General features: G+C 41.3%; 2 protein-coding genes across 3 annotated transcripts in view; one reads left to right on the top strand and one right to left on the bottom strand.

Annotated features, from left to right (window-relative positions):
- SPRTN (SprT-like N-terminal domain) overlaps positions 1-2,325 on the top strand; it is an 11,394-nt gene extending 9,069 nt beyond the window's left edge. The window contains exon 5 of the mRNA XM_063124387.1: positions 1-2,325. This exon is cut by the window's left edge and continues 356 nt beyond it. Within this exon, the coding sequence (XP_062980457.1) occupies positions 1-360 (360 nt within the window). The 3' untranslated portion in view covers positions 361-2,325.
- A 16,260-nt stretch (positions 2,326-18,585) lies between these two features.
- Positions 18,586-68,145, bottom strand: EGLN1 (egl-9 family hypoxia inducible factor 1). 2 transcript variants are annotated; one of them, XM_063124384.1, is made up of 5 exons: positions 66,818-68,145; positions 33,306-33,425; positions 28,538-28,674; positions 23,918-23,985; positions 18,586-21,148 (listed from the first exon to the last, which is right to left on the bottom strand). In XM_063124384.1, the coding sequence occupies exons 1-5, from the start codon at positions 67,790-67,792 to the stop codon at positions 21,081-21,083; spliced, it is 1,368 nt and encodes a 455-aa protein (XP_062980454.1). In that variant the 5' UTR covers positions 67,793-68,145; the 3' UTR covers positions 18,586-21,080. The 2 variants fall into 2 exon arrangements, with proteins under 2 accessions (XP_062980454.1, XP_062980455.1); XM_063124385.1 differs by having other exon boundaries at positions 18,586-21,145.
- Between the last annotated feature and the right edge of the window lie 3,944 nt (positions 68,146-72,089).

The following is a 72,089-nucleotide window of genomic DNA, read 5'->3' as shown; positions in this document are numbered from 1 at the left end:
ATTTCAAGCCCTACAAATGCTATGTGGGGTTTACCGGCAAAGGAGCCACCAGAAAAAAGCATTTTTGAACCAACTACATCGACTCCAAGATCCCTGACTGCATCTCAAGGAAGTAGCACACCCAACGGTGGTCCACCAAAACGGGCGAGAATGGAAGATGCAGCTGCCTTTGAAAATTACTTTATCAGGAAAGAGGATCCAGGATGGACTAGCCCTTCTATGAAGAGAAAGGCCAAACCAACAGTCTTAGATAGTTCAACTGCTTCTGTCAGTGATCAAGGCAGAAAAGTTTGCTGCCCTGTCTGCCACTCTGAAGTTTTGGAAGATAAAATTAACGAGCACCTAGACTCTTGTCTCTGAGATCTTTTCACTCAATTCTTATCTTAAGAATGCTGTTTTGCTCAGGGTTTGTCTACTTGAGTTTTTCATGTATATTTATTTTATATTTTGGGGAGATGATTGTGTGAAGTGGGGTCTAATGTTCCTTCAGTTTGGATAAGTAGTTCTTCTCTGCACATTTAAGCTAGTAATGCAACTGACTTTGGAGATGCTTTTATATGAGAAAAATGAGAATATAAGAATTTGAAAGAAACAATTGTGCATGTTTTTAGATTTTTAAGATTTAAAACAAACCAAAACACTAAGCGTATTTGCATAATCAAAATACCTGTATGTTTTGTTTCAAGGATTTTGTTTTAAGGAGTTGTTTTGCTATCGCACACCAATAATACTTAAATTCATAAAGTCTTGTGACAGTTGATATCAGTGGCATAAAATCAGGTTAGCTTACATGTGGATCAGACTGTTAATCACTTGGAAGCAATGCACTACCTGACAATAACAATGGTTAAAATTGCACCCTTGAAAAGTTTCCACAGAGTGTTAAAATGATTGAGTTTGGATGGCGGTGGGTGGGCGTAAATTATGGCACTGACACTAAAACAGTTTAATGGCTTGTTTCATTGTCAGTGTCTGAGGATTAGAGGATTTTTTTAATTTAAGGAGTACCCAAGATGGATAAAATGGGACAAATATCTGCTGAGAATATATGCATTTGGGGAACGTAATGGTTTGTATCCTCAGGTTGACACTGGGAAAGACTTGCAAATAGCATGTATGGGCAGTACCTAATGCTGTCACAGCGCTAGCACAAATGACATTGAGCTAGCACAACATCATTGCCACTTTCTAGGCACGAAAGACAAAAACAGTGACTTGGCACGAAATTTCAGGAGTGTGCAAATCACCGCTTGTTCTCCTTTGCCCAGCAAGCATTAACGACATAGCGCTAGCTCTGTAACAGCATTGGATGCTGCCTTTTGTGTTGTGTTGGTAAGGACCATTCGTAAGCCTTGCTTCAGTTTAGCAAATGGGATTTTCTTTATGGTTCATGGGATTGGCACTGAGCAACGTGTTTGGATGAACCCTTCTAGTTAAATTTCTTGCAGTGTGTGCTCTCCATGCAAAATCGTTGATGTAATTCTGTAGCCAATTCTGTAGTAGTCTGAACTGGCTGTTTAATGTTAGGATTTCCGTAAAATAGAAATCTGAAGGGCTTGTGATAAGTTAATTCTTTATCAGACTTTCATTCTTTAAGGGATTTACAGGAATGGTTTGCTTTTGTTCTGAAATCACCATTGTTTTTGTTAGCCCAATACTGCTCTAAGTACTTAAACATTAACAAGGAAAAATCCATCCTTGAACTTGAGCGAGAGTTGAGATGTGTTTTTCCCTTCAATTTCAAGGCTGCCTTCAACTTTGTAATGCAGGGGTGGGCTGCTCGTGGCATTCCAGCAATGTTTTGGCATACAACTCCCATCATCAGCCCACATAGCTGGGTGTATGAGTATGTTGGGAGTTGTAGGCCAAAGTGTCTGGAGGGCCACTTTTACTCCACCTCCTGTTTAAAGTTTATGTATACTAGTGGGTTATATTTATGTCTGAGCCCCAAGAGTTAAACATCAGTGTTTGCTGTAGACTAGGGTGTTCCATTCCTACCACTAAATAGTTAGGTTTTAGGGGTCTGACCAAATTCCCATTAAGTTCACAAGAATTAGGTTGATGACCTTCAGCTATTTTACCATACACTAGCCAGACTTCCTTTTGCCTATTTGATACATGACTGCAAGAGGTGAGCTATATTTCTGCTTTACCTGTAAAGTGCCTATAAATGATGCTTACCTATTTTAATGTATATCTATTATTGTTCATATAAAGTATACGGTTTGTTTCCTCTAAGATGAAAATTAATATTTGAAGACTGACAAGTATTTGATGATTGATATTCATTGGTAAATTTAAAATAAAATAACTTTACAGAAACAGCATCTGGATTCAGAGTCTCTTTTAGAAAAGTCAATTAGAATTTCTGAAATAAATCTGTCTGTTCTAAATGTACTAGAAAAGTGAAATCAATTTAAGTAAATTTGAGATTTTCTGCTTAGTTTTCTTTGTGTTTAAAGAAGATTAAACAACTTCTTTTTTGTGGGGATTCAGGTAAAATATTCTTCTGTTAAACTAGTCTACTGTACCCTGCTGGTGTAGAGCCTTCGTATTTTAATGATTTGATACGATGTTGCTGTATCTTGCTCAGTAAAGATACCAAGCAAACCTGGTGTCAGTGGCCAGCATGGGCAAGCGTCTGATAGGGCCTATGAACTTGCCAAAGGCCCAACTGCTAACTGAAATGATCAAAACTGACCATTAATGGGGAAGAGAAGTAGTAGCGGCTGCTGGCCTCCTGTTTGCCCAGCAGTGATTTCACCAGCCTGCTTGCTGCTGCTCCTTTGCATTGCCTAGGAAAGGGAGAAAGAGAGCGGATTTGAGCAATGAGGAGAAGCAGCATGAGCTGCTGGACAGGTTACAGCTCAGGTAGGATGAGAACAACTTATAGTTCGCTTTGCTGACAACACTTCCCTGCTACCAGAGAAGAGGCAGCTGCTGCCATTTTAAAGGGAAGGGGCTTGCCAAAGTGTCCCCAGAACCAGTAAATCTCCCAAATGTGTTAGGAATTTCCCTCACTGAACAGATCGGTTCTCAGTTCTTATCACTTGTGAAGAGGATTTCTTACACAGACATGGAAATAAAAAGCCGTCCTAGATCAGACCAAAGGCCTAGCTGGTAGGGCTGTGCATGGACCCCCCAATCCACTCTGGATCCCAATCCACAACTTCCGGATCGGGTCCGCTCCGCCCACGTCGATCTGCCTATCGTCCGCTCTGCTGCGGGGCTCCGAATCGGAGCTCCGTGTTCCCCCCCCTCATAGACTTGAATTGAAAATGTCAAACGCCTATAACTTTTTTAGTTTTCAAGTTAGAAACATCAAAATCGGTACCATGAGACCTTAGAAATGTATCGACATTCATGCCCAGTTTGAAGCAAATCCGAGCATCCTCTGATTTTTGGAGAATATTTCTAATATTTCCCCCCCATTCTCAGAAATGCAGTTATTATCTCTGTCATTTTTCCAGTTAAAAAATTGAAAATGGGAACCATCACAGCTTCCACCTTGATCCTTATTCATGCCGAGTTTGAAGGAAATCCGAGTATGCCCTGATTTTTCGGGAATTAATAACGTTTTAAGCCTCAACCCTAACCCCAATTAACAAACCTTTAAACATCTCTGTCACTTTTCAAGTTAGAAACAGACAAAATCGGCACCATGAGATCTTCGAAATGTATCCACATTCATGCCCAGTTAGAAGCAAATCCGAGCATCCCCTGATTTGGGGGGGGAAATTTAAAGATATATCTAAATAAGAATCTTCATCTCAGGTTAAACACTTCAAAAATGCACACACGGAACTTCAAGAAATCTTAAACAGGTTGAGCGCAATGCAGCTGTCTTTTCATCACGAGGAAGGAAGGATTAACGCCCTGAGTCAAAGCAAGACACACACAAACCAGCCCTGTGAGGCGGGCACAGAAGAGGAGAGGCAGCAGGCGGTGGCTATGCCCCTGAAGCACTGGGAGCAAGCATGCAAGAGGCTTGTGGGGTTGACCCACACAGCCCATCTACATCTCCCAGGCACCAGGAGGGCAGAAAGGCAGGCAGAGAGGTGCCACACACACACAATGTACAACTATGCCATAGACCTACGGGAAAGTAAGTCCCAGCAGATCCCAATACACTCTCACTCTCTCTCTCTCTCGCGCGCGATAACACTCCATGCATCTAATGAAGCAGGCTATACTCCATAATAGCTTATGCCAGAATAGATTTGTTAAGATTCTTTGTTGTGTTTTGCTGCCATAGACTATTATTATTATTATTATTATTATTATTATTATTATTATTATTATTATTATTATTATATTTATTTGTATCCCTTGCCTTGGTGTCGCCCCCTTCGGAGGTGACCCCGCTGGTGGAGGACCCGCCCCCAAAGGAGCCTGCCTCTTAAGCTCCCAGTCCCAAAAAGATGTTGCAGCTGGGGGTGAGATGGTTCTGTGCTGGGAGCCTGAGTCTGCTAGGAGGCAGTTGGAAGGTTAGACTAACTCAGCTACTACTCCTCTGGCCATTGAGGAGAGGTGAACTCTCATGGAACAACAACTAAAAAAAAATTGGTCTCTAAAGTAGGAGGATTGTTATATTTATTAAAATATTTATATCCTACGTTCTGCATTACAGGTCTCCATGGCAACTAACAGTAAGTAAAACATTAATACATACTAATCATAACTTCTGTTTAAAGGCAATGGTGATTTATGAAAATGGGAGAAGGTGCAGATGAAAATTTCCACTCCCTTGGCCTTAGATGTTCCTGTTTTATTACTGTTAGACGCAAAGCACTAAATATCCTTCTAGCTCCGATACCTGAGCAGCATTATTCAGTACTTGTTTTCCTTAAGCTGACACTAGATGGTACTCTTATCCAGTGCAGAACTTAAATTGTAAAAGAGTGTTCTCTACAAATAGGGAATTTCCCATTGGAACGGTATAAGTCCAATGGACATGAACACATGAAGAAATATGGAGGTAGAAAATTCAAGGAAGCCAGTCTTATAAAACAAGTTATTCACTAAGCCCATGACTGAGCTGAAGATGTTGTATAATGCTGAATCAGGATAGGGCAAACTGCATGCCTTTCCCAAGCCCTGCCCCCTGAGCACAAGGAGAAGCCCTCTGATCAGAGATAAACTGGGGGATTCCCTTGCACCACTCCCCCCACCCCATCACATCCAGATTAACTGGGGCTCAGCTGGGGCTTCCTGGAGCTGGCTGCTGCAAGCTCAATCAAGTCCCTTTCTCCATGCAGAGAGAGACCTGCAGCTCCACACTTCTCTGCATAGAGAGAAAAAAATGTGTGTGTGTGTTTTTTAAAAAGTGAAAGGACGGGCAGAAGATGATGATGTAGGAAAGGGCAGGGTTTCAGGTGGGAGGCCCAGCTGCTTGGCATCATCTGGCCCATTGGCTTGGAACAGGCCTTTGACCAAAAGTGGTTGCCCTCCTCTGTTCTAAATACACCACCACCCATTAGATCAATGTAAGTTCTTGCATTGAAAAAGAACTGTATCTTCTAAATAATATCCTAGTTCTGTCTAAGGATTTCTAGGCTTGCAGGAACTCCCACCATTGGCACAGCGATGTTGTCTTCTGTGCCGATTGATTATCTTGCTAGAGTCCACTAGTCAAGGGCTGCCCTTAAACACTTAATGTCTGTCTAGCCCATACTTAGTGTAAGACAAATATTTTTGTTCTAAAGTATGCAAAATCACTATTTATTTATTTGGTTTATAAGAGGTTTGGATGTGCTTGTGTATCCATTCAAGAAATAGTTTGGTAATTTTGCTAATGTAATTTGTAAAGATAAAATCTGTTCCCCTTCTCCACACACCATAAACTGAGGGCTTCTCCACACAGAAGCTTTTCATCCCATGAATTTTACTGGGATTTCTGCTTCCAGATTCTTTGCGGGATTAAAATCAGCTCTTTACATGTGCTTCCGCACCCTCCTTTCCCCCTTATCTGCGAATTCTATATGTTTAATTAAGCAGCATGATCTAGTGGCTATAGTTATAGCAGCACTTCCTCTTTACCCAGGACAAATGCAAATAGATTGAAATCAGATCTTTTTGTTATCACATTATTTTCATTTCAAATTAAGCCACGGAAATGCTCAGAAAGCATGAGAGAGGTGCTGGAGATTGATGATGTCATGTAGAGGATCCACAAACTTCCATGATTAACCAATCTCAATCTCAGGGTAAGAGCCCTATGTAGTGAAGCTTTTAGTCTCTGCTACCCCAGAGGGCAGAACTATATCTACTAGACTTAGGAGAAAGTAGAATTTATTTATTTATTTATGTATTATTGCATTTATGTCCCACATTTTTTTCTGCAAGGAACCCAAGGTGGCATACATAATCCTCCTCTCCATTTTTTTTCTTTTCTTTTTTTCTTTTTTTTTTAATTAAATTTTTATTTTCTACAATACTTAAACATACACCATTACAAAAAGAAACAACATACTACATAAATGTTGATTAACATTAATATCATATCTATATAACATAATCAAACTTAACATATAAGTGCACCCACCACCTTGGGATCTCATTCCTGATTCCAAAATCTCATACTTTCTTCTGCTGGTGGTTTCCCACTTCCCTTAGAAAACACGAATATTAGGAACTGTTTCCAGATTCCTTCAAAATCATTTGTTTTAGCTATACCTCTTCTCAATTTAATATTACAAGTCAGTTTATCATTAATAGCTATATCCCATACCTCTTTGTACCATTCTTCAATACAGTAATCTCCTTGAATCTTCCAGTTCCTAGCTACAATCAATCTTGCTGCAGTCAGCAAATTCATTATCAATTCCTTAATTTCTTTTTTACATTTTAAATCTTCAAATAGTGACAGTAATGCAACCTTTGGTGTTCGTTTTATCTTCATTCCCACAATTTCTTCAATCTCCAAAAACACCATCTTCCACAATTTTTGTACATATATTTGCATTCCCACCACATATGTAAATGCGTTCCTTTCCCCCCACATCCTCTCCAACAATTTGCTGAATGCTGATTATTTATCTTATTTAATCTAACCGGGGTTTTAAAATAATTCTCTTTTATTCTCACTGACATATTTCTCAACGCTCTTTGATTCCATAGTCCCTCCCAGCTCTGTTGTCCTATTTGTACATTCAAATCTGTCTCCCAAACCATTTTTCCTGAACTATCCATCGACCTTTTCTCCAACAATATTCTATATATTTCACTCATTAACCCTTTTGACGCTGTTCTTTTCCCCTTATCATTTTCTTTTTTTATTATTAATTCCTCAAACTTCGTCAACTCTCTACAATCTCCATTTTCTCTTACCCACTTTTTGGTCCACTGTTCTAATTGCCAGTAGTTTAACCAAGTTAATTTTTTATCTTTTAAAACCTCTTCCAGATCCTCTCTTGTATTAATTTCTCTTAACCAATCCCTTAATTTCATTTTATTTTTTTCTATTAGAACTTTACTTAATCTACTTTTTAATTCCTCCGGGAAATTCTTTAGCATTATTACCGGTGATACAGGGGAGCCGCTCAAAAGCAACTCCCCTTTATATTTACTCCAAGTTTCCCAGTGAAACCTCAAGAGTGGATTACCTATACTTTCAGCCCATTTTTTTCCTTCTTCCCTAAAGAATACATTTTCCAACCTCATCTCAATATTACCGTATTTTCCGGCGTATAAGACGACTGGGTGTATAAGACGACCCCCAACTTTTCCAGTTAAAATATAGAGTTTGGGGTTAGGTAGGAGAGTGGGCGAGGGTTCAGGGAATGTGCCTCTGTGGCCCCCCTTCAGCCTCCCCTCCCCGCCTCTCCTCTCCCTACTGTAGTTGTGCGCCTGCAGCTGGCGAGAAGCGGCTGCCTGAGCTGAAGAAGGCTGGTACTGCTTTCGCGCTCTCATTCTCTCCCGGTTTACGAGTCTGTGTCTGTGGCGCGCTGCCGGGCTAGACTCCGTCAGGAGTTGCTCGCTGAGCCGCTTTTCCTCTCTCCCTCGTTCGGTCGCTCTCCTCCCCCCCCTCGCTCCCCTCCTTCCTTCCCTCCCTCCTGCTTGCTCACGCTCTCTTGCTCGCTCGCTTTCTTTCTCTCTCTCTCTCTCACACACACACACACACACACACGCACACACAGAACTCAGGAGCTCGTGGCTTCGGTTGAAGGCGAGCGGCTCGCGCTCCCTTTGCCTACCTCAACCACCGACACCCTCAGAACCCAAACTTTATTACATTCTTCGTTAATATTTCAGTTATTGGTTTGACACTGCGTCTCCATTTGAGTGTTTGCTGGCAAAGATCGTTATAAATTTGCACTGAAGTGCCTTGAAATTGTATCAGAGCCAAAGATCTCAATTTTTTCATAACTTGCTCTGTTTTGTAGTAGCTGCCAAATTTTATCAGGATGTCTTTAGTTGCTCCTCTGTAGTTTGATCCTCCCACTCTATGAATCCTGTCCACCTCACAGTCCTTTATTTCCAGATCAGGCATCATTTCTTTAAACCACCGCAAAATTACTTTTCTCAAGTTCTCTACTGATATTTCAACAAAATTCTTAATTCATAGTGTAGATCGTCGATTCTGGTCTTCTAATTGGATCAGCCTTTTCTCTTGATCCTCAAACTGTACATTACAGCTTTTTTCAAAGACATCCTGCCGTTTCTCCAGTAAATTTACTCCTGCTTCTAGTGTCTTTATACGCTTATCATTCTGAGCAATCTTGCCAGCTAGCACATCCATTCTCTTATCTGCCTTTTCCGCATGTTCATCCATCTTTTTAAAAAGAGTGGCGTTGTTTGCTAATATGAAGCTCCTAATTTCCTCCATAGTAGCTGGCTCCTTGCCAGCTTTGGTCGCCATCTTGTCTCCACTCTCAACACTATCTGGGTCTTCTTCTGAGGACCCAGACACCTTTTCAAGGCAACTGAGATTATGATTTGAGGGATGTTTACGGCGTTGCCAGGTAGTTTTTTTTTCTTTTTCTTTTTTTCTTCTTCTAATGTTCGGCATAGGGCATAAATCAGTTGCTTAATGTTCCGGGTAACAATCAAAACAGTCTCTCATTCCATCCAAGTAAACAACTTCTCTCTCACACTGCTTTCTGATGGTTAAATTTATTACCAATTGCTTGCTCCACACAGATAAGGAGTGATATATCACAGCAATTAAACTCAGCCGTCGCTGGAAGAGATCCAACAATAACAATTTCTTTAGTTTCGCTTTTCACTCTCCGCTCCGACAAACTGATTTGCAAAGCCCAGAGGCCGCGCTGATTTCCCCACTCCGTATACAGATTATGCTTTCAAAAAAGCCCTCATCACCATCAGTTAATGATCATAAACATTTTCATTGATGTTCGTTAGAGATTCATGCCCATTTAATTGAGATAATTGAATTTTCGGCTTCCCGGTCCGGGAGCCTCACAAGAAAGTTTATCAGTACATGGCCGTCAGGCTCCGCCCCTCCTCTCCATTTTATCCTCACAACAACCCTGTGAGGTGGGTTGGGCCGAGAGTCTGTGACTGGCCCAAAGTCACCCAGTGGGTTTCCATGGCTGAGTGGTGACTAGAACCCAGATCTCCCGACTCTCAGTCCGACACTCTAGCCACTACACCACACTGGCTCTCTCCAATTTTAGTTGGACATTAGGAGAAACATCTTGCTGGTAAGAGTAGTTAAAAGCATAGAAAGGAGCAACAGCATGGCTGTGCCCATGGCCCCACTCCTAAGATTGCACAGCTTCCTTACCACACCCCCATGGAAGCTGCAAACAGTACAATCAAGATTCCAGCTCTCATGAAAGCCTACCCATGTGGGTTTACCCTTCTTGGATGTCCACACTCAATGCAGGAATATCAGGGGTGGGGCAAGGAAGTTGTGTGACCTTAGGACTGGGGATCTCTGCTCAGCCCCACTATCCCTATGTATGGACCCTTATAATCTAATTACCATGTGAAGGGGATTTAGGGCACAATCCCAAAACACACTTACAACTGGCAAACTGGGAATAGTGACTGCCTTCTCCTTCTCCAGGTGCTTGGTCTGAAACTGGGGTGGGATGGGGATAATAGGATGTTGTTAAAAAAAAATAACCTCAACCATATTAATCAATACAAGTCCAGACATCAAGCCTAGGATGTGGTGTAAACAACAGAAACCAGTCTAATGTAAAACCCATTGAGAGTATTCCAGACCAGACTGGTGCAGGTGTGAGAGCTGGCACGATCCTTTGGGGGAAATGAGTTAACAAGGAAGCAGTTTTAGCCATGTAGTTTCAGCTATCAAACAACAGGAATGTGGAAGTCGGCATGATTATTTCCCTCAAAGTAACGATTTGCATGCCAAGATAATGAGAGTAGCACAGGGTGTTCAGGTAGTCCAATAATTTTGCTTCTAATAACTGGAAGGCAGGGAGAAGTTTGGCAGGCGCTGCTTTTGCCCCAACTCTGAAGTGGTATGATGCAAGCTTCTGCACCTGGGAACCTCTCCTTGCCTCAGAGCTCTTGCACCCTTTGCCATGTGATACTCTTCTCCAACCTGGTGCCCTTCTGGTATTTTCACCTACTACCCCCAGTTTCCTGAGCATCGGCCATACTGCCTGGGGCTTGCAGTCCAAACGTTTTGAGGGCACCAGATTGGGACAGGTTACTATAGTGTGTGATGGAACCGCCAGGCTTATCTCAGCGATTCCCCGGCCAGAGAAGGGGGGTCTGGCTCAGACAGCCCAGACACACGCCCCTTCACTGCCGCTTTTTAACCCTTTGGGAGTCTAGGTTCTCAAGGAACAACACCACACAGGAGATAGGGACAAAACACTTTTATTCTTCACACAAACACACTTCCTTAAGGGTCCACACATTAAGGTAAACACGTAAGAGGTTTGGGGGGGAAACACGGACAAAGGAATGACACACTCCGGACAGTAGGGACTAATACCTCACCCTCACCCTTTACACACTCAAACCAATTGGATTCGCACTCACTCCCCACTAACCACCAACCAGTCATAACTCCAGCACGGTCCCTTGCCCACTTGTACCCAAACCTATTCTAAAACAAAACAAACACTTAACACTGCGACTCAACCTCTGTTGCTCACTTCGACTCGGCTCCACACCACTCAAATTAGACTCCTTCCCTCAGCGGCAACGTGGGGCTTCTGCCATCCAGCTGGCCTGGACTGGATGCTCCTGCTTACCACACACACACCAGACTCCTGACACCCACAGGAAAGAGAGCGGACCCTTGGGTCCCCAAGCTTTTATCTCTTTCTGGGACCCCCTTGTCACCAGACCCACCCTGACCAATTGAAATGCCTTAGCAACCCACACCTCACCTGAAGGGAGGGGGGAATGCTCCCAGACATTGCACAGCTGAAACTTGTTACTCTCCCCCGGTACCAGCCCGGGGAGGTGTTATCAGATGCCATGCGCTTCTTGCGAAAGCTTGGCCTTGGCATTTACCTTGCTTCTCCCTTCTGGACACAAAGAAACCCATCTCCTCTCCGGGATAAAGCAAAGATGTTTTCTTAAAGGGACCATGGGCCCAGCCCATGATATAGTGCAGGGGCAGCCAACTTGTGACCCTCCAGACGTTTTCCCCTATGATTCTCACGTTCAGGTGGATGATTGTAAACAATAGATATACCATAGATATACAGAGTACAATGAGAAATTAGGATATGTTTACTGTAGAAGATGTGTGCTGATGGGAGTAATTGTTGTACGGAGTTCAGCTAATTTTAATTTTTTTATATAATAATGTGTGACAATATGTGTTCGGCTAAAACCCATTTAGGGTAGCCATGAATAAAATTTGTATTTGGTCCCTCACCTTTGACTATGCTGGGTAGGGGTGATGGGGGCATGAAGAAATCTTTGAACTGGGGTCTGAAAAACGAAATGCTTGATAATCCCAAGGAGACAAAGGGGGCAGACAGAGGAGAGTAGTTAAGGTGTAAAGGAAATCCAAAATTTCAGGTAACAGGGCTGCCATTAGGCAGAGTGACGAGACCACCTCAGGTAGCTAGTTTGGGGTGTCATAAAAGGACAGCAAATTGTGAGTTATTAACTGCATTTTTAACTTGTAGGAATTTCTGCCTCGTGTGACTTGACTAGACTTAGATACAAAAATGTTGACAGGGCATGGGGAGCACCATTTGCTGTTCTGCCTCAGAAGGCAAATTACCTTGGGTTGGCTGTATCAGGCACACGCTACTTACCACAGAGCGGAAGTAGTGGGTTTTGTTTTTTAAAAAAGATTTATCTGCCTCTTCTATTATTTTACAGGGGTGGACAATTTGGGGAGGTCTGGGGGCAATTTTCACAGCCACACACACCCTCAATCGGGTGCCAATTGAAAAAAAAAAGTTGTCCATAGTAACTATGGAGCACCAAAGGGTTTAAAGCTTAAAAATAACCCCAAACCTCTTTTGGCACTTTGTAGCCGCTAAAGATGACTTCCCCCCACCTCAGTTTTTTTTAAATTAGATTTGGGGGATAGTGGGAGCTGCAGCAGACATGGTGGAGCATTGGCAATAAGTTTCCCACTCCAGTTTACACACTAAAACCACAGGATAGTTTCAAGAACATACACGTTTGTGGTAAAACAGGTGCCCCTTTGTCACAGCTGGCATGTTTCCACATACAGTAAGTCTAGGCAAAAAATACTTTGGAGTACTACATACATGTGACAGTTGTGCTAATTTTGCTGAGCCCTACATTTAAAAAAAAAGAAAAAAGAAAACTTCCTGCATGTTTCCTGGACATGTCAGTGAGTTTTATACATCATGTAACCCAACTGTTCCTGTTCTCGAGTACTTATTCCTGTAAATTATTGTCTCTGTTCTGCCTTTGAAGGGGAATTTGGAGATGCGTATTTTTAAAAAAGTTTCAGATTATGTATGTGTGCACTACCTTCTGTTTCTTACACACACTCACTACTGTGGTACACAGTAGGCAGAGAACGGCATGTAATATAATAAATATAAGAGTGTGTTGGTAGGGGGAGGGGAGAGCAGTACATGCAGTGATTTTGGTGTGAGGATAAGGATATTACAAGTACATATTTTCACCTCAGAAATGCTGAAAGGAATATCATAGCAAGTAGCCGCTTGCCTGGTCTTTTGTATGAGAGAGTTATAAAGTGTGTGTGTGTGTGTGTGAAGTAAATGAGTGTGATATTACTGCTGTAATATGAGACCTCTGACTACTTCATGTTGGGGCAAGGTAAGCTGGAAGCTGCTCATTTTCCAGTGAACTTGAGCAGCACATTCATGTGGAAAGGGCAGTGGAGGCTGGTCAAGCATTGTATAAGCTTCGTCCCTTGGATGTCTCCTTTAGAGTTCTGACTGAAACCCAGAGCACATTCACCATCCCACTGACATTGGAGCCACCAGCCTTCACTGGGGAGGAGATATTTTGACTTTTACCTCCCAATGGTGTAAAGCAATTTGGACATGAAAATGGGGGCCAAAGGATGAGTGCATAATACGCCACCCCCAACCCATTTTACTGTCAATTTCCGGATACTTTAAGCTGTTAAAGCTTCTGAGCCCTTTGCAGCTTAGAGAGTCCCAGGGCATGATTATTTACAATTGTAAGAAATGTTTTGTTTCCAATCCTAATAAATAATCTCCATGGCTCAGATTCAAAGGGGTCAGTATCTAAAGTTTATACTATCCTTGACTGCAAGAAGGGAAGGATTAGGGTTGGAGGATGTCCGGCTAATCCCCATTCCAGGATATAATAAACAATTTATTATATCCTGGAAGACGAGATGGTTATGCTATCTTGTCTGTGAGTGGCCACATTCAGCACCCATATGATAGGCACTGGACCACCTAAGCAACAAGTGGCAACCTGCAACTACAAGTTGGGAGTGTATCCCCCATCCTTAACAGGAGTACTTCCAACCAGCCTAGAATAACAGCCTTGCAATGGTATTTAAAGCTTCCAGGGAGAGAGGTTTCAAGAATGAAGGAAAGGAAAAATTATGCCTCCCCCCCCTTTCCTACCCTTCTAAAACCTTCCTCTGCTGTGCTATATGGCACTCAACAGATCGGGGATGGCTGCAAACCCAAACGTCAGCATTTTGTTGCTGTACAACAGAGGCTGTTGAGGACCCCTGTTCTTTCTGTCCCCTGCCAAACAGAATCCTATGTTCCTGACACTTTGCTTTAAGCTTTCAATCAAGAAACTTCCCCTCCTCTTCACTTTCTGTGTTTTGTTTTCAACTGACACACTTAACATTTTGTAGGCTCTATAAGTTTCTGAACTTGTTGGGCTGTTCCATACACACACACACACACCAATCAAACTAGTATACATCTGTATATGTAGAGTTCTCAAAGAACTCAAATATGAAATTGCAGACCTCACAAAAATATGCAACATGTCCCTAAGCTCAGCCTCTGTACCAGAGGACAGGAAGATGGCCAATGTAACAGCTATTTTCAAAAAGGGATCCAGGGGGGGATCCGAGAAATTACAGGCCAGTTAGCTTGACATCTGTTCCAGGTAAATTGGTTGAAAGCATTATTAAAGTCAAAATTAGTAAGCATACAGGCAGATCCTGCTGAAGAAGTATCAACATGGGTTCCGCAAAGGCAAGTCCTATCTCACTAATCTTCTAGAATTCTTTGACAGTGTCAATGAACATGTAGACAGGGGTGATCCGGTGGACATTGTTTACTTGGATTTCCAAAAGGCTTTTGATAAAGTCCCCCACCAAAGTCTCCTGAATAAACTTGGTAGACATGGAATAAAAGGAGAGGTCCTCTTATGGATCAGTAATTGGTTAAAGAACAGAAAGCAGAGAGTAGGAATAAATGGTAAAATCTCCCGATGGAGGGAAGTAAATAGTGGGATCCCACAGGGATCAGTATTGGGACCAATTCTTTTCAACTTGTTCATAAATGATCTGGAATTAAGAGTGAGCAGTGAAATGGCCAAGTTTGCTGATGACACCAAATTATTTAAGGTTGTTAAAACACAAAGGGATTGGGAAGAGCTCCAAAGGGATCTCTCCAAGATGGGAGAGTGGACATCCAAATGGCAGATGCGGTTCAATGTAAGCAAGTGTAAGGTGATGCACGTTGGGGCAAAAAAACCCAACTTCAAGTATAACCTAATGGGATCTGAGCTGGCGGTGACCAAACAAGAAAGAGATCTTAGGATTGTGGTGGACAGCTCGATGAAAATGTCCACCTAGTGTGTGGCTGCTATAAGGCAGGCAAACTCCATGTTAAGCATTATAAGAAAAGGAATTGAGAATAAAACGGCCAGTATCATACTGCCCTTATACAAATCTATGGTGCGACCACACTTAGAATACTGTGTACAGTTCTGGGATATTATAGAGGTGGAAAAAGTGCAGAAAAGGGCAACTAAAATGATTAAGGAGCTGGAGAATCTCCCCTATGAGGGAAGGTTACATCAACTGGGATTGTTTAGCTTGAAGAAAAGGAGGCTAAGGGGAGACATGATAGCAGTGTACACAATTATGCATGGTATGGAGAATGTGGATAGGGAGACATTTTTCTCCCTCTCTCAAAATACTAGAACCTGGAGTCATCCCATGAAGCTGACTGGTGGGAGATCCAGAACAAATTAAAGGAAATACTTCTTTACACAGCGCATAGTTAAATGATGGAACTCACTACCACTACCAATTTGGATGGCTTTAAAAGGGGGTTGGATAAATTCCTGGAGGCAAAGGCTATCAATGGCTACTAGCCCTGATGGTTATGTGCTATCTCCAGTATTCAAGGCAGTAAGCCTGTATGCACATGTTTCTGAGGAACATGGGTGGGAGGGTGCTATTGCACCATGTCCTGCTTGTTCATCCCTGGCCAATGGCTGGTTTATTTATTTATTTATTTATTACACTTATATACCGCTCCATAGCCAGGACTCTCTGGGCGGTTTACAGAAATTCTAAAATTGAGATAAAAACAAGTAAACAAAATTTAAAACTCTAAAACACAGAACATACACACATAAAGCATTAAAAACCGTTAAAAAACTAAACATGTGGGTGATTAAGATGTGCCTCCATATGCCTGGGCAAAGAGGAAAGTCTTAACCTGGCGCTGGAAAGATAGCAGCGTTGGCGCCAGGCGAGCCTCATCAGGGAGATCATTCCACAGTCTGGGGGCCACAACCGAAAAGGCCCTATCCCTCGTTGCCACACTCCGAGCCTCTCTCGGAGTAGGCACCCGGAGGAGGACCTTAGATGTTGAACGTAGTGACTGGGTATATTCACGTCGGGAGAGGCGTTCCGTCAGGTATTGTGGTCCCAAGCCGTGTAAGGCTTTATAGGTCAAAACCAGCACCTTGAATTGGGCTCGGAAACATACAGGCAGCCAGTGCAAGTGGACCAGAGCAGGTGTTATATGGTCAAACCTTCTGGTTCCCGAAATCAATCTGGCCGCTGCATTTTGCACGAGTGGTTGGCCACTGCATGAACAAAGTGCTGGATTAGATGGACCCTTGGTTTGATCCACTACGGCACTTCTTATGTTCTTACCTAAGGAGTCTTCGGATTATGCAGAATCAACTATCTTCTTTTTTGCATGTTCCCAATTCATTATCAAATTGATAGCTTCTGGGCCAGCAAAGTTGGTATTAGAAAGTGAGAGAGTTTGGTATGACAAGGTGATGATAAGAGTCAGAAGCTAAACACATTACTTCATCTTTTTTGTTTCCCCTTCATTCTGGGTCAATAGGAAGTGTAGGAATGCTAGAAGAGTTGCAGCATTCTAATGCAATATATTTCTCTTACAGTTCTATTTAGCTTAATTTTTCTCCATATTCCATTTTTTAAAAAAATACCAAATGGCTTTATTCGTTTCCTATGGGAAACCGCCTCCCCCAATTAAATCTAAAATAAGCACATTTTAAAACCAAGTAGGCCCATGTATAGTGACGAAGGGTACATGAGAGAAGTCCTGCTGCAGAGTATGCAGGGACCAGTAATGTTTTGTGAAGAAAAAATAGTGTCAGCTGTCTCAAACTGGCCCAACTTAATCAGGACAAAGATCTGTATGATACAGATCCTCTCTATCCTGTTGGTCCTCATCTGAAGTCAGTATATTGTCACTTTTTCCTCTATGTGCTTCCATTCTGCGTGTGGGACAAAAGTTGTGGGTGTACATTTGTGCAATAACCTTCTAGTTATTGCACAGTAACAGGCTAAAGTAATTGCCCTGGAGATGCTGAGAGAAGCAGAAAGGTATGAAGACAAGACAATCAGGTACATGGTAAAGGCATTCTCAGACAGCTCCTTTGCTGCCATGGACAAGGAGGGACTCAGGAAAGTAGGGCATCATTCCAAGGAAGAAGGAAATGATCCTCTAGAAGGGACCCATTCTTCTCATCCCAAGAATAGTCATGTTGACTTGTCCAGTCTGCTGCAAAGGTTGTGATCGTAATGCATCACTTAGATAAGTTGGTAGTTAGTGCAGTGGAGGACTTGGCAGTCATGCTGCATGTCAGCACTAAGAACTTTGGGAAATGTAGCTGTGGTCCTGGAAGCAAAAATTGCTAAGACAGGAGGATGTTGAAATCCAGGACCTCCAAGGAAATATTATCAGTAATGCAACCAATTCCATATACAGGGCAAATCAGATAGGCAGAGTTGAGGGGTAACTACACATGTATGAGACAGTAATGTCAGGAAGAGGGGTCTCGATTTTTCAGACACAGTAGGATTTTTTGGGGGGGTGGCAAACTGAGCCTGTACTAGGGGGCAGGCTCCACTTTTACTGAAGTGGAACCAGACTACTGGTGCTTAATATCCAAATGTTGCAAAGCAGCTTTAAAACTGACTCCTGGTGTATCTATTGTAGAAAAATGGCTATGAATTTATATTTTTCATAGAAAACTAGGAGCCTGCTCCAATATGCTGAAGAACAAAATTATGGAAGACAACAGAGAACCAGATTTTACTTAAGGGTTAATAACAGCTAGTAGGGAACAGCACACATTTTAAAATGAGATTGCTCTCTGCAGTTGGTTGTTAATTGTCAGTCCTCATAGTATCTTCTGACAAGTAAATCTTTTCCTTGCCCTCACCATGTGAAGGCAGCTATGTAATGCATACAGCTTTCATTTTTCACCCGTGTGGTCTAAAGAGCACCAGTACAGACAGAAGCATCTTGCCATGTGTACCACAGGGATCCACTGGTATGAAACAGTGCCTCTGAGGCTTTGAACTCAGTCCATGTAAAGGTGTTCTAAATTGCCATCTAAAATCCCACATTTAAGAACTGTCTTTGTTTTCAGTAGAGAAAACGTCAAGGTACCCTTTTCCACGTGACCAGAGATAAAAGTGTTTACAATGGTCATGTTGAGTTACTAACAGGCAGTATTCTTCCCCTAACCTTGCCCTCAGTCTCTTCTTTAAAAACAATCACAGCTAGATAATTAAAAACAGGGTTTATAAATGAAGCTAACAGGAGACCCTTCACTGCAGCTGCAATGTCACTGACTGCTAAAAACAGACAGACACACACTTTATCAGATTACTAATTAGTTGTTCTGGAGTAGGCTTTAAAAATGTTACATAATTACAAATAACCACATTGTTTCAAGAACCTTTATACATCTTTTAATTAGATTAGCTTTACAAGCAACTTGAGAGCTCTTTCAGTAATGAACACGGCTTTTCAAAAGTTACATGACTTTATAGGAAATCTGCAAATGAATCCTGAATTTCTTTGCCTGCTAGATAAAAGTCTTGTGTTTTACAGCTGGCTAATGTCATGAAATAAAAATAGCATTATGAAGCTTTATCTTTAAACCAGGACTAAACACATATACAGGCCATAAGACAGTTTAAAAATAGGCTGAAACAGGTTCCTGCTTGGTAACGGCCAGAGCTGAAGATTTAACTGACATGAACAGTTTCTAAATGGGCATTAGAAGATCCAGATTGGTGACCTTTTGTAAATAACAAATTGAGAGATTTAAGCACATTTTATCTCTCCCCAGCAAGCACAAATGTAAGACATTGATACTTTGAACAGAAGGACAAACAAAAATGTAAAGGCTTATGTTTTGCATTTCTAACACATTAAACATAATACAAAAGCAGTTAAAAGTTAGAAATGGCATTTCTTAGGCCTAAGACAGTGCATTGCACTGCAGACCAGTAAAGATGATTTACACTCCTTGGTCAGGCTTGCAGAGGCACTTACAGTAGATGTGTTTTCTTCTGATTTACCAGGATGAAGAGAAGAACCAAACTATTAAAAGTTTTGACAGCTAATCTTTTTTTGGGGGGAGGAGGGGATGACAAAAAAACCGAAGACTTTTGTCACAAGTTCCCCTAGTATGCTATCACAATATTGACTTCCCCCCATTCTGTCAGTTGTCACTAAACACAATCCGTTCTTTCATGTTTTACATGAATAGTAAGCTATTTTTTTTAATAAAAATTACTGAGCTTTCCATAGAAAAGGTCTCTAATAAGAGTACAAACTATACAGATGCTAAAATTGTCAATGTTGTACATACAGAAATACTTCTGTGCACTCACATTATTTTGATTGAGGGAATCAAGGGACAGCTGATGGAACGTTTAAGTGGGAAGGCTCATGTTTATAAGGCTGGTAGGATACAGTAGCTTCCCTTCAGGGGGTTACTTTTGAGCATACACCCATGTCTTCAAACAACAATTTTGAAGTATCTGGTTGAATGAACTTTATTCTCTATTGCTTCCTCACCTTAAAGAACTTTTTTCCTTGTCAAAAACATCTTCATATTGATCTGAGGCCAATGCTAAAATTTCTCAGCAGTATGAAAACTTTTACATATTAAGCCTGCAGTGATGCACTTCAGTCTTAATGAATTTAACACACCCATGGCACTATATAGAGAAGGACTATGGGGCAAAACTGCAAATGAGAAGGGATACTACTGCTTTAAGAGTAACCACCTCTGATTTTTAGTTGCATTACCTTACATACAGTAGTGGAAAGTAAGTTTAAAAATGCGTCAAGACTGAGATCTCCCATCAAGGTAGTAGAAAGGGTGTTGGTACATCTAAAAGCCTAGAAAAGCCCTTATATTATAGGGTTCTGATGGTACTTATGGGCAGACTCCACCTGGCAATTCACCTGCACAAGCTCCACTGAAAAAAGCAGATGAACGAGAGCACAGCTGAATGATTTTCAATCCTGTCAAATCACTTTTACAGATAAAGTTCCCAGTGGATCACACCCACAGTTTTCAACATCAAGGACAGTACAGATAGCGTCAAGTTCACTTAGTGCCAGCTAGTCACTTAGAAAACCCAAATGAGATAGATACAGAATGCTTGCTCTCTGGATTCAACATATAAAACTACAAGTTTAAGAAAGTAATTGACAGCAAGATAGGCATCTGTTTCAGTTTAAAAAAAGTTTCAGAGACACAATACAGCAGCAATCTTTTTTTTTTTTTAAATCAAATTAGTGTAAGATATGAACATAAAAACAATCAGGTTCTTAGATGGTAATTAAAGTGCTCCTTTTCGGACTTTAGGTGAAAAGACAAAGTGATCATCATTTACTGGCAATTCTTATTTAAATTAGGTTTTGCATTGTAGGATAACAGTGTGAACAGCACATTTACAAAAATAGATAAAAGCTATTTTGGAGAATGTTTGTTTCGCTCAATTTTGATCAGCTGGACCAAGTTATACAAAATTTATTTAAAATTCAAACTTTCACCAAATTTTTAAAAAGGGGGAGATGAATAACATTGAGATAGATGACTGAATGGCAAAATATGAAGGATAGAAAACTTCTATGTAGGGCACTTTATGTGTAAGTTGTTTCTTCCCAATGCTTATCTTCATATAAGCAGTCACAGGATTGGAGTCACAATCATGTAGTACAATGCTTCAGCAGTTAGAAATCCGTTTGATGCAACATTGAAACCCATTATTTATTTGTTTATTCCAAATGTTGATTTGGCGTTGATTTTCCTTTATCTCATTATTCACATTCAAAAGTTAATAAACAGTGCCAACAACTGTTTGGGGATGGGAGGAAACGAGCCAGGATGTAGCATAAGGAATTGCTAGATCAAAGGCTTTATAAAAGGTCTTTCCCATTTGAATCAGAAGGTTTATTAAGTTCAACCCTCACACCTTTTTCACCTGCTAAAAAAGAAAAAGAAAAAGGTGATTAACAAACATGGAAAGATTGTACTAATACACTTATTTGTATTTTTGCTACTAAACTTTTAATTATTATTATTATTATTATTATTATTATTATTATTATATTTATTTGTATCTCGCCTTTTGCCCAATGCTGGGCCTCAAGGCGGCCTTACAAAGTTTAAAATATACATGGGGGGACACAAAACCATAAACATTTAAAATACACAACAAAATTATAAGACATTAACATAGATGGAGGGCCAGACTATTCTCCAAAGGCCTGCTGGAACAAAAAAGTTTTAGCCTGCTTCCGAAAGCCCATCAAGGAGGGAGCCAGCCTAGCTTCCCCGGGAAGAGAGTTCCAGAGCACCGGAGCAGCCACCGAGAAGGCCCTCTCCCATGTTCCCACCAAGCGTGCCTGTGAAGAAGGTGGGACTGAAAGAAGGGCCTCTCCAGAAGATCTCAAAGCACGGGCAGACTCTTAAGGGAGAATACGTTCTTTCAAATAACCTGGACCCGAACCATATAGGTACAATATGGTACAATAACAAAGCTTCAGCATAAAATGTTGTATTCAATTCAGATTTAACACATGAAGGGCCCATTCGCATGATAATGGAGTGGGAAATAATAAGCCACGGTGGCTAATTTCCCCCTTTGTGTGTTTTGGTTGTGTGCTGGGGGGGTTGGGGAGATTAGCATAATTACCCTTAGCAGCACAGCTTGTCATGTGAACCTGGGCAGAGTGGCTTGTTGCCATGGGTAACAAGCCACCCAGAACCTTACAACAACCTATGGGTGCTGGGTGGCTTGTTAACCATGGCAAGCCACTCTGGCCTCATTCTTGCTAATTCTGCTAATCACCCCCCATGCACAGAAAGGGAAATAAGCCACTCTGGCTTATTTCTACCTTCATGCACTTATGAACCCTGATGTCTAAAGGCCTGTTTGCATGTTATGATAAGCTACTCTGAAAGTAATCTACAGTGACTGGGTTTGGACAGGACGACAAACAACGATGGATTAAATAGTCAACCGTGTATTATTGTGTCATCTGTCGAGACTTTTTCACACTAGGGTTGGTTATTCGGCCGAAATAATCAACGCCAATAACCAATGCCATGCAGAGTTAATTATTTAAACAACCATTGGTTATTGTGTTGTGTGTCTGGCACCATTGACTATTTCATTGCACGCAGTTGGTTATTTTTAGTAACTACAGAGTCTCCTGGCAAGAGCAACCAAAGCAGCAGCTGCCACTCCAGTCCAGCTGGCAGAACTCACAATGGCTGATGGGATACCAGTGGGAGGACTGAGGGGGAGGGAAAGCAAGCAAGCAGGGGATATGTCAATCAAACACATCCTTGACTAATAGTCAACTTGATGTTGGGCTTGATCCATACTATGATAACCAACCGTGGAGTTGACTATTAACCAATTACCTAGTGAGGTTGTGGGCTCTCCCACACTAGAGACCTTCAAGAGGCAGCTGAAAAACCATCTGTCAGGGATGCTTTAAGGTGGATTCCTGCATTGAGCAGGGGGTTGGACTCGATGGGCCTATAGGCCCCTTCCAACTCTACTATTCTATGATTCTAACCCATCATTGACTTGTGTGTTGTCTGAAAGCAGCCAGTGGGTTGGTTATTCGCTCACTAACCCATGTTACTCCCAACAGATTATCAGAAGCACTGCGGCTTGCCATGGCTTGTTTCCACCTTAGTCCTCCCATGTATCTTTGCAACATAACCTCCATAGCATACTCCAGTACACTGCTTATGAGTGCATAACGAGCATAGTAGAGGCTTTTTTGTAGAATCTGTCTTTCACTTTTAGGGAGATTTGCACAAATTTAACTTTATTTTAACCTTTGGGGAGATTTCTGTAAAATCCATCAAGCTCAGTAACTAGTCTGCTAAAGTTGAATAGTTACTGCGTTTTAGCAGATATGCACAAATCTCCCTGAAAAGTTTTATTTTAAGAAGAGTTAAATTTGCACAAACCTCCCCAAAGGTTAAAAACCAACAACATTAAATGTGCATAAATCTCCCCAAAGGTGGTGGTGGTGGGGGAGGTGTCACTGAAATGACACAAGTAAATTGACTAGTGTCATTTTGCCGCTCTTGTCATGTATCTTTCTTACTGTTTTAAACAACCCATGATGAAGCCACTGTGCTGGGTTCAGATGTCATAACAAGCCACCCTAAACAGCCCTCCTACAAGCCATGGGACCTCAGGGTGGCTTGTTTGCAAAAACAACCCATGACTGAGAAGCTGCGCCAGGTTTGGACATCAGTTTGAAACTGATTTCTAGCATGCTTACCAAAAAAAGCCCGTCCTGCACCAGGATAGTCCAGCTATAAGCAACCATAGCTCTATTTTTCTCAGTGGACATAGTTGGGTTTTCTTAATGCCAAGGAAACTAGTATATTTCAAAATATCTGTTCATCAATTCATTTGTTCGAGATTGTAATTATAAAATCTAATTAATAACAATCTTTAAACACAATCTAGAGTGCTATGATTGAACTAGTTTCAAATAACAGGGAATGTAGAAAGCCTCTGTGCCATTAGGGATGGGGCTCAAAATAAAATGGCCATTTCCAATTCAATACTGAAGGTATGTATTCTATTCAAATTCACTTATGAACTTCAGCTGTTAATGCTAGTATACTCAGAAGGTGCTGTTGTCAGTTACTTTCTTAATCGTGAATAATATAAGTTTTTAGGAAAAGAGAACATGTGAGTACACAGAAAACCAGTTACCTGTTAAGTATTTTACTTTAGCTCGGGCTCTTTCATCTGCGTCAAAATACCACACTGTTATTGCGTACCTTCAAAAGAATAAAAAAAAGTTGAAGTAGTAGCACACTGTATCAAAAATTACCTTTTACATTAAGATTCTTTCTTCAAGGTTTACTATACAATTATACTACTCCAACCTAGCCGATTGTGCATTGCTTCCTTTCCCAATAAGGTGCTATAGAAGGTATCCCATGCAGGGAACTTCCATGACATTTTAGTGATCCCTGTCTCTTTATTATTATTATTGTTGTTGTTGTCAAGGATACTATGCATTTAGCCTTGCAGGAAACCCTACACGCAAATATGTCCAAATTAAAAAAAAGGAAGGAAGCAGCAGTTCCTATCGTTGATATAAAAATCCCTGGTTTGAATTCAAACTTAATCATATTAGAGGTGGTTCGCAAATCGTGCATTAATTAATGGTGAACACGAGAAGGTAGGAGCAAGCACGCTGCCTCCTAAGTGTTCCTCATTTCTGCTTTCATTTTACAACCTAAGATTCCTTGATCATAGGCTGCTTTCGTGACATCTGAACCCAGGCACTCTGGGTTGTTTAGGGGTTAGAGAACCTAGAGTTGACCTGAGAATCAATCATAGGTCTCTGCAAACTGGAGGTTTCTGCATACCTAGGAAACTCAGAGGTATGCAGAAGTACAAAACATTTAAGAAGGAATCCACCGCAAACCATGCAAACTCTCCCCCTCCCCGCCCTCTGAGTTAGAAGAGGATTTTGCATGCATGATGTCCATGATTGTTTCTTTGAGTTCAGCTCTGGGCACATAAAAGCTCCATTTTCTCTGGCTGTTCAGGAAGGAAGAATGCAGGAAAACCTTATCTGTGCGTTGGCACTAGGGGAGGAGAGAGAAGGGGGCAGGGTGTGTGCGCAAGCACACACAAAGCATCAGTAGCACTGCATCTGCTCAATGAGTATGGTATGGGGTCTGCTCATTGAAGTAGCAAATGGTTTCACTCTTAGTTTTACTGATTAGGAACACACAGAAGAGCATTTAACTGTCATTTTAGGCAAGATAAGGATGCACCCTCAAAAAGAAGAATGGGAGATGAAGGTGCCTTAGGAGGAGTCAGAGCTAGGAGTTACAACACGCACCAAGTAAATAGGGCAGAACACATTAGGGATGCAGCAAAGCACTTTGCTGCAGGAGCTACTTATAATTACTATTGTCTATATGTATGGTATAGCAAAGCAGATGGCACCACTCCCCTTTACTTAAAAAACTTAACATTTATTACATGCCAAAAAACTGACCTGCTAGCACAAAATGCAAATCACTCAGAAAACAACTCATGTCTATTCTACTCTAGTGATAAATATACTGAATATCTTACTTTTACAGCCTAAGCATGTGAACCCAGGCCACAGCTAGACCGAAGGTTTATCTTGGGATCATCCAGGGTTCGCCCCTGCCTGAGCACTGGATCCCCTGTGTGTCACCTAGATGAACAGGTTTGACCCCTGGACGATCCAGGGATAAACCTTAGGTCTAGCTATGGCCCCAGACTGCTTCCCATGGAGTGGGTTAATTTTTTAAACAAGCCACAGCAATGACCAATGGCTTGTTCTAGTGGTTGTTTTATCCACAATATAATCCAAACCCAGGACCCCCAGTTCATCAAGGGCTGAGTCAAGCAGCAAGTGACTTGCTTAGCAAAAGCGGCAAAAACCTCTGTTTTCACGATTGTGGCCAAGCTACTTCAAGCCTCCCTCCTCCCTAGTGGCAGACACTCTAACAGTGCCTAAACTGCACTTTGGAGGCTCTGTTACTGGTTTCCTGCTTATTAAAAAATCATGTCCTGGCCATTTGTGCAAAAGGACACATTTTTTCCTTTTGTCGGTCTTCCGCTATAGCGGAATAGCATTATAGCACCATGAAGAAATAAAAAGGGGGAAAGCAGCCCATGACATGGTGATGAAACCGATCAAGACACTGACAGAATGGGATGAATAGTGAAAACATCATATAAACAGTACAAGAGAGAGGTGGGGGGAATCAAACAGGAACATGATATCCCCAGCAGCTGTCAGTTGCACCATCGAAATAGTGCTATAACACTATGAAGTTTTTAAAAACAAAACAAAAACAAAAAGAGAAAAGCACGTCACATCACCAATGGAAAAATGCATGTCATTCCTGTTTCGGGAGGGAAAAATGAGGTGGCGCATACTTTTCTTTGAAAAAGAGGGGAAACCAACTCAGGGTGGGGCACACTACAAGGACACCCCCAAGGCTTTAGTTCACTCTTAAAATTTTGGGGATCTCCTTGAGAAGTGGGTAATTTTAAAAGTTTTCCATGTTTGACAGATGGGGGAAAGTACTTTACATTCCTGACTTCACAGGAATGTAAAGTACAAGTAAAGGGCACCCCTGACCTTTGGCATGTCCTTGTCCTATCCATCTCATCCGGACTTGGCACCCCCTCTTTTTCATAAAATAGTGTGCTCCGATCAGGCGGGAAAAATGGGATGGCACACACTTTCCCATAAAAAAGAGGGGTTGCTGTCTCAGGATGTGTGGACTATAAGGAGAAAGCTGTCTGAGGTTGGGTTGAGGGCATCCCCTTACAAAGTCAGTAATGTGAAGTCCTTTTATTTTAAAAAAATTCATGGTGCTATAGTGCTTTTCTGATGGAGCGAATGATAGCTGACGGGACCGTGTTCCTGTTCAATTCCCCCCATATTGTACTGCTCGTACATGATGTCTTTACTACTTTCTCCATACTTTCAATGTCTTGGTGAGTTTCATTCCTGCTATCATTGGCTGCTTTCCCCCCTTCTTTTTTAATGGTGCTATAACTAAAGTGCTATTGCAAAAGCAATATGTTTTAAAACTTTTTTAATGCCAATGACTGAAAGGAGTAGCAATAAGAACAGGGCTGGGCTGGGCAAACAAGATGGGTTCTGCCACAGGGGACCCTGGGATACTGGCTAGAGGACCAAGATGAAAGGAGCCACAGCAAGTCTGATAATTTGTCAAGTACTCAAACCATGCAAAACAACCCACAGGACATTGCTTTTCGTGCAAATGCACGCATTATATCTTCTACTGGCATCCCTCCACATTTTCCTATATGATGTGGGCAGCAAGCATGTCCTTATACCTTGCAGGTATAAGTGTTTTATTCTGTTTTTATTTTCATTTTATCTTGTACACCACTCTGAAATTTTCAATGGAGAGTGGTATATAAATATTGTAAATGAATAAATAAATAAATAAATAATCCTGCCGTTTCACGCATCCCTTTAAAATATGTGTCATGGTAATTGCACAGTAGCAATGCAACTATTTTTATCCTCCTTTCTTATGTATTGCCAAATCATAGCCAAATACATCTGTTAACATTTTCATATTGATGCCTGGCATCCTTGATTAATCCCTTCACTTTTATCCACCTTACATAGATTTTAAATTCAAACAAAAAAAGAGGTGTACTTACTGCAGTCCAACAATTCTGAAGAAACAGCCAATTTACAACACATGGCAATATAATCATACTTTTTTTAAACTACTACAGCAGCATACTTCCCCCCCCCAAAAAAAAATCATTTTGGACCTGCAGGCACATTTGGGAATTTAAGAAACTGCTGCGGGCACCATCACAAAATGACTAATCTGTGGATCGTCACTTTGGCTTCTCTACCAGTCACGTCTATGGATCTTATTCAGCAAAAATGTTTTTATCACCTGGACACTGCAACATCTCTTTAATAAAGCATTGTCTAATTCAGCTAAAGCTGCTTTTAAACATATGGTTTGGTAATGTCCAATAGTTGCTTCTTTTTAGGAGGCTGTTAAACAGATAATCTTTGTACTGGAACAGTCTTTAATATTCACTGACGTACATGCTCTTTTAAATTATTGACCTGCTCTGTGAAAATTAACACTTGATCAGTGTAAATGGATTCTCTGTGCCCTTTTGACAGCTAAAAGACCGATATTAAAACCTTGGAAGGATAAACACTCACCTCTTGAAATGCAATGGATTGAGGACCTTACAATGTTTTCAATATTTGAACAGGTGTGGCATATAGAATAATACTTCAAATGGATACTTATTGGGATATTTGGTCTGCTTTTCGTGAAGTCTATGTATAATTGCCATAAAGTTATAAGTATTTTATATGTATTAATTACTATGAATGCATACAAATCCATATACGTATATTCAAAAATGGTTTTTTTAAACTAATAGTAATAATAGTTTTACAGGTGCCTGCAGGCAGGACCCCTTAGTGGGTGCCGTTGGAGATGCCTGGGGCACCATGGCACCCACAGGCATTGTGTTGGGGACCCCTATATTAGAGCTCTCAAATCTTTGGCTTTTGTTGAACTAATGGAAACATAGCATGCTGTTAGTCAACCCAAGTTAGATGTCCAAGATTTGAAAAGCACAAGCTATGTATTCCAAACACTTGAGGGAACCACTCAGACCTTGACCGCTGGTTACTTTCCGGGGAGGGATCAATATATTTTTGAAAGCTATCCAGTAACATTTTTGCAGCTTTCCAATTTCCTCCCAACCGTATAATCTTAAAGTCTGCATGTCTACATTCATTCATCTTACCTTGTAGCAAATGCAGGCTGCACTTCATGAGGGTTGCGGCGGTCAGACCAGAAAAACAGCAGTCTATCAAATTTAGGTTCAATGTCAGCAAACTGGGCTTTGCCTTCTGGAAATATTCGAAGAATACCTCCACTTTCCTTTAAAAACACACACACACCAATTCACCTTTTTTTTAAAAAAAAATCAACGGTCTTCATATTCATAGCATGCTATCAGCAATTTAAATGTGCTATCAGCAATTTTAAAGAATTAACAGCACCTTCAAATAGCTTCCCTTAAACCTGAGAACTTCTAAAGTAAAAAGCAGCCAGTAGGCCCTCCTTCACACATTGATCCAAAGAACAACAAATGTAGTATTGGAACCTTTCTAGGAAGTTCAGAGATGAAATGAACTAGCTCTATAAAATGAACTAGTATGGACTGAAAAACAATTCTAATATTTAACTCCATCCCACATTTTTGTATCATTTTTGTGTTTTAATGCATATATATGTATTCAATATTGTAATATAAATGTTTGCGGAACATGAATTAGTGTTTTGAGAGTGAAGCAAAAGCACTGGCTGGGGTGTGCTTTTTGTCTGTTCATGCAAGTACACTTAGTCAAAATCTCTGCACTAGCATTGTTAATTAGAAACTAATACTAATGATTGGGCCACAGAACTGAAAGGAGTTCCATCTTCTAAAAATACACACATATATTTAGATTTGTTGACTGATAAGCAGCTAGCGTATTTGCTCTTTTATCAGGAAGATTACTAGCCATTAGACTAATCAGTTTCTATACTTTCCCTAATATCCCTATAACTCTTTTAAAATTAAACATGAGCAATGAGCAATCAGAGTTGCAAATGAGTGTCAAATCCATGAGGCACTAATGATGTGGGGTGGAAAATTTTCCATGTAAAATTTTCCAAAACAATTTATCCCAGTACTTTATTTTTCCATAGATTTCTTTTTCCATTTTATAAGTTCATTACTAACAATGCCAATTGCAGCATATGCCAGTATAAAGCAAGCTTAGCAGTTTCAAAATTGTAGATGAGTGACTACCAGCATATCATGCATAGTTCTCTAAGGGAGCAATCCTACATCCCCTGGACAGAATTATTTGGTTTCCAGGCTTGTTCTGTTTCCTGTTTGTAGACTTGCCTCCAAGCTCAGAGCCAGAAAACAGCGCTCCCCTCCCATTTGTAAACGGTGTGGAGAAAACTGCACCGGCTACCTCTCCACGCTCATTAAGTAGAACTAAAATCAGCATGCTAAATCAGACCATCCTCTAGGTGATGCAAATGATCCTGATTTGTATAGGATTTCCCCCCAAAAAAACCCTCAAAATTTACAAATTAAATTCTGATCTTTCCTCAATAAATTATATTATATATTTATTTATTTGTACACCTTCCCATAGCCGAAGCTCTCTGGATGGTTTACGAAAGATTAAACATTAAAACCTCTATACAAAATTTAAAAACAAAAACACACAACATACAATATACACAAAGACAACTAAAAACGACTTTGAGCCAAACCTAAAAACAGATCCAAGATCAATTAAAACTCATCACATGCTGGCAAAGGCCTGGGAAAAGAGAAAAAGTCTTGACCTGGCGCCGAAAAGATAGCAATGTTGGCACCAATTGGGCCTCATTGGGAGATCATTCCATAATTAGGATGGCACCACTAAGAAGGCCCTCTCCCTTGTTGCCATCTTCCAAGCCTCCCTTGGAGTAGGCACCTGGAAGAGGACCTTAGAGGTTGAGCATAGTGTATGGGTAAGTTCGTGTCAGGAGACAAGTCTGATTAATGATTATATGATCTATTCAATCTATTTTGACTATGGACAGTATTCTATCTGACCCATGCAACATCGGGACCTACCACAGGAGCTAGTGATTCTTAAAGTAATCAGAAACACTTATTTCACAGAACAGAGCTCCACTCACCTGTTTCTACTCATTTCGGATTTCTGGGGTTACTTTAAGAAACGCTAACTCCCTGTTGGACTAATGATGGGTCCTGAAGGTACAACAGAATCAATGGGAATGCAGGGGCAGCACTGGATTACTGTCCTATAGCTATAAAAGCTAACATTTAGCAGAGCATCTTCCCCTAGCATACCCAGCTGACCTTTACCATTTTCAGAGGAGATCTTGCTGGTCGTTCCACACCAACAGAATGTCGGCATGTAATATCTCAAAGGCAGGCCTTCTCAGTTGTGGTGCCCACCCTCTAGAAAACTCTCCTTTTGGCAGTATGGGAGGCAGAAAATGTGGTGTCTTTCAAACACCTCCTGAAAATGTACTTGTTTACTCAGGCTTTCTCTGGCTTGCAATTAATTGCAATTAATCATACGCTGCTCCATTTTACTATTCCTTCTAATTTTTGGTATTGTTAGTGTAGTTGGAATTGTTTGCAATAGTATATTTTAATGTTATTTTCAATATGTATATGTGAATCGCTTAGAGATTTTATTCTATTAAGCGGTATATAGATATTACTAATAAATAAATATTAAGGGCACTTTTAATGGAGTTGAAAGTGTCTCAGAACCTTAAAATTAAACAAGCCTTTTAATAATATAAAGCTTTATTATTCCTAAGAATATTAAATATTATTTAGACTAAATTAATAATGCATACATAGGGCAGTATCCAATTTGACACTACCACTAACATAAATAACATTGGGCTAGCTTGAGCAACCTCTAGTGCCATAGCAATAGCATTTCCAGGAAAACCCAACCCTCCAGTAAATTCTATTGGAGTTGTGCTAACACAGAGGTGTTAGTACAATGTAATGTACGTTAGCAATAATATTAAATTGGATACCACCCATTGTAAATATCGATATATGTCCAAATATAAATACAAATTGTTATACTTACAAGGAAAAATTCTTATACTTAACATCAAAACTGTAACTTATTTAAGAAATAAAAAGACTAGCTAATATTATTTTTTGGGTTATTATCCTCAATCATATAAACTGCACAAGTTTTATCAATTCCACAATTTTCAAAGTTTTCATTAAATATTCTGTAAATGAAGGGATGGGTGTATTTCCTCACTTTTGAGTTAACAAAATATTTGCAGCAGTTAAAAAAGCTCTAAATTAAGGGCCTTGCTAGACGAGGCCCGGTTTCCCTGTGAGGCCCGGTTTCCCTGCTGTGCGTCCAGATGACGCACAGGGGAATCCGGGGTCAGGCCGCGCTGAGACCTCCCTTAACGCGCCATAAGCGAATTCGCGTATGGTGTGCCTTTTCCGCAGCCCCGGCCTGAGGCCGGGGCTGCGGAACGTCTAGCAAGGTCCGTGGCTTTTTGCAGCTACTCGCTTACTCGCGAGTAGCCGGGAAAAGCCACGGACTGGGCACAGCACTCATACGAGCGCTGTGCCCATCGGGCCGGGGGGATCCCGGGGGGGGGGAGATGGGGGAAGGCCGGACTGGCAGGAGAGGGGGATGGCGGAGGGCAGCACAGATCGGGGACGGGGAGGGAGGGCGGAGGGTGGCACAGATCGGGGAGGGATGGCGGAGGGCGGCACAGATCGGGGACGGGGAGGGAGGGCGGAGGGTGGCACAGATCGGGGAGGGAGGGCGGAGGGCGGCACAGATCGGGGACGGGGAGGGAGGGCGGAGGGTGGCACAGATCGGGGAGGGATGGCGGAGGGCGGCACAGATTGGGGACGGGGAGGGAGGGCGGGGAAAGAGTGGGCAGGAGGCATAGGAGGGGATCAGGAGCGGATGGGGGGGCTTAAGTAAAAAAAAACTACTTACTTTCTCCGGAGTCTTCGGGGCGCACGCGGCCCCTTTAACAACAACAACAACAAAAAATGGCCGATGCTGCAGGGCTTCTGGAGTCCCTGCACGCCGTGCATGTAGGAGGCGGGGCAGCGCGCGCTAAAGTTAGCGCGCCGTCGCCCCGCCTCCCTGCCGGCTTATCCGGCATCGTCTAGCAAGACCCTAACTCTCCTTGAGCTAAGGGTACAGTTCCAATGCTATGAACATAAGCCTCCAAACTCATTAGCGTTTCATATGACTGTAAAATACGGTCAATGTTACTTTTGAGCTGACTATATTGGACAGAGTATATCAGTCTGAAAAAAAATATTACTACATGGTCTACACTTCCCAATACTATGTCTAAAAACCTCATCGCGTCTTCCTTTCTCCACATGACAGAATTTTTAACTACAATACCAAGGCTATTTTTTACATTTACACATGAACTATTTCACACTTTACATAGGACCACAGTACATGGATGTTTACAGCCACAAAACCATGGCATTCAAAGAGCTACTTGAAGTGCATCCTAAAGCTTCATCGTGCCTAATGGGATTTTGGACATTTTCCCTACAAGAGCAGAGATGGGGAAGCATGTTTTTGGATCATAGGGTATAAAAGGGAGACCTGCATCTTCAAACATAAGATAAGGTGTCCTCGAGAGCTATGATTGGTTGCAGGTCCTAAGCATGTGTGTTTAAGAGATTCCCCGTATGAAAGAAACTAAGCACATTATCTTTAGGTGACCAAGGCCATGGCTAGACCAGGTCTATATCCCTGGATTGTCCCGAGATCATCCCTGTGCATCCAAATGACACACAGGGGATCCCAGGAGCAGGCAGGGATGACCCCTCTATTTGCCTGGGATAATCCTTAGGTCTAGCTAAGGCCCAAGTATAAGGTTATTCAGTTATTCTTCAAATTAATCCGAAACTCAATGCCTATTCATTGAAACATGTAAATCCTTTCCGAAACAGAAATTACCTTGGCATCCCAGTCTTTATTAAGGTAATATATACATGTGACACATCTTCCATCTCCATTCGGATTATCAACATGACGCACATATCCTGTTCCATTGCCTGGATAACAAGCCACCATTGCCTGCAATCGAAAAGATTCAACATGTGAAAAGAAAGCGACTTCCCTCCATCTCTGAAAGTGGGTTTCTGAACTCCCAAATATCTCTATCTGGAGCCAAGGGTTTACTTTATTCACATCTTTCTAATCTCTATTTTCAACAGAAAAAAGTCAGACTTATTTAAAAGTATGAATTGATGAACAACCAATCTAGTCTGTGACAGCACACTTGAACATAGTAAGCCAACAAAATGGTGAAGTTTGCATTCATTAAAAGTATTTAATAAACATTCAAGTGAATAAATGTATTGCAATAACTTTATACAAATATTAAAAAGAAAAGCACATTTTCTTTTGCAAGTTGTTGTCTAATGCACTTCAGATAACCTAATTCCTACACATTTTACTAATTAGGAAGCAGCTATTTCCAGCCTTGACCACCAAGTAAAATATTAATTAATATAATGTCACTAGTAACCTAACAGCAACAACAGGTTCCTGCCCATAATTTGTGGATTAAACTATCTGCAGTTAACTCACGATTAGTTCTTAGGTTAACTGTGGGTTGTCTAATCCATGAAAAACCCATAGTGTCTAGATCTGCATATCATGAAGCAACCTCTGATCAGGCTGATTGGAAGCTGATTATACAAAACAGCTGCAGGGTGCACCAGGTACATGACCCAGCAAATTGTGGGTTAATTAACCCATGATTTACCACCATTACATGAGAACGGGCCTGTTGTTTAACCAACTATTGTACAGCTGCCAAGAGCAATTTCTCAAGTCATTTACCAAATCACTGATGTGCATGAACAATCATCCCATCTCTGTTTGCCAGATTCACAAATTTATTTAAATTTATTTTTAGGCTGCTTTTAAGAGTGGAATCTTCTCAATGTAAAGTACATAATAAAAATACAGCAATAAAACAATAAGTCAATTTAAACAATGCAAGTGATGGAACAAGCAAAATCTAATCTAAAAAACCAAAAACACACACAAAAAACCACAATGATAACTATCTATCTGCCTAAAAATACAATTCAGAGGAAAACCAACAAAAACAAATGGACCTTCAGAGTTTCTTAGGGCTATACAGGATCTGATTAAATAAATCCAACAGCATGTCAGTGGAAGTCTACTAATGCAACAGGATTTTCTCCCTTTCTACCAGTCAAATATCTGCTCTGGAAGATTTCCCAGCCTCTGGAGCAGATTTTAAGGACATGCAAGGGTTGAAGGAGGAACTGCCCCCTGCCATTTCCACTGAGGGAAGCTGTTCTGACTGTGGAATGACACCACTGGATCTAACTCAGTACATCCTGAATAGGAAATAAGACATGCTAAAATTATTTTCATTATTGTTTTGAAACAAGAGATATGAGAATTATATGACTAAAAGAGAAAAAAAGAGAACTATAGAGTTCTTTTAATTGACTTCTATGTCCAACACTTCTCACTTTTAGGAAAAAGTATATCTTTTGTAGCACCACACTGAACAAGTGACAATAGTGAATTTCAAGACTCTTAATTTGTTCCTGTGGAGAGCCTGTTCTTAGGGTAGGACCATGTACTCTAGGGCAAACCCAGCCCTATCCCCAAATGTGGGGGATCACCCATTACCATCTCTGGGTAATCCCTCCCTTCCTTTCTACTGCCATGATTAAACTACACCTCTTTTATTTAACATACACCATTTTCCCCAAGCTTATTGGGCATGAGACAAACAGATAAGAAGTGCCAGAAAAGTAAATGAAGATATACAGTATTTATTTAAAAGTAAACGAAGTTTATTTTAAGAATGTTGTCACTACTTTTAAACAGTTTCTATACAGTTAGTTTTACCATCCATCAGGTGTTAGAAGCCCCAGTTACTATCCCAAAGCAAACTTAAGCCAACTCCCCTATCAAATGGCACCCCAATTTACTCATATGCCTGACATAAAGGCTTGAATTGAAGACTTATTTCTGGTCAGGTTTGACTTCAACCTGGAATCTTCAATGCTGCTCTATTAGGTCTGGAACAGCAGCTGCTCAGTCTTCAGACCGCCTCTACCAGCTGACACTCAGGCTTCAGCCCTTTCCTCCTCTCCCCTCTTGAAGACCTTCTTTAGCTTCTGGCTTACTTGCTCTCAGCTCAGCCTCCCAGAATTGTAGCTGCTCTTCCTCCTCACAAATGTTTTCTTCAGGCTCTCCAGCCTCTCACAAAGGCTCCTGACAGACTCCCACCATCAGACTCTCCACAGCTCCTTATATTCATTCTAGTCAAAACCCTCAAGCCAGTTAACTTTGGGATGGCCAACATTCCATCACCCCATCTATGTGTAAACCTCTGACCAATGGGCACCTTTAGAATGTTCTGTTATTCTCCAATCAGGTGGTACTAATTTCAATCCTATCTTCTCATATAAATAGAAAGAACCTGGCTTCTATTTTCACTTCCTTGTGGTAACAGTAACTGCCAATTTGCCAGCACAACATTTTTACAATTATTATTATTAATATTATTATTAATATTATTTATATAGCACCATCAATGTACATGGTGCTGTACAGAGTAAACAATAAATAGCAAGACCCTGTCACATAGGCTTACATTCTAATAAAATCATAATAAAACAATAAGGAGGGGAAGAGAATGCACCAAACAGGCAGTATAAAAGTCAGAGCAAAATCAAGTTTTAAAAGCTTTAGGAAAAAGAAAAGTTTTTAGCTGAGCTTTAAAAGCTGCGATTGAAGTTGTAGTTCTCAAATGTTCTGGAAGAGCGTTCCAGGCGTAAGGGGCAGCCGAAGAAAATGGACGAAGCCGAGCAAGGGAAGTAGAGACCCTTGGGCAGGTGAGAAACATGGCATCAGAGGAGCGAAGAGCACGAGCGGGGCAATAGTGTGAGATGAGAGAGGAAAGATAGGAAGGAGCTAGACAGTGAAAAGCTTTGTAGGTCAACAGGAGAAATTTATATTGGATTCTGAAGTGAATTGGAAGCCAATGAAGAGATTTCAGAAGTGGAGTAACATGGTCAGAGCGGCGAGCCAAGAAGATGAACTTAGCAGCAGAGTGGTGAACAGAAACCAATTGACTGATTTGAGAAGAAGAAAGGCCAGTGAGAAGAAGGTTGCAGTAGTCCAACCGAGAAATAACCAATGCATGAACAAGACTCTTGGCAGAAGAGACAGACAAAAATGATCGAATCCTGGCAATATTATACAGGAAAAAATGACAGGATTTAGCTACTGCCTCAATATGAAGAATAAAGGAGAGCGAGGAATCAAATATAAAGCCAAGACTACGAGCTTCCTTGACTGGAGTAAGTGTAACATCATTGACAGTAAGAGAGAATGAGAGATGAGGAGGAAAAACAAGCAATTCAGTCTTTGCCATATTAAGTTTCAAACGACGATGAAGCAACCAAGCGGAGATATCTGAAAGACATGCCGAGATACGATCGTGAACATCAGGAGAAAGATCCAGAGATAAAACATATAATTGTGTATCATCGGCATACAGATGATATTGGAGGCCATGAGATTGAATAAGATTACCCAAGGGCAACATGTATAAAGAAAACAACAGCGGGCCAAGCACCGAGCCTTGCGGAACCCCTACTGAAAGGGGAAAAGAAGACGAGCTGCCATTAGCCAACACGCTGAAAGAGCGACCCGCTAGATAGGAGGGTCGCTCTTTCAGCGTGTTGGCTAATGGCAGCTCGTCTTCTTCTTTTCCCCTTTCAGTAGGGGTTCCGCAAGGCTCGGTGCTTGGCCCGCTGTTGTTTTCTTTATACATGTTGCCCTTGGGTAATCTTATTCAATCTCATGGCCTCCAATATCATCTGTATGCCGATGATACACAATTATATCTTTCATCTCCGGATCTTTCTCCTGATGTTCACGATCGTGTCTCGGCATGTCTTTCAGATATCTCCGCTTGGAGATTTACAATGTAACACTCCTCAAGCACTTGAGTGAAAACTATATTTTTCTTTTAGTGTTAATCCATTTAAACGATACATTTTTCTTTTAGTGTTAACAAAAGACTATAATGTATCTTTTACTGATAGCTTTTTAGGTATGGTCAAAGTCATGCACAGTTTCCCATACTTGACAGTTTGGTTTTTGTTCTACATAGCCCAGTGTTTCTGGGCTTTTTCTGGTTAGATGCTGTAGCAGTCAATTAATGTAGTTCTAATCTAAAATACACATGTAAAGAAACCAAAACCACTGTAGGTTACCCTGCTATGTCACCAGATGTGATGGAAGAACATGTGGGTTATCCCACCTATGTTTCTTTTCTTTTTTTTAATTAACTTTGAGACTTGGGTCTATAGAGCTCACTGCCACAGTTTTTAATAAAGTACTCAATTAGACCTCACTGCTAGATGTCAGCTATAATACTTTTAAACTGCTGCCACTAGAATAAACCCTCTCTACCTAAAAGAAACTTAGTAGATTGTTGCCTATGGCATAAGCATGGGATTGATACTACCACTAGAGACAACCTTCAAATAATAATTCTTCGAATAATAGGCTGATTGTTTAAAGATTCTTAAAATTAAATATGGTTGCTTACCATTCCTAAGATGAGTCTTTTCTGAGCTAAATAAAATCACAATAGCTTTTCCTTCAGATAAAATTTTCCTAAGCTCCACCTTGTAAAAACAGGAACAGGTTTAGGAATTTCCTTAAACGTCCTTGCAAACAAGAACAGTGCAGTACAGCAGTCTTCCTTTGCCTCCAGTTCTTCCTGCTTCTTGGATGATTCAGATGTTTCTGAAGTTCCTTTTGGTCAGATATAAAATAGGAACCTAAAGTATGTTATGTTAACTTGGTTTACTCATAAAATTATCATACTTGGTATATTAAATTTAAAAGTCTGGTTTATTAGGACAATAATTACAAATTTAATGAGTTTACTTTTTAAAGTTTTAAAATATAATAATATTTTTATGAGCAAATCAAGTTACACATAATATAATTTTAGGAATATGAAGACTGTTTTATGTTCCAAAAGTAGCTTTCCTCAACTTGATGCTCTCCAGATGTTTGGGACTACAAAGATGTTTGGGACTACATTCTTGACCATTGGCATACTGCCTGAGGCTGATAGGACCTGAAGCCAAAAGTATCTGGAGGGTACCAGGTTGGGGAAGGCTGTCCTAAAACAAAGTGACTAAAGTGCACTAAAAAATTAAATATTGCTTATTTTTCTATTTCCCCTCAAATTTCCATTTCTACCCCCTTTTTTCCACAGCTTCAAAATTTCCAGAAATTTTACATCTTTCCTTCCTGCATCACTTGTGTGCATTCCAGTAAGTGCATCGCTTTTGTGCCTATTCCCCTTTAAAGGGGGGTCTACAGAGAAGGAATGGTGGAGGGTAAATGCATTTGTACCAGCCTCACTCCTCCCAACAATGACACTGATATTACATCAAAGCACAAAATAAATAAGGATTTGACCACGCTGGCTAACATATTATGACCCTTGGCTCTTCAATCAATCCCATCATACATGTGAAGACTTAGGGCATAATCCTATCAAGATAGTCAGCAACCTCTGAATGTAGAGACTGCAGAGTATCCAATGTAGGGTCTTTGCCTCCACGCTCTAACTGCCCTGCATTTCTGCTACACAAGCAATTTTGAGGGAGAGGGAAAGAGACTGGGGTGGCCATATGACACGTTGTATAGCTGATGCCCCAGTCTCCTCCCATCCCTGGAATGCCCCCCTTTCCTGTTTCCATGCTCTGTTTACAAGCGTGGAAATGTAGCCAGAGCCACAAAGGGGAGGGGGCAGGGAGCACAGTTTCTGGTCTCCAAGGATGGAGCCCTGTCTCTGACCTCGGAACCCAGAATCTGAAGAATCCTAGGTCCCACCAGATGCTGCCATGGGGACACAAGATTGCTCCCTTAGGGGCTGAGTATGTTAAAAACAATAGTGAGTGAACAGAAAGGACTGAATAGCATTTATTCCAAAAATGATTTCCCTTCTTGAAGCAAGATGTATACAATTGATTCTGTATTCATTTACTTCTGCAAAATGAGTGTGCATTCTGTGTATCTGACAATCTGAAATACAGGCAAATGTTTGTAGTACTTTGCCAACTGGGCCAATTCAACTACACTTTTGAAAATGCAGTGAGATATATGATGATTACTTCATTCAAATGCAAAAATATTTGATTATTATAATTATTGTTTATAGGTCTCTACAAAATAGTAGTAGTATCTGGAGCAAAAGAATAAACCCCAGATTCATTTGGGCATTCACGCACCCCACAAAAAAGCAAACAAACCAAACTAAACAACAACATCAACATCAGTCCTAAAAGTCTAACATTTCTTTATCTCTACTACTGCATCTCTATAAAGCAGCTGAGTCTTTTAGGATCCTGATTACTAGAAGTAAAATAATACCAAATAAAGTAATTTGTTCTCTGCTCAGAATGGGAGTTTCCTAGACACGGGAACGGAAAGGCATAGGGGTAAGGGTGAGAGAAAATACACAGCTCAGGTTGCTTGGAAACCTATGAAGCTATTTCCCACAGGCCAATAATACCATGCTTTAGATTAGAGTCATGTAGAACAGATGTAACTTGCCTAGATAAAGTAATTTTGCAGTAGCCAATATGCTGCTTTCTACAGAACTCAACATATATATCGTACTCCCAAAATGTTTTATTCTGCAAAACTAATTATTTTTCTAGATTTAGAATATGCTTGGGGGGTGGGGGAAGAAAAAACATGTTTATACTTCCACCCCTTTTCTCTAGTTATAAAAACAATCTGAAAAGTGTAAAAGTTAATAACAAGAGAACAGGTTAAAAGTAGAGAGATCACACTTTGAAAAGGAATTGCTGGAAAGAGGAGCTGCTATAAAATGTCTATTTAATTTTTTTTGGGGAAGAGACAGGAAGCTATAGGATTAAGCATAGGGTGTATTAAACATATGTCCAAATGAAACTAGTAGAATACACCACAAAACTGAAATGTAAAAAGACCTGCCTGATTAACTGCTAAACTGGGCCCAGAGTAAAAACCAGAGTCTAAGCAATTGTAACAACTTAAGACATGTTACTGGTTGTGTTTGGACGATCACCACAGGAGAAGAAGCCATCATGACTTCTCCCCCTGAGTGTCACATGTGTGACCACCATTTGTATTATTCCCTGTGCTGCAGCATGGGTTGGCATGTCATTCAAATCTGGTGTGCAGTGGGGTGGCTTCGTACCCACCCTACAACCTCTACTACACATTGTAGGCTGTGGGGTGGGTACAAAGCCACCCCCCACTGTATTGTGCTCCAGGTTCAGATAACAAGCTAACCTGTGTGTCTGAACCAGTCACTATCATCTTTTGCACACACAAAATGTCACAATTATTTTTTAAAACAAACAAGCAAACATTAAGGCCACAATCCTTTGCATACTTAGTGGAAATAATTAATCAAACAGGGCTTACTTCCCCCAAAAAAGTGGGGTACAGATACTTTTTTACTTAAAAGATAAATTTAGCTGTGTTCAATATCGTACTGAAAATGGTCAGGATCCACAGAGATTAGTCCTGATAGAAGAATGAAACCTCACATTTCATGGAAGGCATGGCTACTGTTGCTTTAGTAAGATACACAATTAGGAATTTTCAACTGAACTAGCAGAAGGATTTGAAAATATAACTGACATGTTTTCATGGATAGAGCCTCGTGTGGTGCAGAGTGGTAAAGCAGCAGTTACTGCAGCCGAAACTCTCCCCATAGCCTGAGTTCAATCCTAGTGGAAGTTGGTTTCAGGCAGCTGGCTCGGGATGACTCAGCTTTCCATCCTCCGGAGGTTTCTGCTTTTACCCAACAAGCTACAGTTGGCTGATTTGAACACTGTTGAGAGTGTCATGTGAACCTGGACAGATAGGTTGCTTAGGGGCTAAACAATCCAACTGTTAACCCATGGTTTGTTGTTGGATTAACTGTTGGGTTGTTTAACCCCTAAACAACCCATCATTCTGAGTTCGTATGTCATGCTGAACAACCTACGAACAACCTAATCATACTGCAGTTAAAGATTAAAAGCAGAAGTGGCTGGCATGCTGCAGGGAGTGTGCCTGCTCTCTCTCACTCATCCCTAGCAGCCCATGGTTTGTTTAACTACGGGCTGTTGTTATGTGTGCACTGCCTAAATGATCCCTACTTGATGCTTCCCAGATCCCAACATCTTAAACAAAACCAAGTACAGAAGGCTAGACAAACCCAACATTTTATAAAACTTCCAACCGTTGGTTTTACATACTTATTCTGACTCATTCTTGTTCTGCTGGTACAATCACTGGTTCCACAAGTGTTTTGATAGAACCCTTATTTTGAACAAGTAACTTGGTTTTGGGGGGAGGGTGTTTGTTCAAATTGAAGTCTTTCAGGTAATGCTTCAGATTCTGTTCTAGTTGAGTGGGAAGGTTAGTGCCAGGTTTTTGTTCTCCCTCTTATCATGTTGATTTGGTGACACTTTTTCTGACAGAAGACTCAGGCTGAAAACCCATGTGCAATCAAGGAGGAAGCCTCATTGAATTCTGTGGAACTTGCTTTCAAGTAAATGTGCTTAGCATTGCGCTAATAGTATATCTGACTTGATTGCTTGGAAGTCTGGTTTCCCTACTATGTTCCAAGAAGCATAAACACAAATGATTACTAAAAAGCACTTAGTTTGGAAGGTGCATTATACACACATAAAACAAGATTTAAACCTAACAGTAGTCACCCGCATATCTTCTAGTTTCAGATACAGCAGAGAATCAAAACTTAGTAACCCTAATTGTATGCTTTAACATATCACAGTAAGATAAGCCAATGCACTGAACATTTCTGTGTTCTATTACACTTACTAATTTTTGGGAAAGCATACAAGAGTTGAAAACTACATACGCAATGTTACTGAACTGAATCTATAAAAAGAATTTTTTAAAGAGTACTTTTCTCAGCATTTATGAGAGCAGGCAATAAAATAAAGTAGACGAGCTTGGAGACCACAATAAATTATAGTTTATTGTGAGGAGAAAAAGATCTGGTGAGCCTTGGGCTGGCATCCCTCCTCCTTTGGCACAGCCACTAGGAGGATATCGGAAGCATTTGCTTCCATTTTAAATTAACCACAGTTTAGCATTAGGTTTGCAGTATGGTGCCATTCAGATGTTTTGGCCTACAATTTCTACCATTGGCTATGCTGGCTGGGACTGATGAGAGTTGTAGCCCCAAATAACCAGAGGGCAACAAGTTGGGAAAGCTGCCCTAAATTTGTGGTTAATCTGAACTATGGCTTGCTGAAACAACATCTTCAAACATGGTTTGAAGCTGGCTCCTATAAATAAACCATAGTCAAAATTAACCACAGTTTGTTGTGTTCAGATGAAACAAAAAGCTGCAGTTAACCAGAAACCAATGAAAGCTTACATTCTCTTTGCAGCTGTGCTGGAAGAGGAAAGGGAGGGAGCACACAAGTCCAAGGCTTGCTGAGGCTCATTCCCATCATAATAAAGTTATTTATCATGACATCTGAAGTAGCTGAATGTTCACATGTTCATAAAGTGTCAAAATAACTTCATTTTTCAAACAATGTGGTATGGGGACACCAAGTCATCTTGTCTGCCTCCTGAGGAATCTGTATAACGAACAAGTAGCAACGGTAAGAACAGACCACGGAACAACGGACTGGTTTAAGATTGGGAAAGGAGTACGGCAGGGTTGTATACTCTCACCTTATCTATTTAACTTGTATGCAGAACACATCATGCGACGTGCTGGGCTTGACGAATCCAAGGCTGGAGTTAAAATTGCAGGAAGAAACATTAACAACCTCAGATATGCAGATGACACCACTTTGATGGCTGAAAGTGAGGAGGAGCTGAGGAGCCTTATGACAAAGGTGAAAGAAGAAAGTGCAAAAGCCGGGTTGCAGCTAAACCTCAAAAAAACCAAGATTATGGCAACTAGCTTGATTGATAACTGGCAAATAGAGGGAGAAAACGTGGAGGCAGTGACAGACTTTGTATTTCTGGGCACAAAGATTACTGCAGACGCTGACTGCAGCCAGGAAATCAGAAGACGTTTACTTCTTGGGAGGAGAGCAATGACAAATCTTGATAAAATAGTTAAGAGCAGAGACACCACGCTGACAACAAAGGTCCGCATAGTTAAAGCAATGGTATTCCCCGTAGTAACCTATGGCTGCGAGAGCTGGACCATAAGGAAGGCTGAGCGAAGGAAGATAGCTGCTTTTGAACTGTGGTGTTGGAGGAAAATTCTGAGAGTGCCGTGGACTGCAAGAAGATCAAACCAGTCCATACTCCAGGAAATAAAGCCAGACTGCTCACTTGAGGGAATGGTATTAAAGGCAAAACTGAAGTACTTTGGCCACATAATAAGAAGACAGGATACCCTGGAGAAGAGGCTGATGCTAGGGAAAGTGGAAGGCAAAAGGAAGAGGGGCCGACCAAGGGCAAGATGGATGGATGATATTCTGGAGGTGACAGACTTGACCTTGGGGAAGCTGGGGGTGGCGACAGCCGACAGAAAGCTCTGGTCCATGAAGTCACGAAGAGTCGGAAACGACTGAACGAATAAACAACGATGTCCAATTGTGCCCCAATGCTAGTGCAAATGATATTGCACTAACATAAATCAAGGCTTGAGCACAGGTAGGGCAACCTTTATGGGAACTAAGAAAGGTGTCTGAGGGTGCATTGGTGCCAACGGGTACTATGTTACTTACTCCTGACCTAGTGCAATGGCATTAGCACTTGCGCTAAGACACAAATGGATACATGTCAGTAACTTTTAATTGCTGTTAACACTCTATGCATCTGATGGACCGTGAAAGCTTATACTAGAATAAATTTGTTAGTCTTTAATTATTCTTATACTAGCATCAATTTGTTAGTCTTTATCATTTTTATAAATGATAAAGCTTGCATGATTGTATAAATACTACATACACAAAGGTATTCCACTTCCTTACAAATCTAGATGTGTTGCCACAGCCCCTTTATGTAAAAATAAGCAGGTTTCCTTCCTGTAGAAAACAGACAAGGCCTTTTCCTGTCAGAATCTGAGTGAGCAAAGCAGTTGCTTAAACAAGATTTTAAATTTTTACTAGCAGTGTGGTGATAAGAGAACCAACCAACTAGATAACTATTATAAATACTTGAGCAACACCGACACTAAGGCCTGAGAAAAAACTATGCTTTATAGAAAGACTGCAGATGTAAAATATCTGGAAATAATGAAGGCATGGACAAAAATGTTGCACAGAATCTTTGTAAGATTCTCAGCATAGTTATTTCTTCCATTTCCTATTAAAATTATTGATCCATTGTATCTTTTACTGATAATCATTTTGGGATTCTTCAAGTCATGCTAAGTTTCCCAACATGGAGTCCATGTTTTTGGACTTGTTTCCTCTGCTTCCATTTCTTCCTGCTTTATCTGGCTTCTAGGATGATTCAGATGTTTCAGGGACTACTTGCTAAAATTCCTTCTGGTCAGACATAAACTAGAAACCTAAAATATATTATATATTACTTGATATGCTCATAAAATTATTAATGTTTAGTATGTTAACATTTTAAAGTATAGTTTATTCAGGCAAAATTTTCAAACTTATTGAGTTTACTTTTCAAAGTTTTCAAATATAACAATAATTTTACGAGCAAACAAAGTTATACATAATTTAACTTTAGAAACATAAAGCCTGCCTTATATTCCTAAAGTGGCCTTCCTCAACCTGGTGCCCTTAAGAATATTTTAGACTATAATGCCTAGCATTCCTGACCAGTGGCCATCCTGCATTGGGCTAATAGGAACTGAAGTCCAAAATATCTTGACAGTGCAAGGTTGGGGAAGGGTGTTCTAAAGCAATAAAGTAACTTGTAAAGAGTTCTAAAAATGTAAGTATTGCTTATTTTTTAATTTCCCCCCGAATTTCTATTTTTCCCCACTTCAGAATTTCCAGAAATTTTACATCTCTACCCAGTACCAGGAAACAGGGAAGGCCTCCTGACCTGCAAGCACACTCAAAAGAAGCTACCCATTTTCTGTGCTAAAGCTAGAAAAAATAGATCACAATTCTGTGTAATAGAATTTTCAAAATTATCAATGAATTTGCAAAAAGAATATTGATTTAAATGGGAACCTTGGGTTAAATTCAATGTTGTATGAGTAGACTTTGGCTCACATAACGCAACTTCCCCAAGCTCTCTTCCGCACTGCAACTTTCTGCACACTTCCAAAACCTGCACTGGAGGGTTGCCCAACTATATGGAGCAGATCTGGGGGCAAACGGAGAGATCCCCAAAGGGAAGCAGAAATCCATTCCACCAGCTGTTTCCATTCCACTGATAGACACCTAATGCTGGATACAACTCTTTTTGATAAACAATGAAAATCACCCAACTTTAATTAAATTTGTATTAGATTTAATACAAATCTCAGCCTGAGACCGTGGAATGTGTGGCCAGGTGTCACGGTTTGTCCCAGCTACTTGTGGTTCCTTGCGAGGAGCCAGGACCGGTGCACGGGATGCAGAGCTCCTCAGGAGCTCTGTGCCCATCGGGGATGGGGTGGGGGGAGCGGGGAATTTTTTTTTAAAAAAGTTACCTTTTGCGTACGAGTGCTCCTATCTCTTTAAAAACAAAATGGCGGGCGTGATGCCTCTCCCTCTGAGGTCGTCGCACGCCACGTGTGAACAGAAGGGGAGATCTCACAATAAAAATATTGCAGGGTCTTCATCCCTCCGTCGCGCTAAACCACTAGGTCTAGCTGAGGTCCAGTTCTCTGATTTTTGTTCCTTTTCTTTCTTCCCTTTTGTGTTTCTTTTAATAATTTCTGTGATTGTAACACACACCACTCAAATCACTGTTATACTGTGATTCTTTTGGAATGTACAGTGTTAATTAAGGAAGAAAGAGCCTAGACAGAAATTTAAATATGGAATTTCCTTAAAATGTTCTTATGAAAAACAACAACCTTATAGCTTCTAATTATTAACATGCAGTATATCACTTCTCTTACCCAAGAGTGAACATGTTTAGAAATAGGGCATGTACTAATTAAGCTGTCTTATGAACTGTGGTATTAGAAGACTGAGAACAAAATGTTCTCGATTCTATCCAACAGTGGGAAATAAAGATACTCACACTTCTTCTCTGCCCTGATTTACTACTTCAAGAAGTAGCAGTATTGTATGTGGCCATTAAAAATCAAATTAGCAGAAACCTTTTCAGGTAGCAGAATATTCTGGATTTCTATATACTGTAATTCCCCAAGAAATACTATTAAATGTTTAAAACTAGAATTCCAGTATAACAAAAAGAGCCAACAAAGTCCATACAATCAAGATTTGCAAAATCCATACTTGTATTGGCGGGGAGAAGGGTACGTTAATGAAGAAGTCTTTTTTTACCCAAGTTTGTATCACCTAATGTAAGGCAGACTTTGCAGGAGAGAACATGTACTTAAAGAACGTGTACATGGAGAAGCAGATAAGAAACTAGGAGTGAACAAGATGGACGAGAAGCCAAGGCCATAGCTAGACCTAAGGTTTATCCCACGATCATCCCGGGTTCGTCCCTGCCTGAGCACTGGATCCCCTGTGTGTCACTTAGATGAACAGGTTTGACCCCAGGACAATCCTGGGATAAACCTTAGGTCTAGCTACAGCCCAAAACAATGTTTTGTACATATTAAAGCAAAAGTCTTGGTTAATATTCTTATTTGGAGATCACTGCAATTAGTTGAGGGGGGAAGGGCAAATTCTCACTAAATTCCAATTCACTTTTCAATGTCTAAGGGCCTTGCTAGACCTACCTTTGAATCCGGCCTTCAGGCGCGGCGAGCCTGTGCTACAATTAGCATGGGCCGTCGTGCCTATCCAGACGTCAGACGCGACGGGGAAAGGAAAGCCCCATTGCGTCGCCCATTTTTAAAAAATCTTAAAGGGGCCATGTGCGCAGGAGTGCACCAACGAAAAGGTAAGTGTTTTTTTTAAAAAAATAAAGGGTTCCCCTCTCCCCCTGCTCCCGATTTCCCCCCCCAATGTCTGATGGCCCCCCGCTTGCCAGTCCCCCCGCTCGCCAGTCCACCCCCCACTCGCCCCGCCCACTTGCTCACCCGCTCGCCAGGTCCGATGCCCCCTCTGCCGCCCCGGCCGCGATCTCCCTACCCTGGCTCCACTCCCCCCCATCTCTCCTGCTGGGTCCACTCTTTCCCCCCTGGCCCCCATCACTCCCCCCTGCGATTCCCTCGCCCCGATGGGCACAGCGCTCCGCTTCTCCCGCCTACTCGCGAGTAAGCGAGCAACCAGGAAAAGCCACGGAACCTGCTAGACTTTCCGCAGCCCAGTTCTCAGCCCGGGGCTGTGGAAAAACCAGCCCAAAAGTGGTGCCGGTTATCCCGGGCCAAGGGAGGGTTTAGCCTGGCCTGACCCCGGGATCCCCTGTGCGTCATCTGCAAGCACAACAGTTAGCCCAGGCCTCGCACTGGGCTAAACCCTCGTCTAGGAAGGCCCTAAGTTCTATCAAGCATACTTCCACTTCCCTTACTCGGCTTCGTCCTTTTTCTTCTGCTGCCCCTTACACCTGGAACGCTCTTCCAGAACACTTGAGAACTACCAACTCAATCACAGCTTTTAAAACTCAGCTAAAAACTTTTCTTTTCCCTATAGCTTTTAAATGTTGAGTTTGTTCTGACTCTATACTGTTAGCCTCACCCTACCCGGTGCCTGTTTACACTTCCCTGTGCCTGTTTGCATTCTCTTTCCCTCATTGTTTACTACAACTTTATTAGATTGTAAGCCTATGCGGCAGGGTCTTGCTATTTACTGTGTAATCTGTACAGCACCATGTACATCGATGGTGCTATATAAATAAATAAATAAATAATAATAATAATAATAATAATAATAGCACTGAGAAAGGAGTTATGGAAGAAAAATACACCAAAAAGAACAGTAAAAGATGCCAATCTTTAACAAATGCCTTTGTATAGATTAAAGTGGGCCAAGTCACCCACATAAGGAGAAGCACTCCACCGGATTCTGCATTAGTAAGTCTGCATTAGTAAGTCTATGACTGTAGTAAGTCATAGCTAGGAGGAGAGAAAGAGAGAAAGGCAGCAATACTCGCTGGAGAGTCTTAAATAAATCTTATGGCCATTTCTACACCTGCCTTTTTCCCCAGGACAAAAACATCGTTCCTGTGTTTTTTCCCTAGAAAAAAGGCAGATGTAGGTGTAGAAATGGCCTAAGTGGCAAATGAATCACTGAGGGCCTAATTACAGCCATGATCATAATGCAATTGTGATCAAGAGAGAATTTAGAAAGGTACATTTTCCATGGATACCAGTTAGAATAAAATGGATTACCTGCAGTAATTAATATCCTAGAATATGTACACAATTTGTTAATAGCTTTGAAAATCATTTGTTTAGGCATTATATTATCCCTACCATTCAGAGGTTAATCTTCCATGGGAACTATAGACACTGAATGTTGAGGGAGAAGGCCTTTCCCTAGATCGTATCTCAAAACCTAATTGAAATTTGTTATCTTGTCAGTGGCATATAAAGTAAGTTTAAATTCTTTTATCAAATTTCTTATGCTAATGTTGGGCAGTGAGTGCCATTTCCAATTCTGATCATGAAGGGTATTTATAAAACTAATCAGCCCAGTTAACAACTTTCATTATAAAAAGGCTTAATATGAGAACAATTATAAATGCTATATAAAGGATAATGAATAACAAATATAAAGAAGCAGCTGTAACATATCAAATGATGATAATTTTTGACTAACATTTTCTATTGCCATTCCAATCATAACTTTCTCAAAAGTCACACTCCTTGCCCCCCCCCCAGATGTTTAAAGAGAATCAATTTGTTCATCAGCATGGATATTCCAGATTCTATGTTTCCACTGATGATAATTGATTAAAATTTGTTATTTGTCCATGATTAACATGTTTGCTATTAGTGTTCTGTGCTTAATTTTTATATATCTTTCCAAATATCCCATTAAGACAACTGTAGTATTTAATCGGACCTCATAAACAATGTGTCTTATTCATAATATTTCCTCAATATTTCCATGCATACAGAGTTTGCACTTTAGAATCTTCAACACAGAGACTGGGCTGGATGAGGGCCAATAAACTGAAACTGAATCTTGGCAAATCAGAAGCCCTGAGGGTGAATGGTTCCCAGATCCCAGAGACAGGCTAACTGCTGATTCTGGATGAGTTTGCACTCCCTCTGAAAGATCAAGTTTGTAGTTTGGGGGTTCTCCTATATCCATCACTGTCACTGGAAGCCCAAGCAGCCATGGTGGCTTGTAATGCTTTTTACGAGCTTCGCCTGGTTCACAAACAGGCATCAATAACCTCAAGTCTGGATTACTGCAAGGTGCTCTATGTGGGGCTGCTCTTAAGGCTGCTCTGAGAGCTGGAGCTAGTGCAGAATGCAGCAGCTCTGCTGTTATTGGGAGCTGCTCCTTTTCAGCATGCAACTCCTTTGCAGAGGGAGCTGCAATGACTGCCTATTTGTCAAGTTTAAGGTTTTGGTACAAACGTACAAAGCCCTAAACAACTTGGGACCAGGATACCTGAGAGAGCACCTTCTTCCGTATCAACCTGCCAGTCACTGAGGTCATCAGAGTACATGATCCTATTGGTTGCACATGGACCTATGGACAGACTGGAATTCGTTCAGAAAAGAGCCTTCAGGGTAGTAGAGCCCTTTCTATGAAACTTCCTATGGAACCAGTGTGGTGTAGTGGCTAGAGTGTTGAACTGGGAGTCAGGAGATTCAGGTTCTAGTCCCCACTTGACCATGTAAGCACAATGGGTGACTTTGGGCCAGTCACAGACTCTCACAGCCCATCCTACCTCACAGGGTTGATGTTGTGAGGATAAAGTGGAGAGGAGAATTATGTACACCACCTTGGGTTCCTTGGAAGAAACAAGTGGGATATAAATGCAATAAATAAATAAACAAACTCCCTGTCTCTGGAGGTCAGGGAGGCACCAACACTGTGTTGTTTTCAGCACCTCCTGAAAACAACTCTTTTCCAAGAAGCCTTCCTTGGTTGAACAACCATAGTTTCACTGGCATTCTGGTTTTTAAAAAGAATTATTTTATCTCTCGTTCACTGCTCCAGAACCTGTTTAGATATGAAGTGGTATACAAATGTTGTAAATAAACAAACCAGATGTAGTTCCTCACATCTTTTCCAGTCCTAACACCACCTATACCAAACCTTATAAATATTCACCTTGAAACCATATTGAATGACTATATCAGGCTGCAATCCTATACATGTTTACCAAGGAGTTAGTCCACTGAACCCAATGTGGCTTACCTCTGATTATAATGCGTGTTAGAAATCTTAATTTACAAAGTCTATCCCTAACCCATTTTAATTTACAACTTCAATACTTTCTGCCTATCTTCATTAAAAATTCAGATTTTTGGGGTTAAGAGGCCCTTTTGATCTCCATAAAATATCAATCTGTAATGTCAATAGACATATAAGGTAAATTATTAAAACATTGCAGACATAATGTCAAGTTTGGAAGAGCATGGGAACCTTCATTCAATTCAGGTAATTAAAGAAAAATACAGTTTTGTGTGAAATAAAAAACAAACTTAGGGGTATGCCTTCACCCCACGGATCTCCCCATGGGCTGCCGCCATACCAACAAATGTGTTGCATATCACTGGCTTAGAAATTATTGCTAATACAGGATTCTAGAACCAATGCAAAGCTGTCTGGAGCCAAGTGCTGCTTACATGCATCACAATGGCTAGATCTACACCAAGCAGGATAGAGCACTAGGAAAGCAGTACCCTATTTCTTCGATTCTAAGACACACTTTTTCCCCATATAAACATCTCTAAAAATGGGGTGCGTCTTAGAATCGCGGGTGTGTCTTAGTTTTTTTTTCTGTTGGTGGTACTGAAATTAGTGTGCATCTTACAATCGAAGAAATACGGTATATAAGAGGCAGGAGCCACACTACTATAGTGATATTGAAGTACACTGACAACTGTTGGGGCCCATTGACACATACCATATACCGCTTTCATAGCGCTATATCCTGCTTAGTGTGGCTCCTGCCTCTTATATACCACTTTCATAGTGCTATATCCTGCTTGGTGTAGATCTGGCTAATGTTTTCCTTATTTCATTTTTCAACAATATTCAACAGTTCCTATTTTCTAGCCAAAATGGTCTAGGAATCTTTGTTCTTCAGCCATGGTATGGTTTTTTAAGGCTTATAACTATTATATAAATACAATCTAAAAGTCAACATGATAGTATTTTTCCACACAAGCAATAGAAAGGCATCCTTCCTTGGGATACTTTTTCAGAAAGAAAACAATCACAGCATCATACACTGCTCCCACTTCCCAGAAGGTTGATCAGAATGCTTCTCCTGCTATAGGCTTCTCCTGCCCTCCTCCAGCAACAAAAGTTTTGAACGTGTGTCAACAGATCCTCTGGAATGGCACTCACTGGCACATGGTGAGGAGGGAGGCTGCAGCAGAATGGAGAAATTTGAGGGACGCAGTGGTGCTACCTCGCACAAAAGAAAGTGCTTTCCCACTCATGCAAAACAACTCTAGGTCCAAGCCATAATTTGTCATTACATCTCAACTGAGTAAAACATGGTTTGCCAGGAGAGGAAGTGCAAGAAGAAAAGCTGGAATGTACACTCAACATACTAACCCACACTCAGTGCTGAACCAGGTCATTTTCTGCAGGTGGCTTGTTAATCACGTAGTGTGGCTTGTTAATTCCCCTGAGCAATCCAACAACAAAACATGGGTCCTTAAGGTAGATTGTTTGAGAAAAGTAAGTCACATGCATGGTTAACAAGCCACACTGCAGAAAAAGTCCTGGGTTTAGACAATACGCTGATCCACGACTCAACAAACAACCCACAGTTCAACAACAACCCACACTCAACCACTGAGGCCACAGCTAGACTTAAGGTTTATCCTGGGATCATCCAGGGTTCACCCCTGCCTGAGCACTGGATCCCCTGTGTGTCACCTAGATGAACAGGTTTGACCCCTGGACGATCCAGGGATAAACCTTAGGTCTAGCTATGGCCTGAGTGTAGGTTAGCATGTTGTGTGAACCCAGTCCGTTTCTAAGCCTGAGGACACCTCCAAACTGAATCAGTGACACTACTTATAACAATTGGGAATAGATTACAATTACACATTTAGTACAGTATAGAAAATACTTGATGTAATCAAAAGTAGGGCTGGTTTTCAAGTGATACTACTAAATAGGAGTGCAAATTGGTAAGTAGCCCTATTTTATAACTCTAATTTGGTCACTTCAATACAAACTGGTGATTCTGCAGTTGCTATTGCCAAATCTTGATTTGTTAAGTGAGTCAGGACCATGCAGTTTTACCCTACATGTCTAAATTACCTAAAATTCACTTCTAAAAAGCAAGAGATGGATCTATAGCTGTGCTGAGTCTTCTCTAATAGAGAGAAGATGCTATATAGTCCAATTCCATCCAGAGTGCCATATGTTTTGTTCTGTAATATTAAGGAAAAACAGAAGCCACAAAAACTCATGCTACATTAAACCTGTTACCACAGGACTGGTTTTGTCATAACTAAACTGTATAAATGCCTTTTAAATTACAACAGTATCTTCACAAGTTCTACACAGCCAACAATAAAGGGCCTTGATTCCAATTGCCCATAGAGAAGGTTGCCTTATGCAGGACGCCCATTTTATTTTTTTCATTTGACATATGCTCCACTCATCTGAAAGTTATTCTCGCAGACATTTTGGATCTACTGGTGTGTGTGTGTGTGTGTTTCACTACCTACATAATACTGAATAAATCTTTATTAAACAGTATTTGTTAAATAATGTGTTACATTTTTATTGTGAAAGGAAGCAAGACCTGTCGTTTGTTGATTCTTTGGCCAGCTTTTCTGCAAAGTATGGGCTATTTTCAAATCAAACTTCACACACAAAACACTAGATTTACATGTGTATTTTTGTCTCACTTGCTTCAAAAAGATGTGCTCAATGTTTATACAAAACTTCAAAGCTGTAAGCCAGCAGCCCAAGTTGTATTTATGCTTTAAAAACTAAATCTAAATCCAGTCCTTATTCACCAGTGCAAGTCAGTCAGGTTAAGTCCCATTTGTACCATCTGAAAAATATGCACCACAGAGGATGCAAAAACAATGAAAGAGTCGATCGATCAGGCAGCAATCTTCATCTGAAATACAGCCTCAACTATTTTTTCCCCAACACTGTTAGCAATTGTCAAATTTTATCTTGTTATATAGCTAGAAATGTAAAAAAAAAAGGCGGGGGAATAAGCAATACTTATTTTTTAGTGCACTTTACAGATCTAAATCACTTTGTTGCTTTAAGACAGGGCTTTGCTAGACCTACCTTAAAATCCGGGCATGTGGAGGGGCGAGCCCGTGCTGCAACTAGCGTGGGCTGTCGCTCTAATCCACATGTCAGACACAACGGGCTAAAGGAAAGCCCCATCGCGTCTGCCATTTTTTAAACTTTTAAAGGGTCGGGTGTGCAGGAGCGCACGAGCACTAAAGGTAAGTTAAACAAACAAACAAACAAAAGGTTTCCCTGCTCCCCCTGCCCCTGATCTCCCCCCCCCCGGCCACAATCTCTCCCCCTGCCCCGTGCACGGCTTCTCCCAGCTACGCGCAAGTAAGCCACATAGCCGGGAAAAGCCACGGAACGGGCTAGACCTTCCGCGGTCCCGGGCTCAGCCCAGGACTGTAGAAATACCGGGCCAAAAGTGGAGCCCGTTAACCCGGGGCAAAGGAGGGTTGACCCCTGCCTGACCCCGGGATCCCCTGTGCATCATCTGGACATACAGGGGCGAGCCCGGGTATCACCCCGGGCTAAACCCTGGTCTAGCAAAGCCTACAGTCTTTCTCAATGTGGTATCCTCCAGATATTTTAGACTTCAGCTTCCCTCAGCCTCAGATAACATGGCCAATGATTAGGAATGATGGGAATTGTAGTTCCAAACATCTGGAGGACACCAGGTTTGGGGAGGGTTGCTTTGAGAACATAAAGCAGCCCTTCTGTTATTTTATGTATGTCTTCGTTTGCTCATAAAATTATCGTTACATTTTAAAGCTTTTAAAAGTGAACTCAGTAATGATTGTCTGAACAGATTATTTATTTATTTATTTATTACATTTTTATACTCCCCAATAGCCGAAGCTCTCTGGGCGGTTCACAAAAATTAAAACCACAATAAAACCCAACAGGTTAAAAACACAATTTCGAAATACAATATAAAAAGCGCAACCAGGATAAAACCACACAGCAAAATTGATATAAGATTAAAATACAGAGTTAAAACAGTAAAATTTAAATTTAAGTTAAAATTAAGTGTTAAAATACTGAGTGAATAAAAAGGTCTTCAGCTGGCGACGAAAGCAGTACAGTGTAGGCGCCAGGCGGACCTCTCTGGGGAGCTCGTTCCACAACAGGGGTGCCACAGCGGAGAAAGCCCTCCTCCTAGTAGCCACCTGTGTTTCTGATGCTCTAGCAGTCATTTAATTAGAGCTACATTAAATGACTGCTAGAGCATCAGAAACACAGGGCTCTCAAACCCAACTGTCAAGAATACACATTACATAGTCTTTAGAAATAATTTGGTGGGGAGTAAAGGCTGGGTAACAATATATAAATACTTTGTCTTAAATTATAAAAGAAAACATTTCATGATCCAAAGCTGTTCATTTTTTTTGTTTTTTTGTTTTGTTTTTTAAAAAAACAGTCCTCAGGAAAAAAATCTGTCTCCCTCCCCGCCCCCCCACGATTTTTTTCAGTTTTCTAGGCCTTCACATCTCTATATGCAGCAGTGGATCTGTATTAATCACGGATATCTCAGATTAAATAAAATGAAGGAAATTTTAGCAGTTTAAACAAGAACAAAAAAAATCTTTTAACAGGCAAAAGGCATAGTGGAGAGCATATAACAATCATTTTTTTTCTTTAAACCACATTCTCGCACCCTAGTCCATATGCTTTGAACTTCAGAAAACATTTCTGATTAAAGCCAGGTATGCAGTGAACAAGCAATACTAAAGCTTTGCCCTAGCTTCCCTCTGCCAACATTCTTCATTCTTAAGACAGCAACATTCCTTATTTTCCATTTCTGGCTTTTATCAAAGAAAGGCTATGTAATGACAGCAAACTCCTACATCAGTTTAGATTGTCTTTTAACAAATGGAGATTAATAATGAACCAATCTAGCTACAACGTAACTGCAAATACTACTTATTATTTATAGGTATTATTTATAGGCCTGGAGAATGGACATGTATATCATTGCCATTTGCCCTAGAGCCTTTGTCACCACTGTTTGTAACTCTTGAATTATCAGTGCCTGAATTTGTTGTTTTCCTGTTCCCTCCCCATCTCTTTTTTTCTTTTGTATCACAGGTGGATTGCAAGACTGTGGTTAGAGAGTATGTTGTTTTCAACACTTTGTACAGCATTTAAAAAACCTTAGGCACATTTTTAAAAATCTATTTTTTAAAATCAACAATTACTAAAAAAAATGTGACTCAAATGCAGTTTCATACATCACTGTCACCTTTTGAATGGGAGCTCAAGCTTGAAATGGAGCAAAAAATAAGCGAAAACAGGTTTTGGAAACTTTGCTCTCATCCTATCTGAAAAGTAGCATAACTTGTTCACAGAAAGAGAGATGGAAAGCAGGAGTTCTACAAGCTGCAGTTGTGCCAATGAAGTTCAATACTGCAGCTAGGTAATGATAAAACCATGAACACATACAGCCTACTTCCCTATCTATTGTGTGGTGCAGCAGTGGTGCAATCTCAGCCACAGACTCTGCCCGCCATCTCCAGAGATCCCTGCAACATGCAACAACCCAAAAGTCACTAGTCAAGAACAGTGAACCAGCAGAAAGATTGGATAATATTTTATTGAGTGGAATGCTGGATGTCATCTGAAGTTATGTTAACTCAAGATGGTCTCATCAACCAAACAGCAACTCCCTCAACCCTCTCTACCATTTATTTTGACAGTCTCAATGTGTTATTTAAAGTTCTAGCTGCCAATAAAATTATTGTATTTCAAAATTATTCTAGTTTAACATAAAAAATGATTGTACTGCTACCTCATTCCAAAAATGTAGTCTAACACAGGAACTATTGAAGTTCATTGAACCTCCAATGTTAACATCTACTGTTAACAAACAACAACAAAAAAGTACATACAGAGAGCAACAAGAATCCATTTGTTACGTCAGGGGTAAACAAACTCTGACTTTTGAGTGGGGAAAAGATACAATCCACCCATTAGGATATCTTAATCCACATTAGGATATTTGAGGAGAAAACAGAAGAGAGGAAAAATAGGAAAATGCCTAGGTGAAATACTGATATTGAAATATCAGTATTTGATATTATTTGATATTGAAATATCAAATAATGGAAGAGGTCCAAGGTACAGCCTAATATGGGCTTTGTCTCCTCCCTTTGTCCCCTCTAAAAAAGAACATTACAAATATCATTTCAAGATGTGTTTCAAACAAGAAGTGGCGTATAAGTATTTCTAATAAATAAATAAGAAATCAATGTTGCAAGTTTGCACAATGGGAGTGCTTACTCCCATGTCAATATAAGAGCCAACTCGGAAAAGAATTAGCCCCCTAACATCAAATGTATTCCTTGAGGCTCAATGGATCCCTGCAATGCTTTGTAAATTGTTAGGGGGATTAGTGCTCTTGAGGTGGCATACACACAAAAATGGAAATTATGATATAGGCAAAAGGTTATATTATTTTCTCTGTGCTCTTCTAAGACAGTGCTAGGAATAGAATATTATTATTATTTATTTATATAGAACCAACAATGTACTTGGTGCTGTACAAAATATACAAATAATAGACTACAGTTAGTTTAGGTGTTTGGCAATTTCACTTTCTGATTTATTTCAATAAGTGTAAATTGGGCCTCCAATTAAAAGAAACGAAGAGGGGAATAAACACTACAGGACAACTGGCCCTATGTTGAAAAAGACATGGAATGTGAAGTTGCTCAGGTTTGTTTAAAAATATATATAAGTATTTCAAACAGCAACCCCTCTAGTGTAGAAGTGTTAACTATGGAACATTAAAAGTACAACTTGAATTAATAAAAGGTCTGATACTATCAAGCAATTATGTAGTGAATGGAAAAAAGCATTTCTGTAACTTTACTTTTGTGGCAAATGCTAACTGATCAATGGAACAAGATAATAAAACAAACAAGGCTCTTGTGCAAACTGACTGATACTTTAATTATATTAAAAGTCAATCAGATTTACAAAATTTGATTCAGAGTAGTCTTCTCACAAAAAGGCTTTTAATATCCCTTAAAACCCCAATTTACAGTCTAATAAATCAAATTGAGCTGGTAGGGTCTGAATGGGAAGATAGCAACATCCAATTCAAAACACTTTTTATTCAGAGCATCGTGGGACCCATTGATTCCAACACAACTACCACTTGAAAATCTTTGGAGCACTTCTAATGATTCAAAGGAAATTGTAGACTAAGGAATTTGTATCTTTGTCACTTCCTTGCATTATTAAGAGCAAGAAGTCATACTGTCTCCATTTGCTTTAAGACAGACACTAAGAAGTCCAATCCATTTACATTTTGATTGATAAAGTCTTCAAAAATAAGATTTTGTAATAAACATCGAGTTAGGTTAGTTTTATTACCTAATACTGCTAAACAAAAATAAAGTTTCCCCTCTATCTCTAAATGAGAGTAGTGGAGGTAATAATAAATGAAAAGCCAATGTAAAACTGAGGATTACAGCAAGATACAATAATTGCAGGTGGCCATTTTGACCCATAACAAAAGTTTCAAAATAGCAAAAGGATAATACCATTATTAGGAACAACTAAAATGTCAGTGGATGTAACAAAACCTACTAGCAACAATGGCCCTTTCTACACCTAAGGATTATCCCAGGAAAATGGAGGGATCATCCCTGCCTGCTCCCAGGATCCTCTGTGTGTCATTTGCATGCGGATGATCCTGGGAGGATGTGGGGGTGGGGGAGGAAGGCAGGTGTAGAAACGGCCAATGAGAAACATAGGAATCTGCCTTATACCAAGTCAGATCATTGGTCCATGTAGCTCTACAGTACACTGACGAGCAGTGGCTCCCCAGAAGTCCTCCCAGTCCTACTTTGATATTCCAGGGATTGAACCTGGGGTATTTTGCATCCAAAGCATGCACCACTGAGCTACAGCTCACCTAACCTTGCCTCGTTTACTACTAATCAAAACTGGGGTACGTTGACTCTTCTGGTCAATGCCATATTCATCATCTGAATCCATAGACAAATTATGTTCCTTTAAAATCCAGAACTTCGTTCCATTTTAGAACTTCGTTCCATTTTACATACTTGTTGCACTAATATAAAACATATCTATATGTTCCTCAAATTTGTGATCCTAAGCACTTTTCTTAAACATATTTTAAGATGGAGCTTTCTGTTTCATCTTCCTATCACTTAAATATCATTGTAAGATATACACACACCAGCCTGAAATCGTTTAAAAAGTTATCCTCCTACCTGCTCAATAACCCCAAAGTTATATTTAAGCATTTGGCATATCTTCAGGAGAAACACACTAACAACTGCTTAATAAGATGTATTATTTTTGGAAATCTGGAGTTTTATACTGTATATGCTCAGTACATTCAACTTTCACTTCCTGGTTAGCTATCTCAACAACTCCCATATTTATTTATGCTCAAGCCTGGATACATTTATGGACCAAACTCTCATTACTTAGGGCTGAACACTACCAGAACATCCTATGCACTTCTACTCAGAAGTAAGTCCCTTTGAGTTCAATGAAGCTTACTCCCAGGTAAATGGGAATAGGATTGCAGCCTGAATTTCATATTATTCAGAAATATATTCAGCAATCATTTAATGCTTGTTAATACTACTATGCAGATGCTATAGACCAGAGTTGCTACACAGACTACAGATATAACATGGTCTTTGCATGAGGGCTTACAACCTATGTTAAACAGACATAGCTATGGTAGAGGATGAGAAACAACAGCAAAAATGGGATTAGAATGGAAATGCAGAACAGGTAGGCTGAGTCTTTTTAAGAAAGGCTTTGGTAAAAAAGAGGAGAACCTGGAAGTGATAAGAGGCTGCCTGACAAACAGAAACAGCTTTCTAAGCTCAGAGGCAGTAAGCATGACAGGAAGTGATAAATAAGGTTGATAGGCATTGAGCTTGAGAAAGAGAAAAGCTAGAAAAAGTGTGCATATTTATTAATTATAAGCAGTAAGGTTAGCTTGTAGAAAGACCTAATGAGAGATGTTCTCGACCACCCGGAGGAAGAAGAATAGCAAAGACAAGAGAGCAGTAATCTAAAAAAATATTGGCTAGATTGTAGACAAGGGTTTTAACAATTAGCACAGACAGGAAAGGACAGATCTGGGAGATGTGGTAGAGCAGGCTTCCCAACCCAGGGCCTTCCAGATGTGTTAAACTTCAATTCCCATTAGCTCCATGCTGACTGGGGATGATCGGAGTTGTAGGACAATGTTTCTAGAAGGTGCCAGGTTGGGGAAGGCTGCTGTAAAGCAACCGCTTGGATAAGGGAAGAAAATAATTCTGATGTATCCAAAGGCTGCAGTACTCAGGGACCAGAGAGATGGCAATAAGCTAACCATTATTAGAGAAACTGAAGTGTGTGGGTGGGTGGGTGGGTGCTCTCCCCTTCTAATATTCAACTTTGAATATTCTAATATACAAGAGAGCGCTGGCTATTGGGCGGTATAGAAATGTAATTAATAAAATAATTAATAAAACTTGAAAATATTAGTGTAGTATCTGGAGGTAGGGAGAGAAGTAGATATGAAGGATTTTGGAGCCCCAGGAAAAAGGTAGCATGAGCCCTGAAACAAATAAGATTATCCAGGGAGGAAGTGTAGAAAGAGAAAAGTAGATTCAGATATGTAAAATCCCTATGAGAAGGAAGAAAAATGAGGAATAATCAGAAGAGAAGATAGAGGAAGACTGCTGACAGAGAGATAAGAAGTAGCAGAAGAGGGCATTCCTATATTAAGGCAATACCTTCATTAGCTAAACCAAATGTCACAAAGTGTTGTGTAAGCGTTTGAGTTCTCCACAACTCTTCATCAGCAAAGATGTTAAAGAAAGCCATAAAAAGGCTGGCTGACGTTGAAGGCACAAGATGGACTCTTAAGACTGAGTAAATTCAGGTTTTGAAGATTAATTCAAAATAGCTCTACTAAATGATATGCTGGTTTCAGGTTGCATACAAAACTGTCTCTAGGACTGCTGGGATGAAAAAACATACAAATGGATACCCCATTGTTTAAAATATAAAATCCAGCTGTTACCCAGATTTGTGTCCATCCTTAGGCAAAACACACTGATTCTTTGGTAGGTAGAAAACAGGAGAGAGAAATTATGCAGTTTACATATTTTTTTACATATTTTAACCTACATCAATTTTTGCTGTGTGGTTTTATCCTGGTTGTGCTTTTTATATTGTATTTTGTATTTGTGTTTTTACATCATTGATTGTTTTTATGCTCTTCATGATTTTAATTTTTGTGAACCGCCCAGAGAGCTTCGGCTATTGGGCAGTATAAAAATGCAATAAATAAATAATAAATTAACAGAGATGGAGAGTAATTTTAGTTGGTGTTAAAATTGTTAAGTTTCTCAATACTATTTTTCTCAGGCTTTCAAACTGAGACACGTGGGACATCCTTCCACACACAAGGGAGTTTCTGTAAACTATTCATGCAAGAATGGAATGAAAGTAACATGCAGAATCTAAAAGTGTCAAACTTACCTATTCCGGAGCAATCCATCCACCTCCACTACATACAACAAACTCACACTATGCTAATTTTTACATAATTCAGAACACTAAGCCCAAACAGCATTAGGATAACAGATTCTTCTACCACTCCTAATGTACCAAATAGCCATGTAACTAGTAATCTGTGTCTTCTTACACCAACATAACGTTATCCACCCGAGAGGAACTAGATCAAAATGCCAAGAGCAATCCTTGCAGTCCAAAAACGTATGTAGATTTGTGGTCAGTTTTATGATACAATGATGCGGATGGTATTGTTATGATTCAATATTTTTTTTAAAAAACTGGACCAGAGACATAGACCCTCATTTGGGGGTTCAAGATAGGATTGAAATAGGTTCCATGAAACACTGTTGGATTTAGGAGTCCACTGAAGCATAGCTTCATGAATGCCAAACACAAACATGTTTCTGGAGGGCTCAGTGCCGCTCTTCTGTATACTATCTACCTGTCATGAGCATATATATCAGCATTTAAATGTGTTATGCCAGCCATCAAACCAAAGCTCTTAATATCATATTCATAATTTAACAATGCTCTCCTACAGTAATCCACAGATTTTGCCTGGAGTTGATAATTCAGTCAAAACCCCCATTCATTTTCATGGGGGAGGGTAAATTACCCATGGGGCAGGGAGGGTAGGAAAACCACAATACATGCACCCATCACACGACCATTACCCCTGTGCAGTGCTGTGGTTTACTTAACCCTCCCTGATCCATGGATAGCTTCACATTCTCTCATCACTGTGCTTGCATACCCCAGAGGGTGCCACAGCAGCTGCTCCAGCTATCCAAGGGGCTGTGCAACATAGAAAAAAATCAATGTTGACAAGAACATCCACGGAAGTGGTGGCCACTCTTGCGGATAGACTCTATGGTCATGTCAGGTATAGGTTTCAGCAAGGCCAGGAGGCCTTGCACGTTGTTGTTTATTCATTCAGTCGCTTCTGACTCTTCGTGACTTCATGGACAAGCCCACGCCACAGCTTTCTGTCGGCCGTCGCCACCCCTAGCTCCCCCAAGGTCAAGTCCGTCACCTCCAGAATATCATCCATCCATCTTGCCCTTGGTCATCCCCTCTTCCTTTTGCCTTCCATTTTTCCTAGCATCAGCATCTTCTCCAGGGTATCCTGTCTTCTCATTATGTGGCCAAAGTACTTCAGTTTTGCCTTTAATATCATTCCCTCAAGTGAGAAATCTAGCTTTATTTCTTGGAGTATGGACTGGTTTGATCTTCTTGCAGTCCAAGGCACTCTCAGAATTTTCCTCCAAAATCACAGTTCAAAAGCATCTATCTTCCTTCACTCAGCCTTCCTTATGGTCCAGCTCTCGCAGCCATAAGTTACGACAGGGAATACCATTGCTTTAACTATGCGGACCTTTGTTATCAGTGTGATGTCTCTGCTCTTAACTATTTTATCAAGATTTGTCATTGCTCTCCTCCCAAGAAGTAAACATCTTCTGATTTTCTGGCTGCAGTCATAGAACTAGGTTGGAATGTCAGAATCTGTGCAAACTTATCTCTATCAGAGTTCTCACGGAAGTACTTTCACTCACACTCCCTGTCTGGGCCTTGACACTGTTAGAATGTCACCTTGACACTGTTAGAATTCTCTGGGAAATGGATGGAGTGTTTAGAAAGGTGGGTGTTGTTGAAGGAGTCACTCAGATTGTAGCATCATCTTGGTGGGCTGAACAGTGCTGCCCTATTTGGACACGGGCATGGCTTATTATGGGCCAGGGCCCTGTCTGTTAAGTGGTTTGAAAGGGGCCCACACCTCTCTTTATAAATTGGAGCAAAGGCAAGGAGCCTTTGCTAGGATAATCTTTCGACTCATCGCCCGAAATCCCTCCCTGTCTGGATCCATTGCCATTTGGGATTTTGAAAGCACTCTGCACATGGACTCTCTTCTATTTGGATTTTGGATTAGTAAGGACTATGCCATGAAAAGTACTGTGAGGTTTTTCATAGATTTGAACTTGCATCTTCTGTGGATTGTGTGTTATCAACTGCTCAGTGTTAAAGGTAGACTGGGGTTGATTTTTATTGCTGGACTTTTTCTCTGCAGGCTCAGGTGGCAGTGAGTTCCCAGTTCTCAAGTACTTGCAGGGGAGTTCTTGTGCCTGAGATTTTTACCTTCCCTGTGATCTTGTTTAGGCTGTGGCCATGTTTCTTGAGTTACCAATGAATGATCCATGTTTGGACTAGCTCCCTAGGCATGGTTGGTTAAGCCTTTCAAAAATGTCCCATTGTGATTGCCTGAAGGATATTTTCAGGAATCTTTCCCCTCCCTTGGCCAGCTTTGGAACTGTTGAGATAATAACTGGGAAACCAGGTTGTTTTTGTAATGAGTAGCATTTTGACTGTACGTTATTTTGGAGCCTAAAGCTTTCTATCAATCAGATTTAAGTATTTCTGAAGTAACCATTAAGTTTTTACCATGGGATTTCCTCCAATAAAAGAAGTCTCACTGACTGGATGTCCTGTGTCAGCTTGCCAGCATGTTTGAATGCAGGAGCGAACGGGAAACATGACAGGTCACCGCCATTTTGTCATTTTTCCCACTGGAACAATGGGAAATACCCAGAGTTCCTGTCAGATGACATGGGAACTACTGTGAAAGCCCACTAACCCCAATGCAGAAGGTGGATAGTCCATATTACTGCTCCTCTATTGTAGTTGGAAGTGTTTTAATGCTGTGTTTTAATGCTGTGAACCACTGAGAGATTCTATTATATGGAGCAGTATATAAATGTTACAAACAAATAAAATAAATACATAGTGAGTGAGTAGTTGGTGGGAGGGGGGAACTCCCAACACATGACATGCTAACCCACCATGGATCACTTTTCTGAGCCAACAGTAATGGGTTAGTGTGACATCTGAACAGGCCTAAAATCTGTGGTTGTCATAATCCATTGATAGAAGTCCCTGCCCTCTGGACACTAACATCTTGTGTTATCCAGATAGCCCACTTCCAGGATCAAAGGACTCTTCTTGCGTGGCCACTACAAACAGCAACTAAGGCTTTTTTTATATCACTTGTTCCCTACCACTTCCAAATAGCCTCCTCCACTGAGAGTTTCAAAAGCCAGGAGTTGCCAACACCTGTCTGATGAAGGTAGACTCAAGGAAAACCACAGCTGAAACTGTAGCAGAAACCTTAGAATTAATAGATTTTAGCATCTTTTAATTGTCACCCTTATTTATTACATAAATCGCAACAGGAACTTTTTATTGAAAAGTGGAATATAAAATATACTAAGTAAATAATAAACACTGATCTCTCCTGATTGGTCTTGTCTCTGGTCTTGTCTGTGGCATAACACTGTTCTTCAAAAGTGGAAGCATAGCAACAAGTTAGGGATAATCTCACACTCCATCCCCTCCAAGGTAAGTAGTAGTAGGACCCTTCTCCATTAAAGCTAAACTTCTGATAACTTAAGATGCTCAGTATCCACTCTTGCCCAACTATGATTCTGCCCTCATTTGAAATTGATCACACTGTGTTTCATACTAGCACTGCTGCACAATTATATTTTAATTAATAGTTAGCAATATTACTTTTGGGAAAAGTGAAATTATATAATTTAATCAACACCAAGTATATAATGCTAAATATAACACAGAAATGTAAAAATAACTTTATTTGGAGGCAAATTGCATGTCATTCCTTAGATGACTTGTAAAGTCATCTCTGATGGTGGATGGTCTCAAAATATTTTTTAAAAAACTTGAATTCTGATAAATTACTTCCCATTAAAACAGCCTTGCTACATGTTGCTAAAAGAACAAACTGGCAAACACTAGTTTCTAATATGAAACCTCATCCAATTCCGCTTTAGCCATTTGGTTACAGCTGAGAAAAGGGCAATTATGAAATTCTGCCAGGTACTACCAACACTTCCTGCAGCCCAATTAGTTTGATAAAATGTTTGTGTATTAAAATAGATGTTGCCGACCTTGCTATGGTTTGGCTAACAGATTGCCATGCACAGAAGTGTACAACCGCAGCACAGAAGATTTATGTAGTGGTTCTAGCATCAAGAACTTTGATAAAATTGCCAACATAACCTATTTAAATGTTGATTCTGGGATAGGCAACCTACTGCCCTCCAGATGTTTTGTACTACCCTATGACCACAGGCCAGGATTGCCAATGATTAGGGTTTTTAGGAATTATAGTCCAAAACACCTGGCATGCAGATATATATATATATATATATATATATATATATCACACACATGCAATTAGCCTCCAAATAAAGGTAGGTCCAAATAAAGCAGGGGATGGGGGCACTGAGCTCTCCAAGAACATTTGAGCTTAACATTTTTTAAGAAGTGTGCAGTAGACCATCATAAATTAAACAATACCCCGCATGGCTTGTTTCAATGCTGACACATCAAGAATCCAAAAATATGGAGCTGAGCACGGAGAGTTTTGTGTATGCCACAAAACTATTAACACAACAAATCTAAATATCCCACACACTGCTAAATTATCAATTGATCCCTTTTCAACAACATAGGCTTCTAGACAAATGAATTCTATGAAGCTTTACAATTTTCAAGAAAGCTTTTGGTGTTTAAAGAACAAGGATCAGCAGCAAATAATGTGGCTGTAATACATCCACTGCTGCTAAGGCCAAAGTGAGTACCCTCCAAATTGTCAGTACTAAAAAGTGCTATAGGTTTGCAGCAGTCCTAGACTAAGACTTCTTCCTTCAATGATTTCCAATATGACTGCAAGCTATAGATGCAAATGATGGGCTGGCAGAGAATAACCGCTCATCATGAATAGATTGATCCTACTTTATTGCTTCCCTGACCACACCCACTATGACTTTCTTAATTGGAATACACAGCAGAGTGTCAACCTACTGGGGTGGGGTGGGGACTTTCAATCACTGCAACAGACAAGTCTGTGTAACACAACTATGATACTAAGTAGTTGAATGGAGCAATCAATTATTTCTGCAAGCTTCTTATCTTCTCAGCATTCTTTCCTATGTGGATAGATGTGCTTCAATTGTTGGTAAAACCAAGTTTTGCCAAATGATTTGTTCACTCAGTCTAGATTTGGGACAGTTTAACTGAATGCTTGCTATGCAGCCTGTTCACTCAGAAGTGTCTCACTAAATTCAACTAGGCTTAGTCCCAAGCAATTATGCCTTAAGGTAACCTCAAAAAATATGAGAATCCTTTATATACTCTCTCAATCCCTCTCCAGACATTTGCCATTCATCCACAATCTGAGAATCTTGACTTTTAAGTTGCCCTGAAATGTGGCTCCTAAAAATGAGTGTACTTATGGAATTCAAACAAGCGGGATGGTGTGTGAGTGTGAGAGAGAGGTGTATCAAGGGCTTCAAAGCCATGAACCTCCCTGCAGGTGGTGGGTTCAAGTTGCCATAGAGAGAGAGAGAGAGAGAGGTGTCAACTCACTTTCGTCCTGCCGTTGATTTTGTAGTTGCCCAGCTTGCCATTGCAGTGGCGAATGAGATCGTCCATACTGTTCATGAGCTTCCCGATAGTCTTGCAGCCGGGCTCCTTGCCTTCGACCCAGGTGATTTTGTCGCCGCGGATGTCCCTGGAGGAATCGCTCTTCTGGCTGACGAGCTGCCCGTCGGTAAAGCGGCCGGTGTGATGCAAAGCGCGCACCTCCTGCTCGATCTGCCCGCCCAGCTCCTTGCCCAGGAACTCGTCCACCACGCAGATGCCGTGCTTGTTCATGCACGGCACGATGTACTCCAGCGCTAGCCGCTGAGGAACCAGCGACTTCATCTGTCCGTTGGGGCGCAAGGACGCCTCTCCAGTCAAGTTGGATTTATCCCGGTAGAGGAGCCCCGCCTCCCTGGCCGGAGCTGCCGCAGCCACTGCCGCTTCCTTGCCGTCTTCTTCCTGCTCCTGGGCCTCTGACGCCACTTTGGCAACGTGGTTATTCGTTACCGCCGCCGCCGCGTTCTCCTCCGAGTCGGTGTCCACCCGCGGCGGCTTGGCTAGTAGCGCCGTGGCCTTCGTGGTTGTCGCCGCCGCCGCCCCCTCCACGCCGTCCCCTCTTCCTCTTCCTCCTAAGGCATGCTGCTGGCGGCTGTGGCCCTGGTCGCCGCCGCTTCTGTGCTCGGCAGCGCCCCCTCCCGCCGCCGCGGCGCTACTGCCGCTCCCCCGGCAGATGAGCTTGTGCTTTTTCCAGTCCTGCCGCTGATGCTCTTTGCTACAGTAGAAGGAGCTGCGGCAGCGCCCGCAACGCAGCAGGTTCTCCATCTTCCCGCACAACTCGCAATACTGGCGGTCCCGCTCGCTGCTGGCACAGCTATTGCTGTGACCGCCACCACTACTACTGCTGCCGCCGCCGCCACCACCTTGGCCGGCTCCGCTGGTGCCGTTGCCGCCGCCACTCCCACCGCTGTCATTGGCCATGTTGTCGCGTCCCCCTCCTCAGTCGCCCGTTTCTTCGCGGCCTCAGGCAGGAGAGGAGGCGAGCGGCTCACTTCATCATGGCCGCCCCCCGTCAGCGCTGCTGCCCCCGCTGCCTCGCCCGCCTCCCACTCTCCTCCTGCTGGGCGGAGGACAGCCACCAAACCCTAATGCTTTTGCCGCCGCGGAGGCTCACTTCTGCCGCCGCCTCATGGCAGCCTCGCCGGCGGCGGAGGAGGCGAGCAGCCTCTCCCGCCGAAGCTTTCTTTTCTCCCCCTCAGCCTGAGGGAGAAGAGGGGCCGAGCCTGTGGCCGTCTGCCGGCGCGAGTCTCCCTCTCGCGCGGCTCCCTCCGCTCCGGCTGTTGCCCGAGCCGAAGGGGAGGAGTTTGTGCCGCCACTCTCCGGCTCGGCTTTGCACGTACGCCACTTCCAGTCACAGAGGGGAGGGGGGCTCGGGACGGCGCGCGCGCACACCCACCCACGCCCGAGCCCTGAGGCAGGCGGGGCGGCGGCGGCAGCGGCAGCGGCAGCAGAGAAAGGGGCCCGGGGCTGTTAGGGTTGCCACGCGCGGTTAGAGGCTGTCTGGCTTTCCTTTCTCCCCCGCATCCCCGCAGCCGCCGCCGCTGCTGCTCAATCCTCCTCTTGCATGCGAGGGCTGGGTGAGCGCGTGCGTCTGGCCCTGACTTCTTTGAAAGGACGCTCACTGTTTAGAAGGTCGCTGTTGCAGAAGCAGCTAATCTTACAACAGCGAATGCCTCCTGTTTTAAGAGCAGAGCCCCCTCCCCCGCCACGAGCGCAGCATCCCACAGGACATAAAAGGGCCTCCCTTATCTCCCAACGGCTGAGGGCGCGTCTCGTGGCGCACGTGGTTTGGCGGTGCGGCAGCTTTGTAGTCCATTGTTTTCAGGGCGCTTGGTGGGCTACCTTTAATCGCCGCTCTGTATTTATTTTACAAACCGATTGCACGAGCCGGTTGTGCATTGGCCGGCTGGGGAAACCTGGGAGTTGTAGGACTTCTTTTCTGACGAAATACGCAAAGGATTGCGTATTCATGTGTTGTAAATTTTAGTGCTGTCGAAAAAGGGAAATCCAAAGGTCTTGGGATCTGCACTGCTTAGGGCCAGAGTTTGAATTTAGAGCGAATCCTACACCAGGATTTTATACTACTATAAAATACTAGGAAAAGATCTCCTTGGTTGCTGCTATCACCATGCCTTCTGGATGCAGTTGTTGTTGTTGTTTATTCGTTCAGTCCTTTCGACTCTTCGTCACCATGCATAACCATTTTGCAAATGTCTTTATTTAAATTCACTATTTCTGAGGGGTTGTGTCAACATCTTTTTACATTTGAAGATTAGCAACTCCAGAGTAAGAATACATACAACAGTTGTATCTTTCATTATGGGCATTCAGATGTCATGCAAATTATGTTAGTGATATGTCATTGAACCACAGAGATTTGTTTTGGTCCTTACTAAAGGCCCTCAGCAGGGATCTCATTGTACTAATATGATTTTCAGCTCAATTGGAGCATGTTTGCTGGGAAATGAAAACACCATTGAGTTGATGATTGCTTGCATAAGTAACTAGTCTTTCTTTTAGGGAAGCTAAAGCAGTGTTTCATTTTCATGATAATAATCAATAGATTGAGCTGATAGGCAGTGATCTGGTTCATGGAGTTGTGTGCTGCCAACTTTTAAATACACAATTACCAATCTGGACATTTTGGGTTAATCGTGGGTTAAACAACCCTAAGTTAACCTACAAAAAGTTGTTAGGTTAATTTTGGGTTGTTTAACTCATGAGTGATCAGAAGTGGCCAGGTTGGCAACCTCCAATTGGGCCAATCAGTTGCATTTTCAAAATGGTGGTGGTTATGCACTGGGCATGTGCTATTGGAAATAATAGAATAATAAACCCATGATTTGCTGGCATTACGTATGAATAAGATGAGTAACTTGTTCAAGACCAACCATGTGAGCTTCCTATATTAAGGAGAATTTGCATCTGGATTTTTCACATCATAGAAAATGGTGTGGGTGGCCATGAGAGGCATGTGCCAGTGTTCTGGCCCTAGCCACTTTGGGATACATACTGTAACATGTCTGCCTGGAGACAGTTCAGTCCTTGGGCCAAACATGCTTTCCTATTGCTGTTATAGACACTACACAAGCACTCTCATGGTCTTTCAGCCTGGAGAATATTGAAATTTTGCTCTTTTTTCTTCAGACTAATCGCTGTCTTGACTGCCTCTCCTGGCATTAGGGGTCTAGCACAATGCAGTCAATCTTCTTTCAGCAGCAGGGAGATTGAGGAGAGGGAAGCAAGTCAGCTGGCAATGTGATGTCCTATTCTCCACTCACAATCTCCCCTTTAGCATCAGGGAACCATCCTCCACCTGAAAACCTTCCAGCCCAGAGGATGTGGCTTTACCATACTCAGAGGGTAACCCCCACCCCATATAGTCCTTACCACCCCCATGTTGTAAGAGCCAGTGGCTGCCGAATCAGGCAATGGCTTTTTAAGAAACACAGACAGCTCCTCCAAAAAAGATTAACAGCAGATTTGGGCCAGCCAACCTTCTAAAGGCCTCTGCATGCTGCTGAGATACTGGGACAGTTCACACTTCAATAAAAGCCATGGTGGGATAATTCACCAGTGGGTAAATTATTTGCCCAGACATATGGCGGCACATCTTAATCACCCACATGTTTAGTTTTTTAACGGTTTTTAATGCTTTATGTGTGTATGTTCTGTGTTTTAGAATTTAAAATTTTGTATACTCGTTTTTATCTTAATTTTAGAATTTCTGTAAACGCCCCAGACAGCCCTGGCTATGGGAGCAGTATATAAGTGTAATAAATAAATAAATTATCCCAACATGGCTTATGCAAAGGTTGTCTAACCTCACAAAACTCAGGCCAACTAGTCACACAACACATGGCATGTGCCTGCCGTAGCTTGCATATTCAAAATGGCAGATGGTGCACACTGGAGCATCCCGCAGGTGAATTAACCCATGGTGGCTTGTTGTGACGTGTGATAAGTCATAAGCTCTCCTTGCGAGAGTTCCAGCTAGTTCCCGCTACCGTGTCCAAGGCCCTGCCTGGCCTGTAGTGATGTCATATCTGCCTTTCTAGTGTGCCACTCCTTCAAAACCACCTCCCCTGGGGGCCATGAGCTGAGCTAGGACAGGAGATAGGAGAGTGCCTAGAACAGGAGTGGGCAACTCATAGATGAACATACCTGGAGACCACATTTTCCATCATACATCACTAAAGCTGCTGGGAATTGTGGACCAAAAACATCTGAAGGGCTGTAGGATGTCCATCCTTGTCCAGTTTGAGGCTGAATGGACTCTACTTTGGAATGAAATGTTTGAAGTTTGTAACTTCCAAAGAATGTGTAAAGAAGGAAATTCCTTCAGCGGGGGTAAAGCCTTTAGTGCAGCATGTTCTCTCAAACACTTGGTTAATATTGCTTCATTTTTGAGAAGTTAGACATAAGCCTGTGTTAACATGCATTAGCCTCTTCTTAAAGTGAGACTGCCTTGTGTTGAAATTTTAATGTCTTAATATAGCTGATGTTTACAGAGTACTAGCAAAATAATGCCTACTATTCTGATAGGGGTTGATGACCCCATATATATTGCTGTAATTGGTGTGAAGGGAGAAGCACATAATAGCACATTCCTGCTACGTTTCATTGGGTGGAAATCAAACCACTCAGCTGGGGGTGGGGGTGGGGGTGGGGGTGGGGGTGGGGGTGGGAGGTTTTATTCGTGCCACACTGATGCTATTTTTTGCATTTCATTTCCATCTGACTTCATAGTTTAGCTTTCTTTCTTTCTTTCTTTCTTTCTTTCTTTCTACTGTCATGTATAAATATACTGGTGAACTGAGAATAACACTTCTTCAATTTGGTGAAGTGGATTCTAATCCACAAAAGGTTTTACCACACAAGTCTTTTTGTTGTTGTTGCAACAGACTTAACATGGCTACCCCTCTGGAAATGGTTTCTAAGTGGGATGGACATCATATCCAATGTGTACTCAGCCTGGGAGTAGAGTAGAAAGACTCAAGTAGAAAAATAAAAAATGCCATATAAATGACACTTTCCCTGCATCCCTGGGATCACCTCCACAGCCCAACAATCAGTGTCTGTTCTGGCTACAGTGGCCATATACCACACAGATATGAAGGCAATCAACCTGTGGAGGCAATCACGCTTCCCTCCATCTCCAACATGCAAAATACTCAGAACTTGGCAGAAGCCACATCAGCATGCAAGTCATGGAGGT

This window comes from Elgaria multicarinata, chromosome 4, assembly GCF_023053635.1.
Source record: "Elgaria multicarinata webbii isolate HBS135686 ecotype San Diego chromosome 4, rElgMul1.1.pri, whole genome shotgun sequence".
Lineage (NCBI taxonomy): Eukaryota > Metazoa > Chordata > Lepidosauria > Squamata > Anguidae > Elgaria > Elgaria multicarinata.
The sequence above is the reverse complement of the archived record's forward strand: the minus strand, read 5'-3'. Positions and strand labels throughout refer to the sequence as shown.

Excerpts from the sequence above, each read along its gene's own strand:
- EGLN1 (XM_063124384.1), bottom strand. The coding sequence starts at position 67,792 with ATGGCCAATGACAGCGGTGGGAGTGGCGGCGGCAACGGCACCAGCGGA. Across the intron at positions 28,675-33,305 it reads ATAAAGACTGGGATGCCAAG|GAAAGTGGAGGTATTCTTCG; the intron begins GTAATTTCTGTT and ends GTGTTTTTAAAG. Across the intron at positions 23,986-28,537 it reads CAGCCTGCATTTGCTACAAG|GTACGCAATAACAGTGTGGT; the intron begins GTAAGATGAATG and ends ATTCTTTTGAAG.